Below are 71,115 nucleotides of genomic sequence, written 5' to 3'. Positions count from 1 at the left end.
GGGGAGGCGGCGGGCGGGCGAGGAGGCACCACGGGGACACCGCTGGTGTCCCAGCTGGGCTCCAGGACAGCTCCACTCTCCTGGTGGTACAGCCGCAGCTCTGCGTCTCGAGCCGGGAAGTGCGCTGTCGAGGCCCAGGTGACGCTGGCTGTAGGAACAGAGAGCCCTTCCCGCCCTGAAGGGTCCACTGCTATGCGAATGAGGCCTCCAAATCCCCGCAGCTTGATTGATCCCAACAGCACTGTCCTGGTGGGCAGGAGGGGAGCTGCTCTCATGGATCCTGGAAGGTGCAAGTGAGGACACAGCTGCGCAGCTCCGATGGGCAGGAAAGACCAGCTTCTGTTGGTCAACGTGTATCCTAGGAGCTTGCTCACGAGGGGCGACTCGGCAGGAGCACAGCAGGAGGCTCGGCAGCCCGTCGTGGCTTTTCACTGCAATGCAGCGAGTGAGGGACCTTTGCAAACAATGGCTGCTAGACTCTGGTTAGGAATTTGAGCCCAATTAACCACAGCTGTCCTTTTTGTCAGGTATATTCTCGCAGCCAACATGAGTCCCCTCAGAATCCCCACAACTGCTTCACCCCAATCACAACCCCTATATCCCTCCAAAATAACCAGTATCTTAACATTTTTTAAAAAAAACAATTTTATTGTATAATATTACAGTTATGTAATACATAGTTTTATGCATTTTGACAAATACAGCTAACAGCTAACATCTGCGTAAAGACACATGACGTTACCATAACTCCAGAAAGAGTGCCCCTTTGTAGTCAGTACACCGCTGGCCCCCAGAAGGGCAAACGCTGACCTGTGTCGTCATAGATTCGGCTGGTGTTGAACTTCATGTGAATGGAATCTTACCGTCCATACTTACTTGTGTCTGACTTTTATGCTCAACATAATTTGAGATTCAAACATTTGTTGTATTACAAGTTGTTTTTCACTGCTGAGTGGTATTCTGTGAGAACATGCAGCCCTTTGTTTATTCATGTCCCTATTAAAGGACATATTGCTTCAAGTTATGGACTATTATGAATAAAGCTGTTATAAACATTTGCATGCAGGTTCTTGTGTGGAAATAAATTCTCAGATCAGTCGGGTAAAAACCTGGGAGTGTGATTCTGGATCATAAGGTTAAAAGGAACTGTCTTCTAAAGTGACCGCACGATTTTACATTCCCTCCAGCAGCAAGTGAGAGTTGCTGTTGCTCCACAGCCTCACCAGCATTTCGAGTTGTCAGTGGTTTGCAGTTTGTCCATTCTCACAGGCGTGTAGTGGCCCTCACTGATTTCATTTGTAGTTCCCTAATGATACATAGTGTTAGCATTTTATATGTTCATTTGCCATTTTTATACTGCTTTTGATGTATCTGTTCCGATACTTGCCCACATTTTAATTATCCTATTTGTTTTCTGATTGAGTTTTAAGAGAGTTCTTTGTGTATTTTTGGGTATCAGTCCTTCAGATACGTGCTTTGCAAATATTTTCTTGCAGTCTGTACTTAATAGTGCCTTTTCCACAGCAAATTGTAATAAATTACAACATCTATTTTTTTCTTTTATGGATTGTGCTTTTGAGTTACATCTAATGACTCATCACCAAACCCAAGATCACCTAGATTTTCTCCTGTGTTCCATTATAGGCTTTTTATAGTTTTGTGTTTTATAAAATGGGTCATCGTTGTGAGGTAATTTTTGTTAAACTGTAAGGTCTCTGTTAAGATTTTTTTCTATGACCATATATTGAAAAGGCTATTTTTTCAACATTGAATTATTTCGTCAACTTGTTGAAGATGTGTTAGTTGTATATGTGAAAGCTTATTTCTGGATTTTCAATTCTATTCCAATGATCTATGTCTAGGCTTGAGCCACTACCACACACTGTCTTATCTACTGAAACTTTTAAGTAAGTTGTGAAATTGGGAAGTATGAGTTCTCCATTTTGTTACTGTATTTATTTTTTTAATATATTTTATTGATTTCAGAGAGAGGAAGGAAGAGGGGGAGAGATAGAAACATCAATGATGAGAGAGAGTCATCAGCTGCCTCCTGCACGCCCCCCACTGGGGATCGAGCCCACAACCTGGGCATGTGCCCAGACTGGGATTTGAACCACGATCTCCTGGATCCTAGGTGGATACGCAACCGCTGAGCCATGTCAGCCAGGCATTTTGTTACTTTTTTAAAAGATTGTTCTAGCTGTTCTGGGATCCTTAGATTTCCAGGCTAATTTCCTGTCAATTTCTGCAAAACAGTCCTCGGAAATTTTGAACGTATGTTGAGTCTATAGATAAATTTGGGAAATTTTGCCACCTCATTTTTATAGTTTCTGGTCATGATCATAGCTTGTCTTTCTATTAATTTAGTACTAATTTAATTTCAAGAGTGTTCTGTATTATTCAGAATAAAAGTTTTTTGTTAAACTCATTCCTAACTTTTTTTTTTATTGACCTTTAGAGAGTGGGGGAATGGTGAGAGTGAGAAAAAGAGAGAGAAAAGCATGGATTTGGTGTTCCGCTTATTTATGCTTCATTGGTTGATTCTGTATGTGCCCTGACTGGTGATGGAACCTACAACCTTGGTGTATCGGGGATGATGCTCTAACCAACTGAGCAACCCGGCCAGGGCCCTAACTTTTATTATTTTGATGCTAGTGTAAATGGAATCGTTTTCTTTTTTTAATATATTTTTATTGATTTCAGAGAGAGAGGAAGGGGGGGGAGAGAGAAACATCAATGATGAGTCATTGATGGGCTGCCCCCTGCATGCCTCCCTGCTGGGGATCGAGCCTGCAACTCGGGCACGTGCCCTGATCTAGAACCGAACCTCGATCTGGATCCTAGGTCAATATTCAACTGCTGAGCCATGCCAGCCGGGCTGGAATAGTTTTCTTAATTTATTTTTGTTTGCTCATTACTACTGTATAGATGCAATTGATTTTTCAAATACTGTATTATTTATTTATTTTGAAAGTTTAATTGAAATATAATTTACAACCAATACAATTCACCTATTTGAAGTGTATAATTCAATATTTTTTATATATTGCATTTTTAAATTGTAGTAAAAAATATGTAACATAAAATCTGCCATTTTAACCATGTTAAGTGTACAATTAGGTGGCACCAATTACACTGTTATGTAAACATCCCCATAATCTGTTTCCAAAGTGTGTTCATTGCCCCTTTGTAGCCGTGGAGCAGTAATCCCTCACTTTTCCTCATCCGGCCCCCAGTACCCTCCACAGTATTTTCTGTCTCTATGGATTTGCCTATTTTAGGTAATTTACATAAGTGGATTTATCCCATTTTTGTCCTTTTGTGTCTGGATTATTTCACTTTGCATAAGTTTTTCCAGGTTCATCCAGATTGTAGCATGAATCAGAACTTTATTCCCTTTTCTATCTGAATACATTGCTTATATGTATATATCACATTTTATTTTATCCATTTATCAGTTGATAAACACTTGGATTGTTTTTAAATTTTGGCTATTGTAAATAATACTGTAATTAAAATTGGAACACAAGACCAGGCAGGGCTCTCAGTGGGTTGAGCATCTTCACTTCGTTGTGCACCAGGTGATGAATTTGATTCCCAGTCAGGGCACATACCTAATTTTAGGACCTGCCTGTCAGTTTCCAGTAGGGGTGCATACAGGAGGCAACCAATCAATGTTTCTTTCACATTGATGTGTTTCACATCCCCCCCCCCCCCCCCCGCTTTTCTCTCTAAAAATCAATAACATTTTTTTTAAAAATAATAAAATAAAATTGGCACACAAGTACCTGTTCAGCTACCTCGTTTTAGTCCTTTGCATATATATCTAGGAGTGGAATTTCTGAGTCATGTAATAATTCTGTGTTTAGTTTTTTGAGGAACCATCAAACTTTTCCATTGCAGCTGTATAATTTGACATTGCTAAATATTTTATTCTTTTTGATGCTATTGTAAATGGCATTTTTTTTATTAAATCATTTTTTATATTTTTTACTGTTGATAGTATTCTTTTTAAGTTTATGTTTATTGTTGAGAGTATTATAGATGTCCCCCATTTTCACCCCTTTTCCCCCTTCCACCCAACTCCCACCCCACCCCAGGCCTTTACTGAGTTACAGTTGACATACAATATTAGTTTCAGTTGTACACCCCAGTGATTAGACATTATATAACTTACTAAGTCATTATCCCAATAAATCTCATACCCAAGTGACACTATACAGTTATTAGAATATTGACTATACTCCCTATGCTGTACTTTATATCACCATGATGATTGTTTAACAACCAATTTGTACTTCTTAATCCCTTCACCATTTTCAAAACCCAGGTCCCAACCCCACTGCGGTCTGGCAACTGTCAAAATATTCTCTGTATCTATGAGTCTGTTTCTGTTTTGCTTGTTCATTTATTTTGTTTCTTCAATTCAATTCTTGATAAATATTTATTACCATTTTATTGTTCATTTAAAAACATTTTTCGCCCCGCAGGGCGTGGCTCAGCGTTTGAGTGTCGACCTAGGATCCAGGTAATCAGGGTTCGATTCCCGGTCAGGGCACATGCCCGGGTTGTGGGCTCGGTCCCCAGTCAGGGGCGCGCAGGAGGCACCTGATCAATGACTGTCTCATCATTGATGTTTCTATCTCTCCCTCCCTCTCCTTTCCTCTTTCTGAAATCAATATATATTTTAAAAGTAAAAATAAAATAAATAAATAAACATTTTTCTTTTTCTTAAAGAAGATACTTCATGTAATATTAGTTTGATGGTGAACTCCTTTAGCTTTTTCTTATCTGGGAAGCTCTTTATCTGACCTTCAATTCTAAATGATAGCTTTGCTGGGTAGAGTAATCTTGGTTGTAGGTTCTTGCTTTTCATCACTTTGAATATTCCTTGCCACTCCCTTCTGGCCTGCAAAGTTTCTGTTGTGAAATCAGCTGACAGTCGTATGGGTGCTCCCTAGTAGGTAACTAACTGCTTTTCTCTTGCTGCTTTTAAGATTCTCTCTTTGTCTTTAACCTTTGGCATTTTCATTATGATGTGTCTTGCTGTGGGCCTTTTGGGTTCCTCTTCTTTAGTACCCTCTGTGCTTCCTGGACTTGTAAGTCTATTTCTTTCCCCAGGTAGGGGAAGTTTTCTGTCATTATTTTTTCAAATAGGTTTTCAATTTCTTGCTCTCTTTCTTCCCCTTCTGGTACCCCCATAATGTGAACTTTGGGCCATTTAAAGTTGTCCCAGAGATTCCTTACACTATCTTCATATTTCTTGAATCTTTTTTCCTTTTGCTCTTCTGATTAGGTGTTTTTTGCTTCCTCATATTCCAAATTGCTGATTTGATTCTGAGCATTGTCTACTCTATTGTTGATTCCCTGTAAATTCTTCATTTCAGTTCATGTAGACTGGATTTCTGATAGGTACTTTATTATGTCATTGATGATCTCACTAGTTTCCTAAATAGTCTTACTAAGATCCTTGAGCATCCTATAACCATTATTCTGAACTCTGTATCTGTTAGCTTGCTTGGCTCCATTTCATTTAGTTCTTTTTGTGGAGATTTCTTCTTTCCTTTGTGACATGTTTCTTTGTGTCTGCATTTTCGCTGCTTCCTGGTGTTTGTTTCTATGTATTAGAGCTGCTATGTCTCCTTGAATTGGAAGAGTGGCTTTGTGTAGTAGGTGTCCTATAGGGCCTAGTGGCTCAGCCTCCCCAGTCACCTGAACTGGGTCTTCTAGGTGCTCCCCTGTGTGGGCTATGTGCACTGTTCTATTGTAGTTGAGCCTTGGTTGCTGTTGGCATCACTGGGAGGACTTCACCCCCAGGCCAATTGCCTGTAAAGACCAGCTACAAATACAGCTGGAGAACTGCTGTGCAGGAGAGACCCTTATGGAGCAGGATTTATTTCACTATGGCTTTGGTGCTCACCAGGTCTTCTCCTTGAGAGTGTGTCTCATGGATGTGGTAGGGTTTCAATCTGGTGTGGTTGAAGCTGACCACCGGGTGCACTGTCTTTGAGGCCTCCCAGGAGGTGCAAAGTCAACCACTGCCTGTGTCCTGCCCAGGGCCACCCAGCATGAGCTACAGAGCAGTCCATAGGGGGCTGCTATTTGTGTTGGGCTTGGAGGTGGCCAGGAGAAGCCAAACTATGAACTAGTGCAGGCTGCTGCTAGTGCCGAGCCTGGGGCCATGAATTGAGAGAGATGGGCACGCTGGGGCCAGCTGATGCTTGTTTGAGAGATTTTAGTAAAGTCCTTCAAAGCATGAGGCAAGAGATGCCTATTGTATGGGAAAGCCACTGGAAATGTCTTGGATAAGACTGCAAGTAGGGAGGGGTGAAAGGTGTGAACCAGGTTGATGGAGATTCAGAAAAGGTGCCTGCCTGCCAGATCTGTTGGGGGAGGGCTTGTCAAAGGAGCAATAGTCTCTGCCACCTCTTCTGTCTGTGAGAAAGCTACCTGTCCAGCTCTCACCCTGATTCCAGGGAAGTTAGTTCCTCCCTGAATGTCCCAGGTTCCTTTCAAGCTGCTGCCCAGTGCTGGAGCTCAAAGGAAGTGAGTCTGAGTGAGTCCATGTGCTAGCTTTTTAAGAGGAGCTGCCTGGGACTCCAGCAGCCATAGCTACAATCCCCGCTAGTTTTTATAGCCCAAAGTTGTGGGGACTTCTTTTCCTGGCACTGGAACCCTGGGCTGGGGGGCCCAATGTGGGGCTGGGACCCCTCACTCCTTCAGGAAACCTCCACCTCTGAGATCTCCCTTCTGGTTTTAAATTGTGGCACCTGGGTGTGGGACCACAGCTGCATCTCCAGGATTCTTCCCAGATTCCACCCTGCGTCTCTGCCCCTCCTGCCCATCTCCATGTGCTTCTTCTTTAATTCCCTAGCTGTGACTTCTGTTCAGCTAGGTTTCAGATGGTTCTGAATGATGGTTCTGTATTTTAGTGGTAATTTTGATGTGGTAGTGGAGGCTGTGAGTCCCAACTTTATCTTTGCTGCCATCTTGACCAGAAGCCTCTTTAGCATGTTTTTAAAACATATCTGTTATACACTTACTGAGCATGAACTATGGGAGAAACAGCTCTCATTCCAGAGGGAGAAACAGATAAGTAAATAAATAATAGCTCTCCTGGGAGGACCAGTACCCAAGGTGGCTAGTACAGGATCTAGGTACAGAAGAAATGCTCCCAGGAGCCCAGGCTTCTTCCTTCCTCCTCCTGAACATTGCTCACACCTACTCTGGGTGCAGCTCTTCCTCACACGCACAAGGGACAGTGTTGTTATGGAGATTCAAAACCCTCAGCTCTTTGAGGTTCAAGTGGTCTAATTTAAAAAGTGAACATGAAAAAACTCAGCTAATGGGGGATGTTGAAGTCCTCTCTCTGAGTATGCAAGAGGCAGAAATACACAAAGGAGGTCTTATATCTGACAGCTGGCAGAAGCTGAGCTACTGTTGTCCAGTCATGGTGCTGAGTCAAAAATGCCTCTGTGCTTAGAGACTAGAAAAGAGATATTCATTCCCAGCCAAAACAGGTAACAGTGGGCCCAGTAGTATGTCACATGTGCACCTGTCTGTCCTCTCCTGCCTTGCTCTGAGCAGACATGCTGTTTCCTCCCCTCCTGGGTCCTCCTTGCCTGTTCTCCCTGCACCCTCATTCCTACAACTTTGTGTAGTTTAGAAGAAAGATGATCACTAGATTGGGATGTCTTGGCTCTCTGTCTGTTTAGAAATACACAGTGGGGCAAAAATGGGTTTACAGCTGTTCATATGGACAATAACACAATAATTAATAATACAAGAATAAACTCTGTGTTTTATGTACTCACAACTGTAAACCTACTTTTGCCCCACCCTGGATATGTGCGAAGGTTCTAAGGCTCGAAAGCTTAAATTTCAAGGAATTCTTAAATTTTATTTATTTATTTATTTATTTATTTATTTATTTATTTATTTTTTATATCTTTATTGATTTCAGAGAGACGAAAGGAGAGGGAGAGAGAGATAGAAACATCGTCCCCACTGGGGATAGCCCACAACCGGGGCATGTGCCCTCACCAGCAATCGAACCCCGATCGCCTGGATCCTAGGTCAATGCTCAACCACTGAGCCGCGCCCTGCTAGGCGGAATTCTTAAATTCTAAATGAACTCAGTTTCTCATTAAGTTAAAATTCCTGTGCTGAGAGGTAAGAAAATATTCATGGCATAGTAAGCCTTTGAAATTTACTCATTTATTCACTTTTTCAGTCAGACACAGTTGTGCCCAATGCTGTAGCTACATGGTGCCTTGCACGCTGACATTTCGACACAGCCATTGCATAGCTGCCTGGCTGCAGCTGCAAAGACTTCATGGATTCTGGTGGGCAGGGAGCAGCAGTGGGGTCGGTGAGCAAGGGCTCCTGATGCTGTCAGGAAAACACAGCTTCCTTTACTCCGCCTTGGTGTCACCCTCCATACTTCAATGTTTTCTATTGCTCTGTGTCTGTTCCTTGATTTCCATTCAACATGGTTACTTTCTGTTGTCCCTAATTTAGCCCCAAGCAGACGGTAATCTTCCCCAGCACTTATCAGAACCTGTGCTTGTAGCTTCTCTCCAGATCCTTCTTTCTGGGTCCCCTCTAGCCTGCCTTTCCTTTTGTGGTTAGATGTTAATTGTTTGTTTACTGTCATTCTTCTGCAGAAAGGCCTCCTAACAGAGCAGTGAGGGGAATAGATGGTGGTCTTAAATTGCTCTCATTTGTTTTCATCTTTGAGAAACTTAAAATCATTTTCATCAAGAGAGTCCTTGTAATTTTGTAAAGCATTTACTCTTAGAATGTGTCCCCCTGACCTCAGTCAGGGCTAAGAAAAGAAAGCATATCTGACCTCTGATTCTTTTTCCCCCCTGGTGTATATCCAGTTGCAGATGCTTTAGGAGCTACAAGTGCAAGAGCTCAGCAGTTCCTAGGGTGCTAGACAGGTTTGGGATGAAGACAGTTTTCAGCATTATTGGGAAAAGTTCCAAAACTTTTAAGGTTTCAACCAAGACCCTAAAAAAATTGCTAGGGGCATATTCCCAGAGGGCAGTCTTCTGTCTTGGTAAAACTTTGAAGTGATGGTTATGCCATTATTTACCTATCCTTGCTCAGGCCAAGCCTACCCTTCTCAATTCTGCTTTGTGATTCCTGGTCTGGGAGTCTGCAAACTACTTTCCCAAACTCCTTTGCCACCTTATTTCCTTTCAAGTTCTACCAATGGGAGGTGCTAGTGGAAGACTGGGAGGTGGGAAGAGATAAGAAGAACATCTCTTCCCATTTTCAGGTCCTATAGCACTCCTCAGTAACTGTAAGAAGTTCCAGCTCCCCACTACCCTGGCTCTGTGAGCATTAGCCCCTCTCAAAGGGCCCAGCACCAGTGGCACAGTAGCCTCTTAGAGGCCCCAGCATGAGATGTCCAAGTCACTCAATCCAGCACCAGCCCATGGTGGCCCATCCTTCCAGGTCCTGGGTTCTGGTAATGCTACGCCTTCCCTTTTGTTTTTCAAAACCCTAGAGGTGATAGCTACTAGCTAGAGTTGCTAATTTTGGGGTTATTTACTTCATTCTTTTAGACTTACAACATTTGCATAATCAATTCCTTGTATTAAATCCCTTTTGTTTGAAATAACTAGTGTGGTTTCTGTTTCCTAGACCCTAAGTAACACAGTACTTGGTACCAGGATTAGGGTTTTTTCACACCTTTTGGAACATGTAAACCAAAATTAATTTTAGATTGTAATAAAGAACAAAAAACATTTATTTGAGTAAAAAGTAGCTGTAGCCCAGGAAACAAAGATTCAGGTAGCAGCCTGAATGGTGTTCCACTGAGACAAGGGGAGGCCGCCTTTTATAGTGAAAGTTCCCTCCCAGGTTCTCAATTAGGTCTGTTTTATGTAAATGAGGTACCAGATTGTGCAGTTCTGATCGGATGGGACAGGTCTCAGTCCACTGGTAGAAAGATGTAAACAGTGAGCATCTTGTGGGAAGCCGATGGCTCATCTGAGGTTCTTTCCATTACAGTAAGAGAAGCCCCTGTCAGCAAATGGCCACTAGGCTCTTATTATTCATAAAATGTGGCTCCTCTGTGGACCACCGAGAGCTCATCCCAGCAGATAATTCCTTCTCAGGGTTCACATCAAGTGAATCTTCTTGGGGTCCATATTTCCCCCTTTCTGTAGAAACTTGTTGGTAAATAGTGTTGATAATCGATCATGTTTTTCTTAGGTGTGTGTTGTTCCATGTTGGCACTGGAGTGGTTTGGCTACCGCTATTGGTTTATCTAGTCCCTCGGTGGTATTCCTGAGGTTGGGCTAACGCCAATTGAGCAACTAGGGCCACTTACCTTTAAGAGGTTCATCAGGTACCTGTTAAACCTGGAAGGTTTATGAGACAGATTTTGCCATGAGGCATTGAATTAGTGAGGCATTAGCAACGTTGTCCTGTAAAACTCTGGAATAAACAGTATAAAAGGAGTTGAAAAATAGATTCAGGCATTAATTCTGCAAACATTGGGTAAATCAAGAGCAGTTGGCAAAAGACAGTTATACTTACCAGTCTAGTTAGCCTGTATCTTTTTCCCCCCTCCCAAGAGGAAGGGAAAGAGAGAGAGGTGAGAGAGATACATTGCCTCTTGACTGAATCTGCAACCTAGCCATGTGCCCTTACTCTGAATGGAACCCACAACCTTTTTGGTGCAGGGGACGACACTCCAACCAACTGAGCCCCTGGCCGGGGCTAGCCTGTGTCTTCTCGACCCAGATACATATTCAAGCAGTTTATTGACAGCAGGGGAAGAGTTCAGGTCATTCTAAATTCAAGGAGGTAGCGACTTGGTGTATCACTTCTGTTCTTGGTGCAGCCACCAACCTGAGTCTTTATAGGGAGTTTTAGACCTCTGGTTATGCAGAACAACAGCTTGACAATGAGCTACATTAAACACACTAAAACCATGGGAGTAGGACACTTTGCAATCTAGGCTTTAAAAAAGCCCTGAGCCCAGTTGGGAGCCAACGGAAAAATAAGCCCTAACCTAACTCGTCGCAAAAGTGGAATGTCCCTTAAGAGATTTTATGAGTGTAAGAAGGTTGGTTGTTTTTAATTCTACCTGGAAAGAGATATTTGACCAGGTACGGCATTGGGCTTTGAGCAAATAATCTAAGGCAACTCTGTGTGGAGGACTAGGGCCAGGAGGTGTGAAGGTCTTTGAGCTCTGAGGGCTCCAGCAGCTGAGCGGGCTGTTCTGTTACTGTTCTGCTCAGGTTTTACATCACTGTATCTAATTGAGCTGTGCCAAGGCCAGTTCATGAGCCCACAGTTCTAAGGAAGTGACTGCTCCCATGTTAATCTCAAAATCAACCTGCCATCTTGGAATGATCGAGATTCAGCTACATCTGAGAAGAGTTAAAAGGAATGGACTTAGTAAAATCAGGACCAAAAAGACCCCACAAACACATAGTCTTATATTTCTGTTAATGGCATTTAAATATTATACAGCTGGATTTATTTGCTATATACATAAACTAGTGTTGGAATTAAAAAGTACTGACATCTACAGAAGCAATAAACTCATACTCAAATTTACAAAGAGATATAATCAGTTTACCACACAACTAGCTGTTTGTGAAAGTATAATGATTACTAAAATAAAATCCTTATGAACTACTAATGTGTGTCAGATTATATCAATTACACAAACAGCTCAAATTTAGAAGAGTAAAAACCCAATATTCCTGAATTTCTAAGCATTCATCTCGGCATTAAATATTACCCCATTAGAAGAGAAATTTTAAATTCACCTCTCTCTTCAATACCTCATCATGTTTTCAGAGATTTTACCATTTTTGCCCATTCTCATGAATCTGATAGAGTTATAACAGCATCCAGGTAGGCTAAGGTAGGTGCTCTAAAGGATCCATGAATTGAATTTCTAGGTTGCAGAATATTGCTGCTATTGCACAATTAGCCTGTCTGACTGAAAGCCATGTCTCTGGTTGAAATATACTCCTGGGTCAATGATTGAGAAGTTAAAAACCAACAGCCAACGAAGAAAGACTGTTGTCTAATTGTCAGAAACAGTTTGATCTTTTCTACCAAATTAAAATTTCTTAATACATAAGGCCAGGTCTCATTTCTTTATCGCATCTTCTATACCACCTCCTAAGTGTTGTGTGCATGAGTACCATGTGATGGGTGATATCTAAAAAAAGATATTTTCCCTTTCGTGCCTCAGAGATAACATCGATCCATCACATGGCACACTTTAACTTCAATAACACAAATTACAAAATCAATAACTTTTAAAATGATGTTAAATGTTATCCATACTAATAGATTTTTTTTAATGTTAGGCTTATCCTATCTGACATCATTTAAAATGAATTTCAGTTTTCAACATTGGCATGAGGTAGAAGACGAAAACTCACAAGGGAAGAAACTTAGTAATCTTCAAAATACTGAACTCTATTCAATATAATTAGCCCTGAGAGTGAAATAAGAAAAGCTACATTCTTAAGCTGGCAGGCTGACTACTGTCAAAATATTACTCTTTCCTGAAAAAAAAATTATTATATTAGAAATTACCCTTTTCTTTTTAGTTTAAGGTATTGAGAAAAGGTCAATACACATTCTAAAATTTTCATGAAGCCCAGCCGGGCATGGCTCAGTGGTTGAGCATTGACCTAGGATCCAGGCGATCGGGGTTTGATTACCGGTCAGGGCACATGCCCGGGTTGCGGGCTCGATCAGTGACTTTCTCATCATTGATGTTTCTATCTCTCTCTCTCCCTCTCCTTTCCTCTCTCTGAAATCAATAAAGATATATTTAAAATAATAATAAATAAAATAAAATTTTCATGAAGATTGTATACGACCGTTATTTTTAGCTATCAGTTTATCTTACCATGTAGCTCTAAACCACCTCATTCAAAATACAGGTTATTTCCACTTCAATAACTGATCAAATATTGATATCAGGATTAAAAATCCTTCCAGCAAGAGGGGCTAGGAGAAACAGACCTTGGTGCATAATCTTGGTCCTGTCTGAACACACCCAGCCCCAGCAGAGGGAGCCACAGCTGTGGAACATTGATAGCCTCTGACAATGGCCTGCACCAGAGACCATCCAAAAGACTGGGAGCCCTACCTAATACATTAGATCTACCTAATACATAGAAACAAACCCAAACAGGCAGCCAAAATGGGAAGACAAAAAATAAGCTCCAGATGAAGAATCTTAGAGAGAAGGCAGGGGTGGGGGGGAGGGTAGGGGGAGATTAACCTAAGAACTTATATGCATAAATGCATCACCCACGGACACAGATAATAGTATGCGGAGGGCCTGGGGGTGTGCTGAGTGCGTGGTGGAGGGGACCAATGGCGGGGACACACACATCTATAATACTTTCAACAATAAAGATAAATTTTTTAAAAATCCTTCTAGTAAGATAAAAGGAATGATTCACATTAAAAATGATGTGCCTTTCATAGACTAGCAGCACTTTGTCCTCCCAGGACATACAAATTTGGTTTCATTGACTCGTCAGAAACAAAGGAAAATGCATATGATTCCAAAACAGCACCTTGTACAAGGGAAATGCAAGGATAAGCTATTTAAAATAAGTCACAGGGTGTCAATTAAGGCAGGTTCATACATTCGCCAATCTACAGGCTTTCTGAGAATGATTTTAAAAAGGACAGTTGGTGTTTACCGAAGGAAATAGATCTCAGGTTAAGCAATACCAGGGGAAGGGCTTTAGGCCAAGGCAGATTCAAGGATTTAACAAGTTTCGCCAGTTGAGCTTTGACTATCTCTTGGGTGGTTCTACAAAGCCAGAGGATGGGATAGTAAGCACAACCGAATGCTGCAGTGTGGGCCAACTTTGCATACTGGTGTAGCATTGGTCTTATAAAGTGGCCTCCAAACTCCTGTGGGGCTCTGGAGGGGTTTTTCAAGCAGGGAAAATACTTTTTTGAGGTATTTTAGTAACTGCTGCAGCTGTGGCCCTTCAACACGTGGATGTTTCTACCCAGTGAGAATACAAGCAAATCATCACTAGTACCTTGGCCTTGAGACGGGCAACTGGATTAAAATCCACTTTCCAAACCTCAAGCAAGCCATTCGTTTCATTTCCCCCTTTTGTAAAGAGATTCCCTTACTTCAGTTACCCATTTAATTGTTAACAAAGACTTTACAAGCAATTACAGAAATTTAAATAGAAGCAAAATTTAGGTGGTATGAAATTAAGAAACTATGGTTTACCTGAGCAATTAAAAACATGATGATGCAGAGCACAGTAAATAATTTTTTAAAATGTACTACCCAAAGCAATCTATAGATTTTTTAAAATTGATTTCAGAGAGAGGAAGGGAGAGGAACAGAGAGAGAGAAACATCAAAAATGAGAGTCATTGATCAGCTGCCTCCTGCACGCCTCCCCTATCGGGGATCGAGCCCACAACTCTGGCATGTGCCCTGACCCAGAACTGAACCGTGATCTCCAGGTTCATGGGTCGACGTTCAACTGCTGAGCCACGCTGGCCAGGCATAATGTTAATGAAACAGAAAATCTTTACCTTCCCTTTATAGTTTATTACATTACAGTTTACATTCAATAATATTTTGTATTAACTTCAGGTTTACAGATAGTGGTTAGAGAATCTTATACTTTACAAAGTGTTTTCCCTGGTATTTCCAGCACTCACCTGACCCCATACGTACCTATTACACCATTATTGACCATATTTCCTATGCTGTACTTTACTTCCCCATGACATCAGCATTCTTTAGAATGACAAATTTGTGAATCTATTGCATAATCTCTAGACACATTGGTTCTTTTACTGGCAAATATATTTCATAATTTTTAGAAACATGCTTCCTCAACAAAGCCCAAAACATTTTCATTAACAGTTTCAAATTTATCTTTTAGTTTTTCTGTAATAAGAAGTCAAAAATAGATAAATGTTGACTTATTTAACAATTAATGTTTCAGTACTTTATTTTATTTGGTAACAATGTAGAGATATTCAATGAACTTGACTCATCAATTAACTTGCAAAACTCTAGGATTTCTTTTTTATTGAATTTATTGGAGTGACATTGGTTAATAAAATTATATGGGTTTCAGGTGTACAATTCTATAATACATCATCCATATATTGTATTGTGTGTTCACCACCTCAAGCAAAACTCTAGGATTTCAAGTTACCAAAATGTTTGGAAACTATTTGCTGAAAAGCTTACCTAGAAACTGTTATAACATTTTTATCTAGTTAAGCCATTTGATTTTTTAAAAATGTTTTTATTGATTTCAGAGAGAGGAAGGAAGAGGGAGAGATAAAAGTATCAATTATGAGAGAGTCATTGATTGGCTGCCTCCTGCACGCCCCAAGCCCACAACCCAGGCAAGTGCCCGGACTGGGAATCAAACTGTGATCTCCTGGTTGATAGCTGATGCTCAACCGCTGAGCCACGCCAGCCTGGCTAAGCCGCTTGTTTTTAACAATCATATTTAGATTAATTCTTAAGACTGTATAAGACTTTACAGAAATTAACCATTATCTTAATTTATTTTTCTTGCTGATAAATGTTTTGACAGAGAAAATATGAGCTTATTTGACTAATAAAATGGTATAGAATGGCCCTGGCCAATGTGGTTCAGCTGATTAAGAGTTGTCCAGTGCAAGGAGAGGTTGCTGGTTTGATCCCTGGTGGGGCACATGCCCCGGACGCAGGCCTGATCCCCAGTGAGGGGAATGCGGGGGGCCAGCGAATCCATGTCTCTTTCTCCCTCTCCTTTCTTCTCTCTCTAAAATTAATAAAAGCATATTTTTAAAATACCTAAATAGAATGAAAGTCATATGTCTGCATTATTTTTCAGCTTTGATAATAAAAACATGGCCATTTTAATTAAATCAACAACTTTAAGCTATCTTTTATTTACTAAAGACTAATCCTAGATCATGTGCACTAAAAAAGAATTTGTGTTAGTTTCTGTTATTTCTCCAATTTATATGAATACTCATTTGCTTAAGTCAACGGAATAAGAATCTTTTTTAACCTAATTTTGAAATTACAAATCAAATTTGGCAATACCATCCAATAGAAAAATGCCGTGTCTATAACATACATACATAGATAAACAAAAACATACAAACATAGAGATTGCATAGCTTTCATTTATTTATTTATTTATTTATTTATTTATTATTTATTTATTTATTATTTATTTATTTATTTTTAGAGAGAGAAACCTTGATTAGTTGTTGCACTTATTTATGCATTCATTGGTTGTTTCTTGTGTGTGCCCTGACCCAGGATCAAACCCACAACCTAACCAACTAGGTACCAGGCCAAGGCCTCATAGTTTTCATTTTAAAATTCTAGCTTTTGTGTCCCAGGGACAATACAAAACTAAAAGAAAAACTGGATCCAAATTATGTTTCTAGCAGATGGACTAAATTAAGATTTTGCTCAGATGTCCAAAACTTTTGCACATGCTATAGAAATTCCTTTGAAGCTGTCTTTAAAATAATAATAAAAAAAGACATTCTACTGTCTCCGAGAGGTCTGAGATCCTCTCCATTGAAGGTGCCCTTTAAGCCCGGCCAGGCGTGGCTCAGCGGTTGAGTGTCGACCTAGGATCCAGGCGATCAGGGTTCGATTCCCGGTCGGGGCACATGCCGGGGTTGCGGGCTGCAGCCAATCAATGACTCTCTCATCACTGATATTTCTCTCTCTCTCTCCGTCTCCCTTCCTCTCTCTGAAATCAATAAAGATATATTTAAAACAAAAAAAATTAAAAAAAAAAAAGATAGACTTACGGAAAAATACAAACAGAAACAGAAAGTCGGTGTTCATATTAAAGCTGGAAAACTCACCAAGAGCAGCCCTAGAAGGCCTGGATTTACAGGGCGCAGACTGTCCTAGAGGTGGAACCTGAGCACAAGCTGGCAGCTGACGGATGTCTGGAGACAAAGAAGATGGGTGAGGGGAAGAAGCCTCAGACACTATTTTGTTTCAAGACCCAGCCAATTATAACTCTAACCTGGGCTACCCATTTGATGGCATAACCCTGATGGTGTCTCCTCAAGTGTACCTTAAGCCTCCTTGCAAACCTTTGTGACAGGGACAAGTCCAAGCCTTACAGACGAGGTCCACCACCATCGGGACCTAATCAAAAACTGGATAAAGGCTCCTTTTCCTGGTCCAAAAACCATATGGGCTAAGCCCTCAGGGTCTCTTCCCTGAGATGCCCCATTAAACAAGTAGAGATGAAAAAACTGGAACTCAAATCTCTGACTTAAAAACAAAGAGATGGAAATCCTCGAATCTGAATCTCCCATTCAGACAAATGAAAACCAGCAAACAGAACAAGGAAAAGTAAAACATATACTCAAATAAAGGTCCTGACAGGCTGCCAAGCGCAGGGTTTCAGGCCCAGGAGGACTTACCCCCAAAAGACAGAGCCACCAGAGGAGAAAGAAGAAAACAGCCTTCTCCTGTTGGAACCTTGCACAAATGCATGACGGTCACTCTGGATCCCACCACTGCCACCATTACTGTAAACCAAAATTAATTTTAGACTGTAATAAAAAACAAAAAGCATTTATTTGAGCAAAAGGAGCCCTAGCCAGGAGACACAAATTCAGGTAGCAACCTAAATGGTGTTCCACTGAGACAAAGGGGAGGCCACTTTAAAAACAATCTTTTTTTATTGATTTCAGAGAGAGGAAGGGAGAGAGAGAGAGAGAGATAGGAACATCAGTAATGAGAGAGAACCATCAATCAGCTGACTCCCGGGGACTGAACCCATAACCCGGGCATGTGCCCGGACCAGGAATCGAACCACGACCTCCAGATTCATGGGTCGAAGTTCAACCACTGAGCCACACCAGTGGGGCAGAGGTCACTTTTTTATAGCAAAAGTTCCCTTCCAGGTTCTCAATTAGGTCTGTTTTGTAAATGAGGTACCAAATTGTGCAGTTCTGATTGGACGGGGAAGCTCTCAGTCTGTTGGTAGAATGTGATACTAGGGTTTTACAAGAGTTCATATTGCAGTGGTTGACTGAAATGGCATAAACAAGTGCGGGAAGCTGAGAATTCAGTTTGAAAATGTTCCCAATATGTAGAGTAATGAGAGGCTCCGGTCAGCAAATGACTGCTATTTATAAAATGTGGGTCCTCTGTGGACCGTCGAGAGTTCATCTCAGCAGATAAATTCTTTCTCAGGGTTCACAACAAATGAATCTTTTTCCTCAGTGTCCACAGACACTTGTGACGTTCTAATGCAGGGTTGGGGAAGGTCTGGTTTGCAGGCTGGTCTGGCCCTGCCAAGGCAACCGCAGGCAGGACTCGAAATTCAATAAATCTAAGAGCTTTTTTCACAGCTACTTTTTAAAAAAATATTTTTTATTGATTTCAGAGAGAGGAAGGGGGAGGGAGAGAGAGAAACATCAATGATGAGAGAGTCATTGATCAGCTGCCTCCTTCACACCCCCTGCTGGGGATCGAGTCTAAAACCTGGGCAGGTGCCCTGACCGGGAATCAAACCTCGATCTCCTGAATCATAGGTCGGTGCTCAACCGCGGAGGCACGCAAGCCAGGCTTATAGCTAACTTTTAAGTTTTAAATTTTGTATGGCCCAAGAATGATATTATAAATATCCAAATGGCCCGTCCCAGAAAAAGATATTCCCCACCCCTGTAATCTAACGCATCGAAGGCGCTTGCCGCTTCCTGCTCATTGGGTCCGTTCAGCAAGATGTCACCAATACAATGGATCAGTGTGATGTTCTGTGGAATGTCAGGAAGGTTAAGTTCCCTGCAAGCAAGATTATGGCAAAGAAGGACAGCTGACATAACTCTAAGGGTAAACAAATTAAGATGTATTTTTATCTCTGAAATGTATTTTTCCTGACTGATGCAGTCACCATTTTAAACACTGCAATTTGAGGATGAACTACACTCAGGTTGCAAAAAAATATGAGCTCGTGTAAAAAAATCTTAAATCTCCAGACTCAGAGGAGAAAACAAGATTGTCTTAAAATAATGTTGGATAAACAAATTGTGGCAAAATCATTCAATATGTATTTAGTATTTATTCAATATGTATTGAATGGCATAGTAGTCTGTGAAGTAAAGAATGAGCTATAGCATCACATAACCAAGAGAGGAATTTCTGGGACATGATGCTAAACAAAAGAAGCTGCTGGACACGAAGAACACACACTGTATGAGTCCATTTCTACGGCTTTCAGGAATAAGCAAAGCTATTCTATGGTGATAGAGGTCAGAATAGTGGCTATCTTTCGAAGGGGGATTAGTATCTGGGTGGAGGTACAAATGGAGCCTTCTGGGCTGCTCAAAATTTCTGCATCTTAATTTGACAGCTGTTACATGGATGTATACAAATGTAAGACTTTGCCAAGCTGTACACCTAAGATTTGCACAGTCTACATGTGTATGTACAGACTAGACTTTAGGAGTATTTATAGAGCAAATGGATGTGTGACCTGAGCTTTCCCATTTGGTTTCATTTATTTCACTGTAAATACTAGCAGCAGCTTAGAAAGTTTCTTATGTTTGTGTGGACAGAGCTGACTCCAGCTTGAAAAGCTGACTTCAGCCTGAAGCTAATCCACAATCTTAACTTCTGAGTGAATAAACCTGGACTTTGACCCCTCCCCTTCCCTGGGGGTGGACACTGAAATCTGAAGAGACCTTGGACTAATCACAGAATTTTTCCTCTGAGGTGAGGCACCCTGACGCCAGAGCCTCCCTGTATCTGGTCCCTTTGTTCCCTCTGATCGCCCACACATTCCTTTCCTAGCTCGTAGGTCCATCTCTAACGAGGGCAGGTGCATAGAAGCAGGTGGTCTAGGGGGTGAAAGATCTGAACATGCTGCTGTACCCAGGACCACATCTCTGCATGTAAGTTCCTATTAAACTTATTAACCAACAAGCTAGACTTGTCTGCCTCGTTCTTTGGTCTGTCATCTTCAGCATTTGGGGGCCACTTTGCACATTACAGCCTTTTCATGGAACAGTGTTAAATTGTGTACACAAGTGACATACAAAGTTTAAAAACACATTTTATCAGAATAATATGGTTTAACTTTGCCACAAACAAAATACTGTGGGTCTTATCAGCTTATTTAAACTACTTCATATTTGTGAAATACTCAATTCCATGTATACATTTATTTTATTTAAAAAATGTTTTTATTGATTTCAGAGAGGAAGAGAGAGGGAGGGAGATAGAAACATCAATGACGAGAGTCATTAATTGGCTGCCTGCTGCACGCCCCCTACTGGGATTGGGCTGAAACCCAGGCATGTGCCCTGATGGGAATCGAGCCTCTATCTCTGGTTCATGGGTCCATGCTCAACTACTGAAACACACTGGCGTGGACATGTACACATTTATATATTAAAATAAAGGTTTGGGTGCAGGGTAGAAGGGGCCAATGGGGAAAAAAGAAGACATGTAATACTTTCAACAATAAATTTAAAAATAACAGGGGGGAAAAAAAGGTTTCTTTTTCTGTTTTTTGTTTTCTTTTTTGTTAATCCTCACCTGAGGATCTTTTTTCCATTGCTTTTTATAAATTATTAATATATGTTTTTATTGATTTTAGAGAGGGAGAGGGATAGTTAGAAACATTGATTGGCTGCCTCCTGCACACCCCCCACTGGGGATCGAGCCCACAACTTGGGCATGACCAATATTCGATCTGGGGGCCTCTTGGTTCATGGGTTGACTCTCAACCACTGATCCACAGGGACCAGTCTTTTCCATTGTGTTTTTAGAGAGTGGAAGGGAGGGATGGAGGGGGAGGGAGATGAAAGAAACATTGATGTGAGAGAGAGCTATTGACTGGTTGCACATGCCCCAACGGGGCCAGGGATTGAAACTGCAACCGAGGTAAGTGATTCTGAAGGGGAATTGAACCCACTAACCCTTCGGCGCATGGCCGATGCCCTAACCACTGAGAAAACTGGCCTTAGGAAGTTTTGTTTTAATTAGCCATCGTCCCTTTTAGGTTTAGGTGCCCAACCAAACTTATCTTGTGGAGGATACATAGGAGACAGGCACTGTCTCTGGAGTTTATAATCTCTTGGTGCCTGCCTTTGTGGAGGCTGGAGCACAGATTCAGACTCTATCTCCTAGCAAAACCAGGCTCATGACAAACCGGAAAGTGGGACAGATGAAATCTTTATCACCTGTCTTATCTCCTGTGAAAGCTATTTCATTACTGCAAATTGGCAAATGCCTTTATTGCATCAATACATTGCTCATCAAAGGTGCAAATCCAAAAGAATGTGTATGTCTGGTGTACAGACTAATTTCACACTTATTGCAACACCTTAATACTACTAATGAGGCTCATAGCTACTGAGCACTTTTGACGTGCTAATCCTATAATAGCTTTATATGTATCAACTTATTTAAATCTCGTAACAACCCTGAGTTAGATACTGCTACAATCCCCATTTTGCAGATGATAAACCAAGTTAAATGACATTAACTTGCCCTAGGTTCACAAGTATTCAGCGTCAGGGCTGGAATTGGAAACCATGTAGTCTGACTCCAGAGTGCACTTTCTTACTAATTACTATCTATTTTTTAATTAAGATACAATTGACATAATATTGTGTAAGGTATAGACCACGACTAGATACATTTATATATTGCAATATCGTCAGCTAACACTTCTGTCATGTCTCATAGTTGCCACTTCTTTTTCGTGGTAAGGACAAAAGTCTCTTACCATATATTTTTAATCACTCAAGGTAAGAAACGATGGAACGCTGTGCACCAGGGAGGCAGAGGCCTCGCTTTAGCTTCGGCGAGCAGCGGTCGGCGGCAGCACCGCGGCCCCGGCCCGCCCCCCCCGCCCCCGCCGTCCCCCCCCGCCCCCGCCCTCCCCCCGCCCCCGCCCTCCCCCCCGCCCCCGCCCTCCCCCCCCGCCCCCGCCCTCCCCCCGCCGTACCCCCCCCGCCGCCCCCGCCGTCCCCCCCGCCCCCGCCCTCCCCCCGCCCCCGCCCTCCCCCCGCCCCCCCCGCCGTACCCCCCCCGCCGCCCCCGCCGTCCCCCCCCGCCCCCGCCCTCCCCCCGCCGTACCCCCCCCCGCCGCCCCCGCCGTCCCCCCCCGCCCCCGCCCTCCCCCCGCCCCCCCCCGCGCCGCGGCCCCCGCCCCCGCCCTCCCCCCGCCCTCCCCCCGCCGTACCCCCCCCGCCGCCCCCCCGCGCCGCGGCCCCCGCCCTCCCCCCGCCGTGCCCCCCCCGCCGCCCCCCCGCGCCGCGGCCCCCGCCCTCCCCCCGCCGTGCCCCCCCCGCCCCCCCCGCCGTACCCCCCCCGCCGCCCCCGCCGTCCCCCCCCGCCCCCGCCCTCCCCCCGCCCCCCCCCGCGCCGCGGCCCCCGCCCCCGCCCGCCCCCGCCCTCCCCCCGCCGTACCCCCCCCGCCGCCCCCCCGCGCCGCGGCCCCCGCCCTCCCCCCGCCGTGCCCACCCCGCCGGCTCCCGTACCGCGCGCCCGTGAGAGCGCGGACGGGCCGCCGCCTCTCTCCTCCTTACGGCTCGTACGGCCCGGTGCCCCCGGTTCACCACGTCACTGTTCACATCAATTGCCTGCTGATGTGAGTGACCCCAAAGTGGCTCCTAACACGCCCGACCTTTGCCTTTGGCGCGCAGCAGCGGCGGCAGCATCTAGATCCTGCTCCTCAGCAAAATGCCTTTTTGACAGAACAAAGCAAAGTTTCTGTTTTAATTTGAGAGTCCAACTGAGCTCCCTCCTCTGCCCCCGCAGCCTGACCGCCGGGCGCAGCGCCCTCGTCTGTGCACCGCGCGGTGGCCAGGGCGCCACCCTGCGGGCGCCAGGCGGCGGCGCTGCTCCAGACCCTGCTTCACGCTTCCGGCCGGAAGGGCCCTGCTGGGGAGCTTACTGACCGCGGAGTCAAGACTTGGTCTCATTCGGACACTAACCCCAGACTGACCTCTGGCCGTTGCCGCCTACGTTTCCGGCCCCGGGAACCCTCCTCTGCGGACCGGCGCAGGCGCGGGGCTGGCCGGGCCTTGCGACCCCAGGAGGCGCGAGGACCGGAGGCGGGGTCGGGAGGCTGCCTGCGGGCGGCGAGGGCCTGAGGGCGGCGGGGGCGGCGGGGGCCTGAGGGCGGCGAGGGCGGCGGGGGCCTGAAGGCGGCGAGGGCCTGAGGGCGGCGAGGGCGGCGGGGGCCTGAGGGCGGCGGGGGCGTGAGGGCGGCGAGGGCGGCGGGGGCCTGAAGGCGGCGAGGGCGGCGGGGGCCTGAAGGCGGCGAGGGCCTGAGGGCGGCGAGGGCGGCGGGGGCCTGAGGGCGGCGAGGGCGGCGGGGGCCTGAAGGCGGCGAGGGCCTGAGGGCGGCGAGGGCGGCGGGGGCCTGAGGGCGGCGGGGGCGTGAGGGCGGCGAGGGCGGCGGGGGCCTGAGGGCGGCGAGGGCCTGAGGGCGGCGAGGGCGGCGGGGGCCTGAGGGCGGCGAGGGCCTGAGGGCGGCGAGGGCGGCGGGGGCCTGAGGGCGGCGAGGGCGGCGGGGGCCTGAAGGCGGCGAGGGCCTGAGGGCGGCGAGGGCGGCGGGGGCCTGAGGGCGGCGGGGGCGTGAGGGCGGCGAGGGCGGCGGGGGCCTGAGGGTGGCGAGGGCCTGAGGGCGGCGAGGGCGGCGGGGGCCTGAGGGCGGCGAGGGCCTGAGGGCGGCGGGGGCCTGAGGGCGGCGAGGGCGGCGGGGGCCTGAGGGCGGCGAGGGCCTGAGGGCGGCGAGGGCCTGAGGGCGGCGAGGGCGGCGGGGGCCTGAGGGCGGCGAGGGCCTGAGGGCGGCGAGGGCGGCGGGGGCCTGAGGGCGGCGAGGGCCTGAGGGCGGCGAGGGCGGCGAGGGCCTGAGGGCGGCGGGGGCGTGAGGGCGGCGAGGGCGGCGGGGGCCTGAGGGCGGCGGGGGCCTGAGGGCGGCGAGGGCGGCGGGGGCCTGAGGGCGGTGAGGGTGGTGAGGGCAGCAAGGGCCGTGAGGGCCGGAGGGCCTGAGGGCGGCGAGGGCCTGAGGGCGGCGAGGGCCTGAGGGCGGCCGGGGCTTGAGGGCGGTGAGGGCGGTGAGGGCGGCGGGGGCCTGAGGGCGGCGGGGGCCTGAGGGCGGCCGGGGCTTGAGGGCGGTGAGGGCGGCGAGGGCCCTGAGGGCCTGAGGGCCGTGAGGGCGGCGGGGACCTGAGGGCGGCAAGGGCCTGAGGGCGGCGGGGGCCTGAGGGCCGGAGGGCGGTGAGGGCGGTGAGGGCCGGAGGGCGGTAGGGCCTGAGGGCGGCGAGGGCCGTGAGGGCCTGAGGGCCGTGAGGGCGGCGGGGACCTGAGGGCGGCGAGGGTGGCAAGGGCCTGAGGGCGGCGGGGGCCTGAGGGCCGGAGGGCGGTGAGGGCGGTGAGGGCCGGAGGGCCGTTAGGGCCTCAGGGCCCCCGCCCGAGCCCGGGCCGCGGGGCCAGCTCCCCGGGCGCCAGGCGCTCGCAGCGGCCCGAGGAAAGGCCGCCACCCCCAATTTCCTCGACCGAGGGTCCAACCCAGAGCAATAAAGCTGGCTGTCATTCCTCCAGCAAAAAAAAAAAAAAAGAAAGAAAAGACTAAATTATGAAAACTGCTATAAAAACCACTTTTTAAAAAGTCACCTGTTGCACGAAGCGCTGCAGCCCCTCCCTCTGCCAGGCTCTCTGCGGCACCTGACACTGCGCTTCCCCGTTTTCGTTGCCCGCACGCAGTTATGCTAAAAGTCAGTAGTAGCAGATCTTATTCTATCTACTTGAGTACATTTTGCTTATTTTTTATTCCTCACTGGAGGATACTGTTCCCATTGCTTTTCAGGCAGAGCCAGCGAGGGAGAAACTTGCACGTGAGACGGGCGGGAGCCTCCCGGGCGCCGGGCGGGCTGGACGCTGAGCCCGCAGCGAGCCGACTCCAACCGCCGCGCGACTGCCGGGGCTCGCTTTTCATTATCAACCCTCACCCGAGGGCATGTTTTCCATTCATTTTATTTACTTTTTCAAATATATTATTGATTTCTGAGAGGAAGAGAGAGGGAGAGAGAGACGCATCTGCTGCCTCAGCCCCCGACCGGGCCCTCTGAAGCCCAGGCCCAGCCGGCGGAGCGAGCCGCGGCCCTGCGGGCGCAGGAGGGCGCCTCCCACGCCAGGGACTGCTCTTTGCTCCCCGGGCGCACACACGTTAAGGACCCCTTCAGGCGCACGCAGCCCGCAGCGCACACGCCGCACGCTGTGCCCGCCGGGCCGGGCCGCGCACCTCGGGCGCCTGCGCTGCGGGTTCAGTCTCCTTTCAGGAGGCAACCGACCCAAGTTTCTGTGTGTCTGTCCCTTCCTCTCTGTAAAAACAAACGTACATCTCAAATGAGGATTAAGAAAGAGAAAAAGAGAAGAGGCTGTGCCCTGCCCACGCCGCAAGCCTGTGAGATCTGGGCAGGGCTGAAACAGGACCGTCCGCGCAGCTCCATCTGAGGGTAAAAACGGAAACGCCGCCACAGATTCAAATCAAAAAGCAAGTGCGTGAAATTAAAACGATTTATTCCTAATCTTAATAACGGTTTTTACTGTCCTCTTTGAGGCCCCTGCCCTGCTGGCGCCGAGCAGGGTGCCCTCGGCGCCCAACAGCCCAGCGCCGGGACCGCTCCTCAAGCGCGCGGCCCGCAGCTCGCCCTCCCTAGGACCAGGCTGGCCAGCGGGCCGGCAGCTGCTCAGAGCTGCCCCTTCCTGGCTGCTTGGACGGCTCGGTCCGCGTCGAGTGAGGCGACGGGAGCCCAGGCGCTCGGGAAAAGAGCCTGGAAAGCTGAGGGCCGGCTCCTCGGCGGCAGGGCCGAGCCGCGAGGCCAGGCAGCCGGCGGCGTCCGGGCGGCCGCCCCGAACCTCCCGGCGCGCACGGCGCCGGCGAGGCCGAGGCAGGCGGGCTCCGCGCCTGCGCCGACAGCGGCCCAGCTCGGCGTCTCGGGGGCCGCGCGCCGTCCGCCGCCCCCGGCCCTCGCTGCGGGCCCGGCTCTACTCCCACTGCCCGAACTTCGGCCCGAGCCCTGCGAATCCGCCAGCTAAACTCAACTCCGGCCAATGACGAGCGCCGGCCGCGGCCACGTGACCGCCGCGGAGAGGGGCTCGGCGCCCGGGTCTCTATGGTTCCCGCGGCGCGCTCGGCGGGCGCGTAGCCCACGGGAGAGCCCCGCCGTCCGCCTCCATTACCTCACTGCTCCGGGGGCTGCTGGGATACCGGCCGGCGCGGTCCCGGCAGCGCTCAGTCCTCCCGCGGCGGGGAACACCCCCGGCTCTTCCTGCCCCGCCCCGCCGCGCCGCGTCCGGCCGCTCGCGGGCCGGCTTCTCTCGGGAGCCCCCACCCAAGCGCATGGCTCCATGAAGCAGGAAAAGACGGAGCGCGAGAGGTCCCGTCCGCCCCGGCCGCGCCTGGACCAGGAGAGAAGGTGGGCAGCTGGGCTGCGCCTCGCCCGCCGGGCCTGCTCGCCGAGGGACGCGGCCGGTGCCGTCCCGGGGTCGCGGCGAGGGCCGGGCGGCGTGGGGGCGGGGGCGGGCGGCTAGGCCCGCGGGCCGCGGGGCCCGGCTGCGGGCGGGGGTCGGAGGCCTTGCCGGGAGGGCGGGCGGACGCCCCTGCCCGGGGCTGCTGGGCGAGGCGAGGCTCTCGCTCCTCTGGCACGGCCTCCGGGAAACAGTTGCGGGTCCGGGTAAAGTTTGGTGGTCCCCGGCTCCTGCCGGAGGCCCCACCCGCCCGGCGCCCCCTCCCCTCCCCTCCACCCCCCGCGCTCCTCCCCCCCGGCGCCCGGATTCCACCGCCGCCTTTCGGCCCCGCCGCCCTACCCGTCGCTGGGCGGTCTTCCCAACTCCTCCCCGCTGCCCGGACTCTCTCCCACCGCCTTTCCTACCTTTCGCCCTCCCCCGGCCAGCTTTCCCCCGCCCCCGGCCTCTCCTTCCCCTCTCCGTCTCGTCCTCTTGCTTCACTCTTTCGCGCGCACTCCTCTTCCTGTTTTGTTTTGTTGGTGGTTTTTTTGGCCAACCCCACCCTCAGTCTCTCTTCCCTTGCCCACCTATAGCCCCCATTTCCTTTGTCTTTCCCCCTCTACTCTCTGGACTTTATACCTCTCTCCTTCCCAGGCTTGGGGCTTGCCCTTCATCCCCTGCCCTTCCCCACCGCGTCCTGACCTGACCTCGCTGTGCCACCCTACCCCGTCCCTGTGGGCCGATCCTCTTTCACTGCCCTCTTCTCGGGCGGAGCGGGTGGGGCCTGGAGTCTCCTGTTTACATCACTGGGAGTAGCTCAATGCCCTACTATTAGGGGGTGGGGAGATTTATGCGAGACTAAGAGTAAGGATGGATGACTCTTACCAACAGTTAGCATCTCCACCTGGGGTAACGAGGTGGCATGTCCGCAGGACCCTGGCCTGCTGTCCAGTAATTCTTCAGCACCATCTTTGCAGCAGAGGATTTGGAAATATGTTTGTATTCTGAAACCAGTGGAGAGCCTTGAAATGGTATATCTTGCCCTGAGAGCAAGTTTTGATCTAAATTAGTGGTGGAGAAAGTTTTAATGTGTATCTCATGTTCAGGTTCAGTAAAACCTTTGATCCTCAGTGTCCTCACTTCTTGGTGATGATGCCAAGGATGAGGTGATTCAGTGTGTGGGACTGCCATTGCCACCTTATATTTAGATTTTGAAATGTTTTGTAGTAAAGAGAGCCAGCCTGTCTCTTAGCTATTTGTGTTTTTAGAAATTGCTCTGTTGAGTTGTAGTTTTCAAAAACCATCTCTTACATCTACACTACCTTGATTTTGTTCATTCACTGCACCTGCATTTCCATCTTAGGTACAGGAAGAAGGAATGGAATCGGAAGGAGGAAAATTCATTTCAGAGACAAAATAGCTCCCCTCCTCTGTTATAGCTGTTCCCCTGGCAATATACACTTTCTGCTTTCAGTGAGTATTACCTTGGATATTCAGAATAGAATTTCATTGTTTTGTTTGTTTGTTTGTTTTAGGCCTGTGTTAGGACTTTAGAGTGTAGGTTGTACTTTTTTCACTTGGATTTTTCTACTTCCATGTGGTGGTCTTAATGTTGATGAAGTTCTCTCTACCTGCTCTCTTTTAAAATAATTTAAATATGTAAAGACAAGTTTATTGTTCATAATCCCAGTAGAGTGACCTAGACCGATGTGTAGCGTTACACTTACCATCTTTATCTTTAGTCTGTCTCTGCCCCTCCCCAAATTACTCTTTATTTTTTTACACAACCAAGGAGCATAACTCAGTACAGTTCTTATCAAGATCAGTTATTGGGTCTCTTCCTTCCATATAGTTATAATGTTCAGAGATTTTTGGAACATTTTGCCCTAAATCTGTTACAGTGATCCTATTATCTTTAAAATAATTAAAATTCTACATGTAAACAAAGTTCTGGAAAAGTTTTCATTACTGTTGTGTCCCCTTGAATTTATATATTAAATTTTTTTTATCCTCGCCCGAGGGTATGTTTATTGATTTTAGAGAGAGAGGGAGGGAGAGAAAGAGAAACATCAATAGGTTGCCTCCCATACTAGCCCCGACCAAGGATCAAACCTGCAACCTAGGTATGTGCCCTGACCAGGAATTGAACCTGCAGCCTTTTGGTGCACAAGTCAGTGCTCTAACCAACTGAGCTACCTTGCCAGGGCTTCCTTTGAGTTTATTAATAATGGTGTGCTGCCCAGCTGGCATGGCTCAGCTGTTGAGCCTTGACCTACGATCCAGGAGACCTGTGTTTGATTTCCGGTCACAGCACATACCTGGGTTGCTGGCTCAGTCCCCAGCAGGGGGCTTGCAGAAGGCAGCTGATTAATGATTCTCATCATTGATGTTTCTCTCTCTCTAGCTCCCTCTCCCTTCCTCTTTCAGTAAAAATATATTTAAAAACAAGCAAACAAAAATAATGGTATACGGCCTGGCCAGCATGGCTCAGTGGCTGAGCATCAATCCAGGACCCAGGTGGTCACGCCTGGGTTTCAGGCTCGATCCCTAGTAGGGGGTGTGCAGGAGACAGCAGATCAGTGACTCTCATCATTGATGTTTCTATCTCTCTCTCCCTCTCCTTCTCTCTCTGAAATTGATAGAAATATACTTAGAAAAAATAATGCTGTGCTAACACTTGTTAGAGAGTTTTTCAGAGTGCTTCATATCTTATGGGAGCCTCACAAACCCTCTGTGAGGGAGGCAGGGAAGAAATATTTTCATTTTACAAATGAAAGAACTGAGGCCAGAAAGATCTAGCACCTCACATAGTAAAAGGAGGGGTTCTAAAAACAAAACAACTTTTGACGCCTATATTCACGTTTTTTCTTTAAGCTAAGTTGACATGAAAATGTATAGTTCTGTGCAATTTTCTAAATCTGTAACTTTTAAAGCGATGATATAGGTAGATTTACATTTTGCAGGGAAAATTTTTACACGGCAAGTACTTTGTGTGTGATGGGGTTTCAAAAATATGGAAATGAGTATTTGAAATGATTACCAGAATGTTTGTGGATTTTTCATTTGACTATTATTGGAATAGTTCCATAAGTAGGCCAGAATTGTATCTCAGGTACTATCTCACAACTCATCTGATGGAATTGTTATTTAACTCTCTCACAAAGCTTGATTTGAATAGACATCTGTACACTAATAAGAGAAAAAAATGCAGAGACCTCATTTTGCCTCTTTCCTACTACAAATCTTTCTTTGTTGTAAGGTCATGCCCCCTAGTAAACTGTTTTGAGGCTTGTCTTCAAAAGGTGAAACTAGATTTTTTTTCCACCTCCAGGCTTTTGTAGATACTTTAATCTGATTATTGTTTGAAATCTAACTTTGACACAGTAGTTCTATTAGTATTCAATATATATCAAGACTTCTATAATGATAGCATATTTTGCAAGTTTAGTTTCTTTTTTAATATAAACTTAAAAGAAGAACCAGGTAGAATAGAACTGTGTACAACTCGCAGACCGCCCAGTATTCTTTCTTTACGCTTTCCAGCACTCACAGTGAAAAGAACAGTGGATGATTTATTAGAAATCGTTACTCTTCAAAGACGAAAGCATTAAGGTCATTGGAGTAATAATTACATGTTAATATTACAATCTTTTAGACTACAAGGTGGTTCTTAATAGAATTTTATTATGAAGGCACTTATTTGTGTAGAAATGGTAAGAACTCAGAGCTATGTTGTTTTTGGAACGTACCCTACTTTTATTAGTAAAGGTAGTGGTAGTATTGATTATAGCAGATACTTTAATAAATAGTAGTTATAAGCCAAAGAACTACTAGATGCTCTTCATGTGTTGTTCATTGACTGCTCACAAATAACCCTGTCTATACAGATGTGACAGCCTGCCTGAGTTTGCCTAGCTTAGTATGTGGCAAGTCATAGTTGGAATTTGAGCCTAGACTGTAACACCAAAGCCTAGGTTTTGTCCTCTCAAGATGGGAACTGCTCTGGGAGCATGTCACTTTGTTGTTTACAATGACTTAGGAGTTTTGGAAGAGACACCCCCCCCCATCAAAGGAGGAAGGTCCTCCACCCAGCCAGCCACTTTAGTCAGGGTGTCCTCCCCTGAATACCGGTCTTTATACCTTGTCTGTAAACATCAGCAATTTTTAAGACATCATTTGTATTAACTCTTGAAATCATAAATTGCCCTCCAGGCAAATTAAAGTGCCCCATCAATTCAAAAAGAAAGAAAATTCTTCTCAAGTGCAGTTTAGAAAGTAGGTATGGCCTGTCCAAGGAAAGCCTTGAGCAACCTGAATATCACTTGAGACCAGTTTCAGGACTGACCAGTTACTGATGTGTTTTAGCAAAGAAGACAGCTACCAGCATAAATCAAACAAAGTTAATGTAGGGGATATTTGGCCTAATTTTTTAATTAATTGTCGACATTGACTATCCATTTTCCTATGAATTGAACCATTCCTAGGTTTGGGCTGAATAGAGTTGACATTGTTGATAAGAATAGATACTTAGAATTTAGCTTCCGTTTCTGATACACTCTCCAGTTAGCATCACAATGGTATCAAGTGTCTAAAGATTAGGTTTTGCCATAAACATTCTTTTTATAAAAAAGACAAACTTAAATGAAATTACTAGGAGATTTGTAGATAAGGTTGCTGGTGTGTATACTATATGCAGGGCACCGTGTTAGGTTTTATGAAAGATAAAACAAAGGCCACCTAGCCTCTGAGACTAAAGGTGAGGATGATTTCAGTACTGGCTGGAATTGAAGTGGGTGTAAAACCCTGCTTGGTCTCTCTGCAGAAAGGGAGGAAAAGTTGCCATCTGGCCTTTGTTGTGTACCCTAAGGAAGGGCAGGACACTTCAGTGTTGCATGTCAAGTAAAGGTATGGTAACTTTTCAACACTGAGCATACTTGGACACTTACTAGGTTAGGAGGTCTGAAGTGCAGAGGTAAAACAGTAATTCCTTTTATTTCCTCCAGCTTTTTGTGGAAGTTTGACTTTGTCTCCATCTGGTAGAAATTCATTTTACCTAGCTCATTCTTGTTGATCTCAAGTGAACAGAGGAAAATGAGATCACTACTACTGGCTGTCAGAGTGGCCCTTGAGTTTAGTTATTTTTAAGAGAAAGAGAGAGGGAGATATAGAAACATCCATTATCTGTCTCTTGCTCGACCCCCTACTGGGAATTGAGCCAGCAACCCAAGCGTGTGGCCTGACAGGGAATTGAACTTGGGACCTCTTGGCCAGGTGAGTTTAGCTTTGAAAGTAACCATCTGAAGGCTTGAGAGGGTCTCAGTGACATATGTGTCTGTAAAGCAAGGGTTTTACACTTAATTCCAGTTATTTCAGATGAACTGACTTTATAGTAGCCATTCAGTTAACTCCTACTATGATCAAAGTTGTAGTTTTTATGACATTTTGAGGAAGAGTAAGAAATTTCCATATCGTCTTTTAGAAGAGATGTTGAATATGTCTTTAGAGGTGTGTTTTTTGTTTGTTTTTTAAACTGGTCAGACAGCAGGTTAGTCTATTGTGTTGAAATTCTGTTATTCTGAGGTATCTTACACTGTACTCTTAGATGCGAAGCTCTTGGAGAAATGAGTGTCTCCACTCATTGTAGGGTGGTCCTGGAAGCTGAGTCTGGGACTCAGTCTGGGTTGTGGTGAGATGCCTGCTGTGTTGGAGTAGGGTTAGAAGAGTTTCCAACCTAAAGAGAAAGTTTTTTTGTTATTTATTTACTTATTTATTTTTGATTTCTGAGAGAGGAAGGGAGAGGGAAAAAGAGATAGAAACATCAGTGATGAGAGAGCCATTGATAGGCTGCCTCCTTCACACCCCCTACTGGGGCTGGAGTTGGAAATCCTGGCATGTACCCCAACTAGGAATCAAACTGTGACCTCCTCGTTCATAGGTGGACACTCAACCACTGAGCCGTGCCAGCTGACAAAGAGAAGGTTTGTATGAAATTAGTGTGTAGTGGCTAATGTTGTAAATAGGAAATATTTGCTACCAGCACCCTGTTTTACCTAACATCCTTTTTTTTTTTTTTTTAAATTTTTAGAGAAATGTGGATTTGTTGTTCCACTTATCCATGCATTCACTGGTTGCTTTCTGACATATGCCCTGACTAGAGATCGAACCCACAACTTTGGAGAAACGAGACAACTCTCCAGCCAACTGAGCCACCTGACCAGGGCTACTTAATACTCTTTTTTGTTTTTATTTTTTAATATGTTTTTATTGATTTCAGAGAGAGGAAGAGAGAGGGAGAGAAAGATAGAAACATTGATGATGAGAGAGTCATTGATTGGCTGGCTCCTGCATGCCCCCTACTGGGGATCAAGCGGAAACCTGGGCATGTGCCCTGACCAGGAATTGAACCATGACCACCTGGTTCATAGGTTGACACTTCTTCATTATAGTTCACTTAATATTTGCTTTATACTGGCAGGTAAATAAAATATTGGCCCCTTAAAAACATGCCTTCAAAATAATTCAGTGGAGGAGGGGAGATGGAGTGAGTAGGTAGAATGTAGATGAAATAAGATTGGCTATATGCTCTGGCTAGTGAGGCCCAGTTGGTTGCGCGTCATTCCATGCACCAGTGCACCAGGTCTCCAGTTCATTTGCCTGTCAGAGCACATCCCTGAGTTTCAGGTTTTGGGCTCAGTCTCCAGTAGGGGGTGTGCAGGAGGCAGCCAATCAATGTTTCTCTCTCATTGATGTTTGTGTCTTCCTCCCTCCCTCTCCCTCTCCCTTCCTCTCTCTGAAATCTATAAAAACATAAAAAAATTGGCCATATGTTAAAATTATTAAGGCTGGATATTGGGTTCATTATGCTTTTTAATTTTAAGTTTTGAATTTCCCATAACTTTAATTTTTTTCATTTTATTTTAAATCTTTATTGTTGAGTGTTACAGATATCCTTCCTTCCCCCCCCCCCTTGCCCCCTGCCCCAATCCGGATCCCACCTCAGGCCTTGACAACCCTATTGTTTGTGTCCATGGGTAGTGCATATATGCATATAAGTTCTTTGGTTGATCTCTTCCCGCTCCCTTTCCCTCTGAGATTCATCAGTCTGTTCCATGTTTCTGTGCCTTAAGCTCTATTTTATTCATCAGTTTATTTTGTTCATTAGATTACTTGTTCATTTATTTTGATGTTTAGAGTCAGTTGTTGATAAATTTGGATTTATTGTTTGTTTATTTTTTTCTCCTCCTCTTGAAGAAGTTTCTTTAACATTTCTTACAGTACTGGTTTGGTGATGACGAACTCCTTTAGCTTTTTCTTGCCTGGAAAGCTCTTTATCTGACCTTCAATTCTAAATGATAGCTTTGCTGGGTAATCTTGGTTGTAGGTCCTTGCTTTTCATCACTTTGAGTATTTCTTGCCACTCCCTTTGGCCTGCAAAGTTTCTGTTGAGAAATCAGCTGACAGTCATATGGGTTAGTTACCCTTGTGGGTTACTAACTGCTTTTCTCTTGCTGCTTTTAAGATTCTCTCTTTGTCTTTAACCTTTTGCATTTTCATTATGATGTGTCTTGGTGTGGGCCTCTTTGGGTTCCTCTTGTTTGGGACTCTCTGTGCTTCCTGGACTTGTATGCCTGGTTTTTGCACAAGGTGAGGAAGTTTTCTGTAATCATTTTTCGCAAATAGGTTTTCAGGGGGTTTTTTGCTCCCTCTCTTCTTCTTCTAGTATCCCCATGATGCAAATACTGGGCTGCTTGAAGTTGTCCCAGAGACTCCTTGCACTATCTTCATATTTCTGGGTTCTTTTTTTCCTTTTGCTGTTCTGATTGGGTGTTTTTTGCTTCCTCATATTCCAAATTGCTGATTTGATTCTTGGTGTCCTCTAGTCTACTGTTGATTCCCTGTAAATTATTCTTTATTTCAGTTAATGTATCCATTTCTTCATTTCTGACTGGTCCTTTTTTATGTGGTTGATGTTCTAAGTTTCTTGAAAGTATCACTAAGTACCTTGAGGTTCTCATTAAGTTTCTTTCAATTCTCGTTAAGTTCCTGAGCATCCTTATAACCATTGTTTTGAACTCTGTATCTTGTAGTTTGCTTGCTTCCATTTCATTTAGCTCTGTTTTTGGAGATTCCTTCTGTTCTTTCATTTGTGACAGGTTTCTTTTTGTTTGTTTGTTTGTTTTGTTGTTTTTTTTAAATATATCTTTATTGATTTCAGAGAGAGGAAATGAGAGGGAGGGAGAGAGAGAGAAACATCAGTGATGAAAGAGTCATTGATCGGCTGCCTCCTGCACGCCCCCTACCAGGGATACAGCCCACAACCTGGGCATGTGCCCTGACCGGGAATCGAACCCCGACCACCTGGATCCCAGGTCGACGCTCAACCGCTGAGCCATGCCTGGCCGGGCTGTGACAGGTTTCTTTATCTTCACATTTTGGCTGCTTCCCTGTGTTTCTTTCTATGTATTAGGCAGAGCTTCTGTTTCATGGAATTGGTAGAGTGGCTTTGTGTAGTAGGTGTCCTCTAGGGCCCAGTGGCTCAGCCTCCCCAGTCACCTGAGCTAGGCCTTCTAGGTGCTCTCCTGTGTGGCCTGTGTGCACTGCCCTGTTGTAGTTGAGCCTTGATTGCTGTTGGTGTCACTGGGAGAAATTAACCCCCAGGCCAACTGACTGTGCTTACTGGCTGTAACTACAATGGAATTGCTGCTGTGCAGGAGAAACTCCTATGAAGCAGGATTTGCTTCAGTGGGGCTTTGGTCCTCACCAAGTCTGCCCCTTGAGTGTGTCACTCATGGGAGTGGTAGGATGATAATCTGGTGTTGTCTGAAACTGACCACTAGGTACACTGTCTCTGGGGCCTCCTGGGAATTGCAAAGTCAGCTACTGCCTGTGGGCTGCTTGGTGCCACCTGGCACGAGCTACAGAGTAATCTTCAGATGCCTGCTGTTTGTGTTAGGCTTGGAGGTTCCCAGGAGAGGCCAAGCTGTGAACCAAGGCAGGCTGCTGCTAGTGCTGGGCCTGGGGCCCCTTATTGAAAAGTATGGGACATGCTGAGGCCAGCTGTTGCTTGTTTGATAGGTTTTAGGGGAGTCTGAAGACTGAGCTAGGACAGGCCATTCATTGGAAAAGCCACTGCAAACAGCTTGGATGGGGCTGCGAATTGGGTGGGGCAGGATCTCAGGTACTCACCAGGGCTGGGCGAACAGTGTAAGCCAGGTTGATGTTCAAATATGGTGACTATCTGTCAGCACTGTGGTGGGGAGGTCTCAGTAAATGTACAAAGACCTCTGCCAGCACTTTTGTCTGGGAGAAAACTTCCCCCCAGTTCTTACCCTGATGCCAGACAATTTAATTCCTCCCTGTATATCCCTCGAACTTTTCAAGCTGCTGCTCCAATGCTAGAGCTTAGTGGGAGTGAGTCTGTGTAAGTCTTGCATGGGCCTTTTAAGAGTAACTGCCTGGGGCTCTAGCAGCCTCTGTGTCACTCAGCCACAATCCTGGCTGATTTTTACAGCCAGAAGTTGTGAGAACTTCTCTTCCCAGCTCTGGAACCCTGGGTTGGGGGGTCCTGGTGTCAGGCTTGGACCTCTCGTTCCTCAGGGAAACCTCCAGAGCCAAGATATCCAGCCCTGTTTTAAACCACTGCACGCTACCCATCTCAATGTGGCTTCTTTTTTTTTCTTTCTTTTTTTAATCCTCACCCGAGGATATTTTTTCCATTGCTTTTCATAGAGAGTGGAAGGAGGGGAGAGAGAGAAACATCAATGTGAGCGACACACATCCATTGGTTGCCTGCTGCAGCACCCAAACCTGGGTTGTGGATGGTGCCTGCAACTTGGGTACGGTGCCCTTGACCGAAATCGAACCCAAGACCCTTCAGTCGGTGGGCCGATGTGCTCTCTAACCACTGAGCAAAACCATGTAGGGCTCAGGGTGGCTTCTTTATTTCTCTAGTTGTTAAAATTTCATTCAGCCAGATTTCAGGTGGTTCTGAATGATGGTTGTTCTGTGGTTTAGTTGTAATTTTTGTGTGGTTGTGGGATAATGTAAGTACTGCATTTACCTACTCTGCCATCTTGACCAGAAGTTTTCATAGACTTAATTTTATAGGATAAAATTTTAAAGCAGTGCCTTTAATATATCTTTGATGCAGAGAGTCTATAGCAGTGCCTTTGGTTACTACTTGAGAAGATGAATTGAATTGTTTAGTGGCCTCCTGAGATTTGCTTGGGTTTAAAGAGCCACAAGATTTAGGTTGGTTCTATTGATTTCAAATTATAGATGGGGGGGGATTGTTAAATTTAATCTGTTGTGATCATTCCCACTGCAGATCACTGGTTGTACATTGTGTATAGGCAGAATATTCCCAGACTTCAGGTCTTTTGCCCTGGCATGGTGTGAAAATCTCTTCTATTGTGCTGTTTCACTCATCGGGTAGCTCATCACACCTGCTAAGAAGCACCGGAGTTGCTACAATCTCATAACATTTAGCTCTTCCTTCAGGTGTGCTTTGACGTGATGAGAATCAGGAAAGATTTCTTTTTTTTAACCTTTGTGTTTCATCGCTTTTCTTTGTTTCTTTGAATTTAGGGGCTCTCTGGAGACATAGCTTCCTGGCCCTGTTGGCATGTTAAAACTCCAGCTCTCTAGAGATTCTTCTGCTGCTTCATTCAACACATATCCTAAACCCCCTCTGTACTGTTACATACAAGGTAGAAAGTTAAATGAGAGCTCAGAGGCCAGTGACATCCATTGTGAACTCAAAGGATAGTGTCAGGAGAATTGGTAATTGTCCAAGTGATGGCTGAGGTGTTGGTTTTGAATATTTTTTTCTTGCTCCATTTTTGTTGGCAAGATTCTGCAAACTATTAGGCTAGTTTTTAATATACCCTTGATGTAATTTGTTTTTCATCATGCCCTTAGTAAAGGGACTGGATCCGATGGCTGGTATTGGCAGGCCTCACACTTTGTGACTTGATGGGAAAACTGAGGCATTGGAGTCTAACAGATAGATTGTGGTCCTAGTTCTAACTCTGCCACTTAGTCGCAGTCTAGCTTTGAGCAGGTAGTCTGGCTTATTAAGCTTGAGGTCCCACCTATGTAAAATGATGGTCACATTGTCTGCCTTGCTGAGTGATTTGGGGGCTCTGTGAAACCCTGTTTAGAGAGCACCTTTTCGGTGCAAGCACTACACAGTGAAGTCCTGGCCTTCCAGGAGTTCCATACTGGTTGGAGCAGTTAAACAAAGCCCAGGTGGTGAGAGCAGCTGAATAAACTTGACACCACATGCCAGACACTGTATTAAGCACTTCATACATATTAAACTCATTCTCCTGACAACCCCACAAGGCAAGTACTGTTAATTCCATGGTGAGGAAACTTGAGTCAAAGAGGTAATCCTGAAGAGATTAGGATTTGTGCCCAGGCCAGTTGGCTCTGGAGTCAGTATTATTCAACCAAGACATTCTGCTCCCTCTCTTAATTGTCTGAACAAGACAATGAAGTCCATGCTCAGAAGCAGTATAGTTTTTGGAAGTTTTAATGGATCGAGTGCATAAGGCTTTCTTAAAAAGAAACCTGTTTCAAGCCAGACATCGAAGTGTACAAGGTATTATTCCTCAACAACAACTTTCATCTCAGTAAGAATTGGCCTAGACACAAAAATGTGTATTTTATTATGGATCAGCATATATCACAAACATAAACAAGTAGTATTTGTGAACTTTTGTATCTCATTCAACTTAAAGTGATAGGCTGTTTTTATAGAAATAATGGCATTGCAAATAGGTAAATATCTAATTTGACTTAAAAGGCTGTAGAATTTATAACCAAAACACTATGTTGTAGAGCAATGCCTAAAAAGACAGTTATGTGCCCTGTGTTCAAGTCAGAAAAAAATTTTAGGTAAAGTAATACATATATTATTTGGGGGAAGGCTAAAACTAACATGTAATGACTTGAGAAAAAACAGTATACTTTTCTCAAGTTAACAGAATGTTTTATAAACTTTGATATAATCAGTATTGAAATAACTAGGATCTCTTTTTCCTGATTCTGTTGATTATGGACACAACAGAAAGAGGATCTCAGTCATGTTATAGCTATACATTTTTACCTTAGCCTTTTTAAGAAAAAAATTTAGTAAGAAGATCCTCCCACCAGATGACACACTGTGGTTTTCTGGCCGATTCATCTGATGCCACATTGTGTTAGGCTGAGTGGCATTGCCTATGTTTGCTTTGCTATGACAGGGCAGAATGGCTACCTCACAAAAGGACTGTGAAGCTTGGGTCATTTGTATGAATAAAGGTTTTATACTAGGTTGTAGCGTTTCTTGAATGAGGTCTTAAAAAGATAGAGAGATGTGTAAAAATTGGAGTGAGTTCTGAGAACCAAAGAAAATGAGTGTCATTGAAGAATGATATCTGTGAGGGCAGAAAGATGGGAGCCTTGTGTTAGAAGTGGGTTCTTTCCAGAGTGGCAGTTAACTGCTTTCCACCTTCACTAAAATCTGGGGCTGAAGTTACATGTATATTTAGGTTAGTGATGAGGAAAATGCTGAAAGGATGTGGCCAACAAGGAAAACCATGAAAGTTCCTCCGGGATCCTCTAAAGTGATAGAGAAAGCAACCTGGTGGAGAGTCTGGTGGGTCAAATGCAATCTTCTAGCCAGTCTTGAAATGTCCTCCATCATCTAGCTTCACAGTGGCTGCCACCCCACCCTTCCTTTTGCCCAGGAGAGTCCTGAGCAAGAGAGAACCTTGCTGCCTGCCTCCGCCCGTGGTGATCATAGCTTTATGGAAAATAAAACGTTCTTTAGGAAAAGGATTGGGAGTTCCTGCCCTGGAACTCAGGGTTTCTTGTAGCCCTGCTGGTCTTTGACCCTTTGTGACCATGTGACCTGGTGAGAGAGAGAGTTGATGACTCTTGCGTCTCTGTGGAGACTCTTTCTTTTGGTTTTTCTCTTTTTAGCTAATCATTTGAGTTAATGCTTACCTATTCTCTTTGGTTAGGGTTCTGTAGCATTCCGGACCTCGAGCACTGAATCAGGATGGGAAAAAGACGTTGTGTTCCTCCACTCGAGCCCAAGTTGGCAGCAGGTTGTTGTGGGGTCAAGAAGCCCAAGTTATCTGGAAGTGGAACGCACACTCACGGGAATCAGTCCACAATTGTCCCCGGCTCTAGTTCAGGACCTCTTCAAAACCACCAGCATGTGGATGGCAGCAGTGGTCGGGAGAATGTGTCGGACTTAACTCTGGGACCTGGAAACTCTCCCATTACACGAATGAATCCCGCATCGGGAGCTCTGAGCCCTCTTCCCCGACCCAATGGAACTGCCAACACCACCAAGAATCTGGTGGTGACTGCAGAGATGTGCTGCTACTGCTTTGACGTCCTCTACTGTCACCTCTATGGCTTTCCACAGCCACGACTTCCTAGATTCACCAATGACCCCTAGTGAGTAAATCCACCAGGGCAGGGGACAGTGAGAAAGGCAGGGTGACATCTTTCTACTACTTAAAAAAGCTTTAACATGATTTGGGCAAAGGGTGATAGAAGTAGGACGATGAGGAACATCCAGCAATATCTAGGGTGTTCACAGAAGGGACTGGGTTATATTTGGAGGGGGTGTGGGCTTGTTAAAGTAATGTTCTGGAAATCAGTAATGTTCTTGGCTCTTCTGTTGCTTCAAATGGCTCTGGGTAGGTCACTTATCTCTCAAGTGTAGAGGCCACACCATCACATCATTGTGGACCCTGGTAGTGTTGAAGTCCAATGAGACTAGGAGCTTATTTAGTGGGAGCTGTGAGGCTTTTAACAAGGGTCCCCTCACTTTATTGGCGATCCCATGGTAATCTCATGGTGGACTTCTGGCACCCCACCCAGAATGTCAGAATCTGCTATATTGTTTTTAATTCAAGATTGTTGTTTGTCTCTAGCCCTCTCATGTGCCAGTGATGTAAATAGTACGTGTATAAAGTGTAAAGTGAAGAAGCTCATGCCAGCGTTTGCTCCTTTCTCAGAATTGGAAGCAGCTCTGAGCTGCCTTGAAAAAGCTTTTTGAGTTTTGTTTTTTTTGAGATGCTTTTGGAGCACTCATTGATCTGAGATCACTCCTTGGTGTACTAAGGCATTGCACAGCCTACTGGGTAGGGAATGGAGGGGCATGAAGAAAGATCCTTGTTCTTGGGTGACTCGTTGAGTAGGTAGACCACAAGCCCAAAGTTAAATAGTGTGTGACACACTGTGCAGAGTAGAGGGGAAGGCTGTCCTGTGTGTGTCAGAGGAGAAGAGATGAAGAGAAAAATTCCTAACTGTCCAGGGCAGTATTGCGGTAGGTTATCGTGGTCAAAAAAGCTCTATCGAGCAGGTGGAGATGCTTAGACTTGGTCTGAATGGGATTAGGAGTATTCTATAAAGGAGAGGGACACAGGTTTGGGAGATTAGGAGTAGCGTTGCAGGGTATGGGTTATTATTTTTGGGAACTCATATTTCCATCCTGCAGACAGTGGAATACTTGGAGTTTTTGAGTAGGTTTTAAGACAGTAACTCTGGCTGGTTGCTGTTCAAGTGTTTTAGTGCAAGGGAAAGACGTGTAGGTGGGAGACCTGCTTTGTAACAGTGATCAAAGAAGTAGGTAACTTTAAAATTTTAAGTTATTTTTTTATAAGTTTAATCAAGAATCAAGGAGGTGAAGGCATAGGAGCATGGAGGAATCTCAGGAAGAGGGACAGACCTGTGACCTCTAAAAACCTGTCACTGTCAATCTGATGCATCCTAATGAAGCATGACTTTTGCCTAGAAACAGAAAATGGCAACTTCTGCTAATACTAAGCTCTCCAGGAAACACTTTTTCTTTTCTGAACATTTATGAGCAGGAGATATTTGTGGTTACCAGCAGCAGAAATAATTATGGAAACAGTGTGGGGTTGCAGGGAGTGCTTGCAGATGAGGAGGTGGTGTACAGGCCTAGTGTGTCTTCATGAAGAGGAGAAATACATGGAGAATTAGAAGAAAAAAAAGTACTGGACAGAGGAAGAGGAGCATAGCACATACATGTGTCAGCGAGGCACATGGGAAAGGCTGCCCAGAGAGCCTTTCTCATGCTGCCTTGTTGAGCTGTCCTCTCCATTTCCCACAAGGGACTGCGTGACTCCCAGAAAGGAGGAGTCCTTCAGATAGCTGGCAATTCAGAAAACAATCCTTTTGGGGAATAACAAATGAACAGGAATAAAGCCAAGGTTTTGTTCTTATCCATGATTGATTTGGGGCTGGAGAGTGTTTTGTGTTTTGCTTTTTTAGTCCACTCTTTGTGACATGGAAGACAGGGCGGGACAAGCGGCTTCGTGGCTGCATTGGGACCTTCTCAGCCATGAATCTTCATTCAGGACTCAGGGAATACACGTTAACCAGGTAATTACACGAGGCATAAGATCGGTGGAAACATTCACGATCAAATTTATCTACAGAATCAAAAACAACTGCCTGACTTTATGTCTTCAAAATAATAAAGAATGAGTGTTCTCTGTTTGGTAATCAGGAAATGTGGAGGCTCTAATCTGGTGAGTCACTTACCAGTTCCAGTATAAACAGTTAATAGCATCAAGTTGTTTTTTAGCACATTAGCATTAATGGATGATAGAAGTTCTCTGCATAGCTCAAGTCATAAATATTCAGTCACATGCTCCCACCTCCGGAGTAGCCTCACTTACGTTTTTTGTCCCCTTGCAGTGCACTTAAGGACAGCCGATTCCCCCCCCTGACCCGAGAGGAGCTGCCTAAACTTTCCTGCTCTGTCTCCCTCCTTACTAACTTTGAGGATGCCAGTGATTACCTGGACTGGGAGGTGAGAACAGCTGCATTTGGAACTCTGCATCTCTCGTTGCATTTGGGTTCGGGTTAGTACATGGTGATGTATCTCCTTGACTGAGAGGGTATAAGAATGTGAAACCTGAGTTTGGAAGCAATTATGGGCAACATAGGTGACAGAAAAGGTTCTACAGTAGTAGAAGCAGAAAGAATTATGAAGGCTGCTCTGCCTTCTTCCCAGTCCGTTCTGGTTCACATCCTTCTCCTGTGCCTGCCAAGTAGCAGTGAGGGTAAAGCACAGCGTTCCAGATCCCTCGTGGTGAGCCCATGAGTGAAAGTTGTTATTTAGAGTCACTTGTGAAGAGTCGTGAACCCAGATCAAAACCCTGTGGCATGTTCATTTAATGGGATAGATTGAAGGTAGAATATTCAAGATTATCAGATGAGCTATTGAAAGAATTTATTTCTATAAACGTTATACTCTCAGGTGACTACATGTGGAATCACACCTCAAGCTATTTTTTTTGGCTTCTGTATTTGAGAGAGCATTCATTAGTGATGAAAATCAAGAGGTTCTCCTTTTCTCAGACCTGGGTCAAGCTGGTCAGGAGACAATGTCAGTTTATATGTGTATGGCTGAAGTTCCTTTAGAATAAATAAATGCCATTTATTTGATTGTGTGTGTTTTTTCTGTAGGTAGGGGTTCATGGGATTCGAATTGAATTCATCAATGAAAAAGGTGTCAAACGTACAGCCACATATTTACCTGAGGTTGCTAAGGAACAAGGTGAGTTGGACAAATGGAATTTCGGTGAAAGTTACTGTACATAGTGTTGCTGACTAATGGGCAGAAAAGTGGTGTGTGGTATTTCAGCCCAGCTGCTGCTAAGAATGAGCACCCTTTTAATATCTGTCCAATTCCTATGGAAGGGGCAGTAAACATTAAAAGATACGGAAGCTGGGAAAAGAAAAGGGGTAAAGTGTTCTACTTACTTGCTTGTTTGACTTTTAGTGAATAGCTTTCTTTCTTATCTCCCAAGATTGGTAATTGTAGCAAAATTCTACCAATCAACTTGACACATTGTGGAATTCAATGTAAAGGGAAGCTGCCCATCTCAGCCCATGGACTCTTGGTCATGAATTATTAAACAGTATTATAGCCCAGCCGGGCGTGGCTCAGCGATTGAGCGTCTACCTAGGATCCAGGCAATCGGGGTTCAATTCCCGGTCAGGGCACATTCCCGGGTTGCGGGCTTGATCCCCAGTCAGGGGCATGCAGGAGGCAGCCGATTAGTGACTCATCATTGATGTTTCCATCTCTCTCTCTCCCCCTCTCCTTTCCTCTCTCTGAAATCAATAAAGATATATTTAAAACAAAAAACAAAAAAACAACAGTATTATACTTGGAAAAAGGCAAAACATAATTTCTCCTGTAGTATTGGGGGTGTGGGGAAAAAAGAACTTGGTAGTTAGTAAGTTCTTAAATTGCGACATTGGAGGTCGGAAATAGGTTGGACAGGTTTTCTCTTTAAAACAATACCTTTAAATGTTGCTTATGCATTCTGTGGTGTGCAGCCTCATTTTCTTTCTTTCTTGGAATTCTGTTTTTAAATTACTCTGTAAATTAACGCACACTGTATTTGTTAGATGGGAACCTGAAATAGAAATGTCCAGCTCAACATGTCAGTGAACTATGTGGAAAGCGAGCTGCCTTGTTGGTTTTTATTGGGTTGTGTTTAAACTTTTTCAAAAACAGTGAGGATGTGACATAAAATGGAAACCTTTTATCCACCTATTTGGAATCATAAATCTCACATTTCTCTACAAGGGGGCACCCCATAACTATTTTCTAATACTGAGATGTGATGATAACTTAGGTAAATAATCAGATTACTTTTGGCATTTGAATAATGATTGGAAAAATTAAAAAGTGGTACATACTGCAATAATTTAGGGAGTTTTATTTGGTTTTTAATTTGATATATTTAGTTTTACCTGTTAAAAATATGCAAGAACAACACAACAGCTATATGTGAACAACTTTCCCATCCTTTTTAAAGGAGTAGCTTCTTTCCTACTGTCAAGTCTCTATAATAGAAAACTGGACTCCTAGAAATCATCAGAATGAAGGAAGGCCAGCCACACAAAGGAGTGGAAGCTGCAGAATTCGAATTCTCTTTTCCACAGAACAGCCCTGATTACCAGCACTAGGTCAACAAGCCAGTTTAAGTTGGGACCTTGTTTGTTCCTAGGTACTTACACTGGGATAACCTCTGACAGGAAAGGTGCAGGAGCAGGGGCTTGGAGGTAGCCGTATGGCTGTATCAGGCCATAATCTCACGTCTCCAGGATTTTCCTTGAACTGTCAGACAACTCAGGGCCCAGGGCTTCCTCTGCCCCTCCCCAGCAGTTGTGGCCACTTCTCCCCTCTCCCTGTGTTAGAGATGCCCCACTCTGTCATTGTTCACGACCTCAGTGTGTGTCTCCTCTCCTCAGACTGGGATCAGATCCAGACAATAGACTCCTTGCTCAGGAAAGGTGGCTTTAAGGCGCCGATTACCAGTGAATTCAGAAAAACGATCAAACTTACCAGGTAAACCCGTCTCATTTTCCTTGTCGTTTTAATTTAGTTGAGCTTGGATGGAGGGTACTTCTGATGGAAAGGGGAAGAAAAAAATGTCTCTGCTGTCTCTTGGTGAGGTTGAGGCTCTGGCAGCAAAGGCAAAGATTCCCCAGCCTCCTGAGTGTCCCTACAGCTAAGCTGAGTGCAGGTGGAAGCAGGGCGAGGCCACTGAGCAAGTGGTGGGTGTCTGTGCCAGACCCACTGGGGGAGGCTGACGCAGTCAGGTGGCATGTTAAAGGAGTAGTCAGAAATGCTTTTTATGAAGAGTTAAAAGGAAACACCTCTGCCTGTTTGGGGAGAATGCTTTTTTGGGGAGGCTGCCTAGTGTGGTAGAATGTACATAGAGTTGGGGTCTGAAGCTCAGCTCCACCACGTAGCCATGTGACCTGGGTCACTTATTCTGCCTCTTGAGTGTAAAAAACTTTCCTGTCTATAAAAAGTGAGTGATAATGCCTTAGGTTTTTTTTCAGGTTGTGGTAAGGTAATATATGAGGAATTTCTAGACCAGGGCCAGGCAGTAGATGTCAGTTCTCTTCCCATCCCTACTGAAATAAAAAACAAGAGAGGTTTAGCTTCTGTGGGCTTCTGTGGGCCTCTGGTCCCCTGATCTGTAAAATGCAGAATAATCATATAGACCTCACAGGTCTATTTGGAAGATAACCCAGTGTTTTTGAAATGCTTTGGATTCCAAAAACAAAAAACAAAAAGCTTCAAATACAAAGCATTATTATTATTTTATTATTATTATAATTTATTTGAACAGCCATTTCCCTGTCAAAATTCAGGAATAATCACCTTGCAGTGGAGGAGTGATTACAGTGGGAAAGAGATGGCTCTGGGTAAGGATTGTCACACCCAGCTCCTGTGGTCTGTAGTAGGCTCCATAGGTTTGTAACACCCCATGCTTCGCATCCTGACTCATGGCTCTTTCCAGAGCAAAGCCACAGTGCTATGAATTCTGTCCTGATGACCCTGTGATATATGGCATATTCATCCAAGAATTGAGACTTGTCCTGTATAGCCCCAGGATCCTTTAACCTGCTTCATGAGAATTTGACCCAGAATTAGGTATCTGTGCCCTTTTGGTTATAAATAACTTGTTTGTTGCTTTTTGCAAATTGAGGTTGCATTTCTGTCAATTTATCACATTTTAACCTGAAAGATTTGCAGTTTACACTGGGCATTGGTTGCAGTCATCTTCCAGTCTGCCACCCATGTAATTTGACTTGAAATTCTTCCTTCAGACCCCAGTAGCAGATTGCTTAAGAGCAGCCTTATCAGCATATATAGTGTTTAAAAGTGGGATGTGCAGAAAACACATTCTCAGGGGTATTGTGATTGTGCTTTTTCATCTTGTTCATTTGTAATAACAACATTGTTTTCTTGTGCTGTCTTTCATTTTCTGTAAATAAGGTTGCTCTTGGTCTTCCATTTTATTCTTTCAAAATGTGGAATAAGCTTTTGGTTTTCTCTGCTGAGTGAATTGACTGAATGAAGTGTTTGGGGTTCATAATACCCTTGCCTGTTTCCTTACACAGGTACCGAAGTGAGAAGGTGACAATCAGTTATGCAGAATATATTGCTTCTCGACAGCACTGTTTCCAGAATGGCACTCTTCATGCCCCGCCCCTCTACAATCATTACTCCTGACACAAGGCTGCATGACCAGTCCAACCCCCCTGTGGCCACCAATGGCTATGACATCATTGGAGCAGATGCCTCCTCTTCCTGGTCCAGTTACTTCTATTACTGCACCATTTTATGATGCTAGCTTCCGTTGCCAAGTCTGCCTCCAGCTGACTCGGGGGTGGGGCGGGAGGGCGGGGTTATATTGAATGAAACAGAACTTGAGGGGCCCAAGCCTTATCTTAGCCTTTCCTCATTATGGGGTTCTGTTTGATTGGGGCTCCTCCATGACTAGTGAGAATTGCTGTGTGGGTTCAGAAGACCCTCGGCATGCACATGGCTGTCTGTTTTTTGGCTACACAGTGGAAGCTGGAATTCATGATTCCTGAAGGCTTACCCCACATGCTCCCTTATAGCTTCCCCAGATCAAGTAGATGTATTCCCTTGGCAGTCTGGGCAACGGAGACCAACAAGAAACATTTTTAGGTTATTTTAAATTCCTTTTTTTAAACTCCCATTTATTGCATACCAACAGTTGATTACAACCTCCATGCTTCATAAGTGGACGCCATGTGGGGGTTGAACGTGGGGACTGTGAGTCCTTTGAGGCTCCTGGACAGAGACCCACATCAAGATCGAAAGCCCTTTGGATGGCGTGGCAGATCTCATTGCTCAATCAACCTCGAAGGTTTTAATTCTAACCCTACTATCAGTTGGATTTTCTGGCACTCTTCTTGCATTGCGTCTCCTGGTACTGAACAGAGAGCTCTGTGGTGTAACCTGCTGAGGAATGAACTGGGATGCCTGCGGGAGGTCCTGACATCATTGCTGCATGCAGTGTGAAAGGAGAGACCTCTTCCTTACACCCGGCTACCTCACTCCTACTGGTAGCAGTGCCTATAGCTGCATCTAGAAGACGGATGTTCAAACAAGCATCTGGGTTGGGCTTTAGAAAGACACATTGTCACAGGAGAGAATCCAGGGTCTCCAAGCTGTTTTTTCTTTTCAGGCAAACATCTTTGAGGGACTTGAAAGCAGAGAAGTTCCTCTTTCTAGTTTCCCTGTAGAAGTGAGAAGACCTTTGATGATTTAGTCCTTTACAGGATTTTAGAACAAAGCTGTGTAATTAAAGAAGGTGAATCGTTATCTTGCCTGATATACTGGGAATCTTCACCCCACAGGGCAGAGTTCCAAATAGCTCATTTTATTCTAGGTCATGCAGTGTTTCATGTGGCATATTTCCCTTTCCCATTGCTGCTGACTCTAAATAGCTGTCGGCAAGTTTCTCTTCCCTCTTGCCTACTCTTCACTCATTTGGTGGCAGAGTTTATAGAAGCTGAAGACTTAGAAGATGCTTTGGAAACATTGTAACAGAGGCACTGCACTGAGAGAGGTGGCCAGTTGGAAGAAAAGACCCTAAGGGCAATATACTGTTTTTCAACAACATGCTTAGAGAACTCGTGAAGTGGATTGGATGTCAACCTGGTGGACACAATGTTTTTTAATTTATTTTTAAAAGTTTATGTGGAGATGGTGTGGCTTTCCAGAATGGGCAAGTAGTCAAGCCAAAAGATCTTTTGAGTTTTCTTCTGCCAGGAATTGGGGGTGGGGACTGGGCAGGGACACAGTCTAAGAAATGACACATGCTATTTCAGGCATAGCTGTCTCATTTCTTGGGAGAGATGAATAAAGGTGGGCACACTTGCTTGGCATCATCCTCTGTTCATGAGGCCATGGAGTGTGCAGGGGCAATGGGCTGACATCAGGATGCCCAAGCTGGGCTGCATTCTCGCTTCCTGCCACTTGTCCCTTGCAGAGGTAATGAAAAAAAGCTATTGAAGATGAAGGGATTGTTTCATGATTTCCTGCTGCTGAGAATAATAAATGTCTTGTTACAAATATGATGACAGTTCCTTTTAGGTGCCATGGATTGATGTCAGGGTGGTCAGTTCGGGATTAAACCACCCACCTTCAATTTGTACAACAGTATTGATATATAGGGCTACACTTCATTACTGTTCAAGTGTTCTATGTTAAAAGTTGTTTCATTTCTAAAGGTTAAAAACAAAAAATTGGTGCTAAAATTTTATCCCTGAGCATGTTCAGTGAAACTGGTCATGCAAGCTTTTACAGTGCCATGCTCTTCAAACCTATTTTTTCTTGTAGAAATGTTGCCCTATTTGTCTTCCCCAATGTATAGTGTGTTATTTTATTTTATTAGGGGTGGGGTAGGATACCTGCCATTTAAAAAAATGAACAGAAATTTTTGAACCCACAAAATGGGAGGGTGGGGAATCAGTGCACCAGAATCGGGCTGGTTAAACCCACCACACTGCATTGGGCTCAGTGGTCTTGGAGAAGCCTTACTCCCTGCACATTGCCTCACGCTCCATACAGGGCCAGCAGTGGAGATGCTCGAGGTCCTCTTGCTTGTCAAGGGGACTCAGGAGTCGACCAAGGAAAATTATTTGGCCCTGTCAAGAATGGCACTATAAGTGTCCATCTTAAACGGGGCCTAGTCAGGAAGCAGTCTGGAAGTATTCAGTCATGGTCACCTCATAAAGATGTGTGGCAGGTGGCTCTCAGGAAAAAATACTAGGTCTGGATCATCCATGTGGCAGCTTTGCATAGGGGGAAGACAGCTCTGAACTAGAACTGAACTGCTTTCCACACGCTTAACCAACACGGTGATGAGGGTGGTGGTACATGTGTGAGTGGCAGGTGTGAGGAGAAAGGGATGTTTTTTGCTTGGTGTTTTGTTTGTCCTTGGGCTGCTCAAGCTGAACAGTAGGTGACCACTGTTTTCAAGGAACCAACCCAATGTGGCTGGTTTGGTTGAGAGTTTGTTTAATCCCTAGCTGTGAGTGCCTTTTGGTCTGGAAAGTTAGCTTGTTTCATAATACCCACAGCTAGGACATTCTCTGTGTAATTATGAATTGTGTTTGTTTTACATTAAAAGAGAATGTCTGATCACTAGAGTTTGTCGGTGTTGGATTGTTTCCACTGTGAGGCTCTTAAATGTTTTTGCTTCATAATAAATATTAAAGCAATTCACATTAGAGACCCTTTCAACATGAAAGCTTTGTCATTGAGACATTTTATTGTTTATAGTGAAAATCATCTATACAGAAGTCCTGGGTGTTAATATTTGCACAAGATCTGTTTTCCATGTTACACCTACAATCACTAACTGTTATTTTCTGTTGAGATTCTGGAGCCTAAGGAGCTTGTAGGCTGTTTTTTGTTAATTTTCATCCCTATTTCCCTGAAGCAAGAGACTTTGTATGGCCTTCAAGTGCAAGGACTTCAGACCAATTCTTCGTATTACACTTGGTTGCCTCTTGGCTATATAACTTCTGAGTGCAAATCATTGTAGAGAATAAATCATAATGGGTAAAAATTGTTCTTTGTCCTGCCTCTTCTTCTTTTTTTACAAAATAATTTTTTAGAGAGAGAGGAAGGGAAAGGGGGAGAGAGAGAAACATTGATGTGAGAGCATAACACCGATTGGCTGCCTCCTACATGCCCCCTACAACCTTGCAACCCAGGAATGTGCCCTAACTGTGAATTGAACCTGCAACCTGGTGCTTGGGTCGATGCCCAACCAAGCCACACCTGCCAGGGCGCCTTTTTTTAATTTTTAAAAATTTTAAATAGTAACAGTCCTATTTTTAAAGACAGCCAACCAGTGAGGCTGTATATTCTTTGTGGTGTTCATGACCTCCAATAGCATTGCACTTGTATCTTTTTTTGTGTTTGTAAGCAATACCACTGATTTTTTAGAGCAAAGTTTCCTGAACCACAGTTCATGAACCCTTTCAAGTTTGGACTTTGGAAAGAAGGTTCACAGGTCTCATTAGCTTTCCCAATGAAACTGACCTTCTCCATAAAGTTAAAAACTGAAGAGGGGCAAAAAATACTCAAATTTAAGATACCATTTGGTGACATTAATCCAAACAACAGCCCTGAGACATTGATATATTCTGATCCAAAGGAAAATGTTTATTCTTGCATAGCCCAGAAATATGAGACATGTTTGGAGGAAAATGACACGTTTTTCAAACACAAACACATTCTGCTAAAATATTCAGTTCTGAGGCCCTTAAACTTGGCAGAAGTCATAAGCATAAGGCCACATAATAGATGTCAGGGATATATGATAATTTTGGAAATAAACTGAGCAACTGATTAAACAGTTTGGTTACAACTCAGGTGTGTGAGGATTTTTTTCTTCAAGAGAAATGACTCTAGAGATGATTCCACATTACCTATAACACAAACAGCATCGAATTCCACATCATTGTGTTCTGGGTGGGGTGTGGTGGTGGTGGTGACACTACAACAAAAATGCCGCCCTGGCTGGCGGCTCGGTTGAAGTGTCATCCCATACACCAAAAGTGCAACTGATTGATGTTTCTCACATCAATGTTTGTCTCCCTCTCTCTCAAATCAATAAACATATCCTTGGTTGAGGATTTTAAAAAAAGACTGTATTATTAGCTATCCCTACTGTCTGAAATGTGAACTAAGTCACCTGGTTAGAGAGCAGTAGTGCTAATTCTGGTGGGGTGGGGGAGGTGCTGTAAAGCTGTTTCCAGATTAATACAAGGTCTATGGCCTTGGCTTCAATATTTGGCTTTGAAATACTATTTATTCACTGAGCTGTCTGAAGGACTTGACTCTAAACCAGTGCTGTACAAGGAACCAGTAGTAGCATCCTGAGGAACGAATATTTTTCCTTATTCTAAAATGAAGCTCTGACAAAGATTCTAGGATCGCTGCCTTTCTGCTGCTTACTCCCTCTGTTTCTATGTAGGTTCTGTAGGCTACAGCAAACTGAAAAACGAGTGATGCCTCCAATTTCAAAACTTCACTATTGATTTGCGGAACTAAATCAGAGTTCTCAAGTTCACCCTGTCAGTCACTCAAGTTGTTGTTGCCTGTCAAACCCCCAGCCCCAGTATGGTCATTCTGGTCCCCAACCAAAGAAGTAACCCAGAGTGCTGACACTGGAACCTTCACAGGCTTGAGATTGAATCTTGGCCCTGCCATTTAGGAGCCAGGCAGCTGAATCTCCTGCTTTGTGACAGGAATGTGAATCTCTAAGGCAGCCTGTTCAAATTGCTTTGCCCAGGCCCCAGCATAAGCTGAAATGACTAGATGGCTGTGACTATCGAGATTGTCCTCCAGTGCTAGGTGTAGGTGGGAACTGGGCCAGTGTGAACCCTCCAGAACTGTAAGCTACTAATGGGTATAATTGGTGTGCACAGCCCATTAAGTCAGGCCAGGCTTTCTGAGAGGGATGGGTACTGAAGTAAGCCCAGCTTTACCTCAAGAAGAGGGTTTCTCAGGTAGAGTTAAACCACATTGCCACAGGCAGACAGGACTTAGAATCCAAGTCCAGGACTCCAGGGACAGCCTTCTGGAGGTTTTTATACCTGAAGTAAAGGACTGTTTGCGGAATCACACAACCACCATTCCCTCCCCATATACCCAATGCCTTTGTATCTCTAGAGACTATTAATTTGGCTTCTTTTGTAGCACCAGCAGATGCCAAAGATTTCTTTAATTTATGAGGGAAATTGGGAGATTCTGTACATTAACCTTGAGTAAGTGGAGAACTGGGAAACGGTAGCATTCTGCTTTAGAGGTAGAACTCGAGTCCAAGTAGGAGTGGTTCATTCCACAAGGGATTCTTTGAGAGGTACTCCAGAAGGTTATATAGAAGAGGGAAGTTATTCTTTCGATTGAATGATACAGCAACATTAATGAAGAATGTTGTTATAACATTGCTCCATGTTTGTAGAATTACTGTGACATTTAAGGAAGTGGAATATGAGTTTGCCTTAAAGAATGAATATTCTGCTATGTACCTGATGGTTTTGTTCATCTTCCCCCTTCCCCCGTTTCTGATTACATGTTGGGGAGCATTGTCCGTGCCAGCCCTGGCTCCCAGATCCTCTTGTGACTGACCTATCCCTAACCAGAAGTGACCTCTTGCTCTGTATTCTTCTATAGCACTGTCTTTGACTTTCATACCGCTTGCCACTTTCTGTCTTATTATGGAAAATAAGTCCAGATCTTGCATCAGCTACTCTTGGTGAGCGCTCTGTGAGGACGGATTGATGACTGTCTTTTTAACCCCAGAGTGTTGCATATAAATGTTTACAATGGTTTCCTGAATGAAAATGTGGACAAACCAAGCTGTGATCATCACTGTATGTATTATTTGTTATTCTCCTCTCTTCATCTGTTGTCTTCTCCACTGCTGTGTGCGCAGAAGACACCAAGTGTTGGGTATCCAGCTAGCCCTTGGACCAGCACATAGTAAGGTCCAGTAAGTAGTAGTTGCTCTGTAAAGGCCAGTTGATGGATAGATGGAAGAAAGAGACCTACACTGAGTTCCAGGCCCATTTCCCACACCCAGCTGCTGCATGTCCTGGGACTCCTCATCAGTACATCTGTTCACAGTTGTAATAAATTGTGTAGGAAAGCACTTCAAAACTGTAATAAGCTCTGCCAGTACTGTATAACCTGAGGACTAAAAAGGGGCCACATACTAAATAAACCCGACGGACTTGGGGGAGGCCTGCATAGCAGGCCTTATAAACTCCGAGACTGAAAGTAACCAGAAAGGATAGCCTGAAGATAAAAATTCCTAACTAAAAGCAGGTCCTGGTGCGTAGTCATGTCCTAGGCCTTAACAAAGGTCAATTTTTACCTTTGAAATTGTCTATTGTCTTTGTGCATCTAAGATAACATACCTTTGAAATGTCAAATTAATTTTCTTTTCCAGACCCTTCAAGGCACACCGCCAGAACCAGAGCTGGGGACCATAGAACCCCTCATTATTATCTTGTGGCCCACATACCATCGCTATGGACTGTAAATGTTAACTTACCCTCTACCCACCAATGTAAAAGAAGTATGCGTCTCTCCGTTTTATTTTTTATCCAGTCCCACCCCCTTAATCTTCGATCAATGGATTTCATGTAACCCTCCTTTTGTCTCCTCCTTTGATTCTAATGTATAAAATAAGCTGCAAAACTGCCATTCTCTGGAGCATTTTCTCAGTCTATGGAGATTTTGCTTCCTGACAATTGTCAGCTTGGCTCAAATAAAGTCTTATAAGACTTTTTCTTAGGCTGGAAGTTCTTTTGTCAACATACCCAATACATTTCTTCTGGAAAAAGAGAGAAAAAGCAAATTAATTTTGTAACAAGTATATTTATAAAACAAAGTAATACAAGGTACATATTCTTGTCTGTTAATTCATTTTTTGTTTAATAGAGTTTACATGATACCTAAACATTGCTCAATACTGAGCCGAGGGGTGACTATAATTATGTCCTTTATTTTACAGCCTTGTTTTCTCTGAAGTTGAAAACAGCAAATTTCATTTGCTTTTTTATGTGTCATCCAAAAGTTTCAAGAGATGTTAAAGGCCCTTCAGTATCATTGTCCACTTGCTCAGAAGTATGAATAATTCACTACAGGGAGAATTTTGAGGTCTTGCTTCCCAGCATGACGCCAGTTTGATTTAAATTAATAAAAATTAAAAAATCCACTGAAAATCAAAAAATTTTAAATGCTTAAGGCATTGAAACAAATTCCATTGTATGTTTTTGCAGTCACCTACCCAGCTTTCCATCCATGGGGCTGCCCTGGGTCGGTCAGCGCATTCCCGCGTCTCCTGTCCGCAGGACCGCACTTCGCGAGGGGAGAAGGCAGGGCGCGGAAAGGCCGGGGACCAGCCCCGGGACTCCCCGCGCCGCGCGGGTGGAGAAGAGGCGGGGCCTTCCGGCCCGCCCCGGGCCCGCCCCTTCCGTGGCCCCGCCCCTCAGTGACCCCGCCCCTTCCGTGCCCCGAGCTGGCGCCCCAGCGCTTTTGCTTCCGGCGGTAGCGGTGTGTGAGCGGCGCGGTGATGGCGGCCGGCGGCAGCGACCCGCGGGGCGGCGATGTGGAGGAGGACGCCTCGCAGCTCATCTTTCCCAAAGGTGGGGCCCGGGGCTGCCCGGCCGTCCCGCCGTTTCGCGTGGTCGCCGCAGGCCTGGTGTTGGCCCCGCTTGGTCCAGACACAGCGGGTCCCGGCGCGGCGAGGCGGGGCCTGCAACCCCGCGAGGGCGCGGGCCGCTCGGCACGGCGTCCGGAGGGAGGCGCCCGGGCCCCGCGGCGCCCCCCCACGGCCCGGGCCCCCCGGCGCCCTCCCCCCGGCGGGGCGGCTCGGCTGCCTGCTCGTGGTTCGTGGTCCCTGAGACGGGTCAGAGGCGGACAGAGCCGACGCTAGGCCGAGGGGTCCGGACAGGCCGTCGTCGGTCGTAACGCTGTTAGGAGAGTCCAGCGGGGCTGAACTCAACTTCCTTTGGTGCAGAGGCGACCGCGCGTTTTGCCGGCCGAGTGAGGGAGCAGGGAGAGGGAGAGGGAGGGGCGGTGCGGGGCGGCTCAGTCGGCCGGAGATGAAAATTACAAAAACTGGGAAGGGCGTTGGTGCGTTTGAAATACGTTTGGGTTTGTCGGCTGGCGCTTATGGCAGTTAAATTCCAAGCCTCCCACAGCCCGTCCTCTGTTGGCTGGAACAAACAGTAAATTACTTTGGCAGCTCTTAGTTCTCACGGGCAAGCGCTTTGAAGAAGGTAGGGCCACCCTTGGGATGCAGCCCTGAATTGTTAGAAATGGCGTTAGTGTTTTATTTAAGCCTTTGTGGGCTAAAGTTGAGGCCTAGTCGGGAAGAGTGTTCTGAGGACCCTGGCTAGGGCTTGGCCAAGGAGACAATGTTTGTCACGTGGCAGCATGTACAGCAAATTTTGCTATCAGAGAACTTTGTCCCTTCAGTGTGATGAAACCAAAAATGAGGAAGCTTAAGATTTTAGAATACCATGTCGTGTAGGTACTGAAAAACAAAGTAAATGGAGGAAACCTTAACAATACCCTTCTGTTTTAAAAATCATGTAATTTTATTATATAATTATATTGTGAAAATTTATATAATCTATTGTATAAATTATATAATTTAAAATCATAGTTATATAATTAAAATTTAAAATTGCTGTTATTTTTTTTTTTTGTTAATCCTCACCTAAGGGCATTTTTCCATTGATTTTTTAGAGAGTGGGGGGGGCTGCCAGAGAAAAACTTCCGTGTGAGAGAGACATGGATTGGTTGTCTCCCACACCTGATAACCAGGACCAGGGATCAAACCTGCAACCCAGCTACATGCCCTTGACCGGAAATCCCTTAAGTGCTAGGTGCCCACTGACATTTTAACCACTGAACCACACCAGCCAGGGCTTGTATAATTTTTCACAATAAAAAGTGAAACTCCGCACCCTTTCTCCCAGAGGAAACTACTATAAACAGTTTACTGCTTATTCTTCCAAATTAATTTTATGTTTATTCATAAATATACACTTTTTTCTTTGCAAAATGGAATTATGCTATAGAAAGCATACAGCTTTTAAAAATTTTGATGGTTTATTGAATAGAACTGTCCTTTTAAAAGGCTACGTAGTACTTAATGGTTATACTATAATATTGTTTATCTGTTGATAGGTTGCTTCCAGTTTTCTATTTCATAGCCTCAAGTGCAAATATTTCCATAGGATAGCTCCACAGAAGTTTTTTGCATAATGGCAACATTTGTTTCTTTTTAAAAGTGTAATAACTAAGAAGGAGGTGGGTTTCTTAATTTCATGATAAATTAAGAAACTTAATTTAAGCCACTTAAATTAAGCCACTTTTTTGTATCTGGGTTTTCTCTAGATACTTTTAATTTAGTGTTGTTTTTTACACTCTAAAAATACTTGTTTTAATAAAATCAAGTAGCATCTCGTACACATAAAAATTTTTATTGAATCTGGTATAATTAGATCATATATCCTATCAATCTGTTATCTTTAACTTCTCAGCTGATATAGGCATATAAAGTGTTACATATTTTAGAATATATGTAGATATATAGAAACAACAGTAAGTACTTAAAAGATAAGGAAAGCCTTTGCTATGGGATGGAAAGTAAACAAATGTGTGAAATTAATTGTAGGACTGAAAGACTGAAGGAGACGACTGAAAGCTGTGTACTTTTAGTGGTATTTTTCACAAGCATATTTGCCCACAAATAAAATTTATTCTTCATCTATGTAATGTAATTAACAATTCTATTGAAGAAATTAGAAAGAAAGCCATTTTTCTAAAAAGGATTATATAATCCCAGTCACTCCCTCAACTAAAGAAATCCCCTTGACCATTTTGTACTAGAGAGGAAAATGTATGGTATAAGAATACCATCTGAAATTGCCACCCTTCTCATAAAACATCAATGGTTGCAATGGAGGATCCTCAAGGAAATTTCCAGATGAGTTACTGGCAAGGAATTTTTTTCCTTGTTATAGGAACAGGGATTAGTGAATTGTGGCTATTGCTCTTAAAATATCTGCACAGGCGGTTAATAACTTGTAGGTCCCCTGATCTATTTCCTTTAGTTTTCCAGATAAATTATGTATAGTGTGAGTGTGAGTGTGAGAGATTTCACCTAAAAATGGTTGTTGTGGTTAGCCTTGTGTCCTAACTCTCCATAGTTATGAAAAAGTGTATGAACCACCTCTTTGTTCCCCATTTATTATTATTTATTTTAATCCTTACCCAAGGACATGTTTTTATTGATTTTGTTATTGGTGGTGGTGTTAATCCTTGGGATATTTTTTCCATTGATTTTTAGAGAGAGTGGAAGTTGGCAGGGAGAAGCATGATGTGAGAGAGACATGCTTCAACCAGGGCTGGGGATCGAACCTGCAACCCAGGTACGTGCCCTTGACTGGGAATCAAACCTGAAACCTTTCGGTATGCAGGCCAGCGCTCCGACAACTGAGCAATATCCAGCAGGGCTTCCCCCCCATTTATTGATTTTAAATCCCGGAAATGCCTGTGTAGGTTCAGGCACCTGTCTCCTAGGTCCTCCAAGTCATAACTTGGCTGCCTTACCCTTTCATTGGTTGAAAAGAGTGAGGGTGATGTATAAATAGTACTTGAGCATTGCCCTCTGTGAGGAGTAGTGACAGGTGACTAGTCTGCTGGTTTCCTAAGTTTATTCATTACATTTCACAGGTAAATTTGTTTAGTGTGGAAAGGTAGGCACCTCTAACTTTGGGCGATTTTCCAGAATCCTTAAAAACATCAACAGCTGCTCTGGCAGGTGTGGCGCAGTTGATTGAGCATGGTTCCATGCACCAAAAAGTTACTAGTTCTATTCCCAGTCAGGGCACATGCCCGGGTTGCTGATTCGATCCCCAGTAGGGGGTGTGCAGGAGCCAGCCTATCCATGGTTCTCTCTCATCAGTGTTTCTCCCTCTCTCTCTCAAATCAATAAAAACATAAACAAACACATGACCAGCTGTGACAAACTGGTAGGTGATTATTAGTACTTGTATAGCATCTTAATTTTCATTTTCTAAGGCTATGTTAATGCTGCAGCCTCAGAAGCTGAGACTGACCCCTGTTTAGCTGCTACTACCTTTTTCCCCCAATTATGTCACTTGTTACTCTCACTTCAGAGATTTGGGCTCATGCTTTCTGATATTTAATGCATTCTCTACTTGCTGTTCTGAGGCAATAGTTTCTTCACTTGTGTACAACCTCAGAAGGTTTGACTGGAATTAGCTCTTAAGGTCCTCTTCTTCAAACTATGCTGCCCTCAGATAATAGCTTTGGGTGCCTATTATATTCTGTAGCAATGAGAACCTTTCAAGTAAAAAGTTTCCTTTGACACCCCCGCCCCCCCAATACAGACAGTTGTGAAAGGAGAATGAAGCTCTTGTCACCTGGCCCAAGAAATGGAAGGCATTAATCTGATAGAAGTGTTCATGATTTCCCCAGTATCACGTGTAAATGCCGAATTGCAAGTAACTGGAATTTTCTCACTGTTGCTTCCTCTTCATCAGTGTGGCATTATAAACATGATCTCATGTTCATGGATGATTTCTACTTTGGGGGAACTCACTGATAAGGGAGGGACAGGCAGTTAAAAACCAGCTGTAATACTTTGTAATAAGTATTAGGAACATATGCTCCTTTGGGAATGTGAGGGAGATAATGATATTCCTAAGGAGATAGCAGCATTTTAACAATGTCATACTGCCCGGCTGGGCGTGGCTCAGGAGTTAAGCATTGACCTAGGATCCAGGCGATCAGGGTTCTATTCCTATCAGGGCACATGCCCGGGTTGCGGGCTGCAGCCGATCAATGACTCTGTCATCATTGATGTTTCTATCTCTCTCTCTCCCTCTCCTTTCCTCTCTCTGAAATCAATAAAGATATATTCAAAAAAAACAATGTCAACCTGAAAATAGAGGAAAAGATTGCCGTATATTATGGAAAGGAGCCAAAGGTTTCTTTTTCTCTTTTAAACTTAGTTTTTAAAGATTGCTTATATAGGTATTCTCACTGGTCAAGAGAATTATTTTAAATGGGTGTTACGGTAAATAGTAAAACTATGTTTAGTTGATAGACTACTTTGACTATAAAATGCAGAGGGAATGGGCATTTTTATCTGCAAGCTCAAATTCTATTATATAATAGGTGACCTGGGTGAATAGATTAGTGCAGGTACAAAAATAGAATTTGGGCTATATTATTAATGTGTACTTCCAAACACTTGTCCTTTCCAAACATAATAGTTCTTAAAATGAGAGTATATTTTCAAATGACATCGGATAAAGGATCAATAACCAAAATATCTAAGGAAAACATACAGTTCAGTAACAAAAAATAATCCTATAAAAAATGGGCAGACAATGAATATACTGAAGAAAAAAAAAGGCAGAAAGACATTTCTCCAGAGAACACATACAAATGGCCAACAAACATGAAAAGATGCTCAACATCATAAATCATCAGAGAAATGCAAATCAAAACCACAATGAGATATCACTGCACCTGTCAGAATGGCTGTCCTCAGTAAATCAACAAACAAGTGTTGGCAGAAATGGGGAGAAAAGGGAATCCTCATACACTGTTGGGAATGCAGATTGGTGCAGCCACTGTGGAAAACAGTGTGGAGATCCCTCAAAGAACTAAAAATACATCCAGCAATTCCACTTCTGGGTATTTACCCAAAGAAAGCAAAACATTCAGAAATATATATACACCCTTGTGTTCACTGCAGCATTATTTACAATAGTCAAGCTATGGGAGCAACCCAAATGCCCATCATTAGATAAATGGATCAAAAAAAGTGATACAATAGAATATTACTAAGTCATAAAAGTAATGAAATCTAGCCCTGGCCAGTGTGACTGAATGGATAGAATGTTGGCCTGTGAACCCAAGGGTCATGGGTTAGATTCCCAGTCAAGTGCATGTACCTGCGTTGCAGGCTCGATTCTCAGCCCCAGTCAGGGCTCCTGCAGGAGGCAACCAATCAATGTTTATCGATGTTTCCCTCCCTCCCTTCCACTCTCATCAGTGTTAAAAATATCCTTGGGTGAGCAATACCAAAAAATAATTGCCATTTCGGACAACATGGATAGACCTAGAGGGTATTATGCTAAGTGAATATAAGTTAGAGAAAAAAATACTGTACAGTTTCACTTATATGTGGAATCTTAAAAAAAATAAATGAACAAACAACAAAACCAGACTCCAGAAACAGAGACCAAAGGGTTGGTTGCCACAGTGGAGGGGGATGAGGGAATGGGTGAAAAGTGGAAGGGGAATATAGTCAATAATATTGTGGGAGGTTCACACAGTGACAGATGATTACTAGAATTAGTAGGATGAGTGATCACACTGTAAGGTATAAAAATGTCTAATCACTGTATTGTATACCTAAAACTAATATAACCAATATAATATTGTATACCAACTATACTTAAATTTTTTAAGTCAAAAAAATTGAGTATAATATTATGAAGTAGATTATGAGCTTATGCAAGTTAGAGGGAAGTAATTGTTGGTTAGGTCCCATTTTGAAACCAATAACTGGCCTAATTTAGGAAAACGTTGTGTCATTTAATAGCATGTCTAGGTCAGGTTCTTTGATATCAGAAACTAGCCCAAATGAGCTTTTTAGTATCTTATGAACTCCTCTGTGCCTTGTGGTACACAAGTCTGGGTGAAGGTAAAGTTGTAGGTTATGAAGCCTCTGGATTTCTACAGGGACGGAGACTTGCTGTTAGTCTCAAAGACAAAAATCAACATTTAGAAGCTGACTTTTGAAGGAATATTTTTAGCTGACATTTATGCTTCTCACAAATAGAGTTTGAAACAGCTGAGACACTTCTAAATTCAGAAGTTCACATGCTTCTGGAACATCGAAAGCAACAGAATGAGAGTGCAGAGGATGAACAGGAACTTTCTGAGGTCTTCATGAAAACTTTGAACTACACAGCTCGTTTCAGTCGTTTCAAAAACAGAGAGACCATTGCCAGTGTCCGTAGGTGAGTGCTGAAAGAAAGTTCTTATTAATCCAGAAACTATGGGACATCTGCAGGTAGAATACTACCCCCCCAATCTGTAGGTTTAATGTATGTAAAATTGTCAAAATTTAAAAATTGCTTATAAGGCTAAATTTCTCTTTTGCCATCTTCTCCCATACCCCGAATCCCAGTTACCTTGCAAAGTAACTATTGTTAGCCGGTTGTTAGTCCTTCAGATCTTTTTTCATGCATTCGTATATATATATGCCTATAAAAATACAAAATGGCATTGTTTTCTGTGTGTTTTTTTAATGAAGTGGGCTTATTTATTACTAATCTGGAATGTCTTAGAGGTCTTTGTAAGTTAATACATTCTTTCTGGGTCTTCATTTTACCTTTCAAAATCAAGATGGCCAGCTTTCAGCACTTTTTCCTAAGACATTGCTTCTCAAATTGGGTTGGATGTGCCCCTGGGAAACTGATGTGCTGTGGGCATTGGAGCCACAGGTAGAGCAGCACACCTTCCTGAAATGTCAGTTTTACTGGATGGTAGGTGATTTAAAACATTTTACATTAAAGCAAACAGATACCAGCATGTTATGGACTAAAACAAAAAAATACATATGAATTCTTTTTTTTAAAATATATCTTTATTGGTTTCAGGGAGAGGGAGAGAGAGAGATAGAAACATCAGTGATGAGAGCGTCATTGATCAGCTTCCTCCTGCACACCCCATACTGGGGGTTGAGCCCACAACCTAGGCATATGCCCCGATGGGGAATTGAACCTCAGTCTCCTGGATCATAGGTTGATGCTCAACCCCTGAGCCATACCAGCTGGGCTATATGAATTCTTGAATTAACTCATGAGAGTTAAAGCCTTGCAGTTGCAGAAAGTCATTGGAGCCTCTGCCCCCAGGTTGCCTACAGGTACTTGTTTGCTCTGTGCTAGTGAAAATGTTGGGAAGTATTGTCCTAAGGAAAAGCAGACGGAAAAAGATGTATATCATAGATAGTTTTCAGGGAGCTCTTTATAATAGTCAAAGCTAAAGCAACCTAAACATTCAGCAGTAATTAAATACATTGTGGTAAATCCATTTGATGGGCTACTATGGTGTCATAGTGGTAGAAAATGAAATGGAAAGATGTTCACATATGTTAAGTGTGCAGAAAATGAAGGTGATAAACCTTATGTGAAGTAGAGTCTGTTCTGACAAGTGTGGATGTATGCATGGAGAAGAGATAGAAAGGAACTGTGTAGAGCTTCCATACAAAACTCCAAACTGTTGGGCCTAAAAGATGACTTGAATAAATGAAGGTGGACTTACACATTCATCAGTGAAAAGTCTTTATATTGTAAAAATGTCAGTTCTCCCCAAATTAATGTATACATTTGCCATTCTAAATCCTCAAGAGAATTGAGAGGGGGAGCTGAATGAAATAACCTTAAATTTGTAAGAATTGTCAAAATTTTTAAAAAAGAAAAATGAAAGGGAATTTTCCTTATGGGATGTCAAAATACATTAAAAAGTGACAGCAATTAAAATAATACAGTGACACTTTGCCATGAAATAGATCATTGAAACAGAATAGAAAAGTCAGAAATATTAAAATACAAATTTATTATATTTTATATGAGTTCAATATATGGTAAAAATGGCACTAAATTAGTGGGGAAATATTTTGCAACAAAACTTGAACTGTATATTACACCAAAATAAATTCCTAAGAAATTAAGAATTTAAATGTAAACTGAGACATAAAAGTACCATGTAACAACATGAGTGAATGTATATATTATCTTGGCTGTGGTTTAGCAAGACTTTATTTTAAATTTATCTTTATTGTTCAAAGTATTACAGATATCCCCTCTTTTCTTCCCCCATTGATCTCCTCCACCCTGCCCCCCCCCCAAGGCCTTCACCACACTATTGTCTGAGTCCATGGATTATGCATATATTCATATGAGTTCTCTGATTAATTTCTCCCCACCCACTTCCCCACTTCCCACTGAGATTCCTCAGTCTGTTTCATGCTTCTGTGTCTCTGGATCTGTTTTGTTCCTCAGTCTATTTTGTTTATTAGATTCCACATTTGAGTGAGATCATATAAAACTGAATCAGAAAGAATCAGACAACCTTAAAAGGCTAATAACAACTGATGAAATTGAAATAGTAATTAAAAAAAAACTCCCAGAAACCCGGTCTGGATGGCTTCACAGGGGAGCTTTCTAATTCTTTAAGTTGTAGGGTTGGTTTACTAAAAATGTTTCTTGCTTTTTGAGGTAGTGCTATGAACTTCCCTCTCAGGACTGCTTTCTCTGTTTCCCATAGGTTTTGGGTTGTTGTGTGTTCATTTTCACTTGTCTCCCGGAAGTTTTTGATTTCTTTCTTGACCTTATTGGTAACTCATTCATTATTTAATCACGTGCTATTTAGCCTCCATGTGTTTGAATGTTTTTGAGTATTTTTACTGTAGTTGATTTCTAATTTCATGCCATAGTGATCTGAGATGCTTGATAAGATTTCAGTCTTCTTGAGCTTTTAGAGACTTATTTTACATTTAAGGCTGTTATTGATACTTATCTATTGCCATTTTAATTCTCTATGCCTATGTTTCTCTTTCTATATATTTCTACTAACTACAGCAGTTCCTTTAACATTTCCTGCAATGCTGGTTTGATGGTGATAAACTCCTTTAGCCTTTTTTTGTCTGGGAAGCTCTTTATTTCACCATCTATTTTGAATGATAGCCTTGCTGGATAGAGTAGTCTTGGTTTCAGATCCTTGTCTTGCATTACCTTGAACACTTCATGCCATTCCCTTCTGGCCTGTAGAGTTTCTGATGAGAAGTCAGCTCACAACCTATGGGAGCTCCTTTGTAGGTAACAGATTGCTTTTCTCTAGCTGCCTTTAATATTCTCTCTTTGTCTTGAATTCTTGGAATTTTAATTATGATGTGTCTGAGTGTGGGCCTCTTTGGATTCTCCTTGCTTGGGACTCTCTGTGTCTCCTGAACTTGTGTGACTTTCTCCTTCACCAGGTTAGGGAAGTTTTCTGCCATTATTTCTTCAGACAGGTTCTTTATCCCTTGGTCACTTTGTTCACCTTCTGGCGATGCTATGATATGAATATTGTTGTTTCATGTTGTCCCACAGCTCTCTTAAACTGTCCTGTTTAATTGTTTTTTCTTTTTGGATCTCTGATTAATTTTTTTTCTACCTTGTCTTCTCTTTCGCTGATTTGATCCTCAGCTTCCCCTAATCTGCTGTTTATTCCTTCCAGTGTATTCTTTATTTCTGCTATGTCATAACCTAATTTCCTTCATAGTCTCCATATCTTTCTTCATGCTGTTGAGCATCCTTACAATCAGAATTCTGAACTCTATATCTAATAGATTGCTTATCTCTATTTCATTTAACTTTTTCTGGAGACTTTTCTTGTTCTTTCATTTGGGGCTTGTTTTTTGGTCTCCCCATTTTGGCTGCCTCTTTGAGTTTGTTTCTGTGTATTAGGTAGGCCTGCTAGGACTCTCAGTCTTTTTGGACAGCCTCTGGTACAGGCCTATGTCAGATGCAATTTGTGACTGGCCCTGAGTACCCTTTCTGGAGTTATCAACAATCCTTGGCTTGAGGTCTCCTCTGCTGGGGCTGGGTGCAGTTGGATAGGACCAAGATGCACACCAAAGTGTGCTTTTCCAATGTCCGTGTCCAGAAGCAAATCAGGCAAAGACTTAAAGCACTCTGAGGTCTGCCTCCACCTGCAGGCTAGTAAATCTGATTCTCTTAATGAGCCTCAGGGTGTAGAAACTGCACAGGGTGTGGCAGCTGGTTGTTATCAGTCTCTTAATGATCCTCAGGCTGTAGAAACTCCACTGGGTATGGCGAGAGGTTTTCCAGCAGGATGGAGCAATTGCTTCCCTTCAGGCGAAAGCAGCAAAATGTCTGCCTAAGAAAGATGTCCTCTGCAGTATAGGGGAATGACTTGGCACAGGAATTCAGATGCTTCCCTTTGAGCTCCATGTCCAGGGCCCACAGCCCTAGGTTCTCCTCACACAGCTCTAGTCCACTCTGCCCTCCCTCTGCTGGAGCCCAAGGTGAGTGGCTACACACAAAGCTCCGTGTGTTGGCTCTTTAAGCGGGTGCCTGCATTTCCAGGCGTTTCTCCTTGGCAGACAGAAGCCCTGCTGCTTTTCATAGCCAGATGTTATGTGGGCACCTTTCTCAGTTCTGTGATCTTGGCTGGGAAGCCCAGCCTGGGGTTTAGGCCCCAGAGTCTTCAGTGGGAACCCCCCACAGCTGAGATATCCCTCAGACCTTCAGCTGCTGTCTGTGGGAGCCCAGCCAGCCCTCTCATTTCTCTGCACTTCCTACACCTCTCTATGTGGTCTCCCCTTTTCCTCCTTGGTTATGAGGGTGTTCTCCAGCCAGTCTTTAGTTGCAGTTGATTATTCAGGATGGTTTTCTATATTTTAGTTGTAATTCCAGGTTGTTCCCGGGAGAGTGTCAATGTAGCTTCCACTCAGTCCACCACCATCTTTAAGTTCCAGCAAGATTTTAAATGTGGAAAACTTGATTGATTCTAGTTGAATGTAAGCTTTTGTGAAAGCAGGGATGTGGTTGTATTCATCACTGTGTCAGTATCATTATAGACACTAAATAATTAATTGATTAAGTAAATGAATTTGCATAAATATATTTAAACTTTCCTATATCAAATAAAATGCCATGTGTAAAATGTAAGTATCAACAAACTAGGGGAGGATTGATATCCTTAGATGACACCCAGTTTATAAAAATTGCTTGATTTATATCAGAACTTTAAATGATTATTTCACATGAAATAATGTTCATCTTCAAGAAATCAAAGAAGTGGTAAAATAGCTAAGTAGACTTAAAAAGATGAAAAAGAATGGATAATGTAGTGTAACATGTAGGGGAAATGGACATTGTCATTTATTGCTGCTGGAAGTTTATATTGGTAAAGCTCTTGTAGGGGACTGTCTCTCAGAAGCCTTCTAGACAGTCATATCCTTTGAACAATTCTACTTAATTAAAAAAAAAAATTAAATAATTTATTTTTTGTTAATCCTCACTGGGGGATATTTTTTTCATTTTTTTGGGGGTGGGGGTGGGAGGGAGAGTAGAAAGGAGGAGGAAAGACAGAAAGAGAGAAACATCCATGTAAGAGAGACACATCAGTTGGTTGCCTCCTGCATACTCCCTGATCCAGGGCTGAGGATCAAACTTGAGACCGAGGTATGTGCCCTTGACTAGAATCAAACCCAGGATCCTTCAGTCTGCTATCCGAGGCTGTAACTAGCTAGGGCTTTAATTTATTTTTAAAACACACAGTAATCAAATGCACAAAGAACTATGCATTTCTAATGATATTCAAAAAGCACTGGAAACAACTGAAATGTTTAACAAGAGGAAATTTGATGTATAAATTATAGCACAACTTTTCAGTGGAATCTACTGTTCAAGGTAGTTATCCTAAAAAAAGTTACTGTGTTATGGAGTGAAAAATGGCCAGTTGCATTCCCTGGCTGGTGTGACTCAGTGGTTAGAGTGTTGGCCTTTATACCTAAGGGTCACGGGTTTGGATTCTTATCAAGTGCACATCCCTGGGCTGCAGGTTCAATCACCGGCCCCGGTGGGGTCACATGAGAGAGGCAACCAATAGATGTGTCTCACATCCATCTTTTCCCCTCTCCCACTACCCCTTCTTATTTCCCTCCCTTCCATTCTCTCTGAAAAGCAGTGGAAAAAAATATAATCTGGTGAGGATTAACCAAAAAAAAAAACAAAAACAAAAGAAAAATGGCTAAGTTTACTGTATTTTCTTTACAAAATGAAAATAGCTTTAAGTGACAAAGAGTTACAAAACAGAATGTGTGAGTTTATATTCTCAAACAGAAAATTGTTTAGAATGATATACTAAGATGGTGTGTTTTCTTTCTAAATAAGTTTTCTCTGAAACCACATTTACCATTGATGAGCTCTTTTATTTTTTATTTATTTATATATTTTTAAAGATTTTTTTAATTGGTTTTTAGAGAGAGAGAGAAACATCGATATGAGAGTGAAACATTGATCAGCTGCCTCCTGAACACTCCTCACTGGGGACTGAGCCCACAACTGGGACATGTGCCCAGACCAGGAATTGAACCAGCAACCTTTTAGTACATGTATGATGCCCAGTGAACCATGCCACACCAGACAGGGCAGTGAGCTCTATTTTAAGAGGTAGATATGATTTGCGTTGGCTGTTCTTTTTTTGTTGTTAATTGTCACACAGGGATATTTTTTTCATTGATTTTTTTTTTAGAGAGGGAGGGGGAGAGAGAGAGAGAAACATTGATGTTAAAGAGACACATCGATTGGTTGCCTCCTGCACTCAACCCGACCGGGGCCAGGGATTGAACCTGCAACCTAGGTAGCTGTCCTTGACCCGGAATCAAACCCTTGATCCTTTGGTATGTGGGCCAAACCCTCTACTCTAGCCAGTGAGAGTCACCGGCCAGGGCATTGGCTGTTCTTTTATACAGTTTGACATTTAAAATAAGATGCAGTTTACTTATATATTTGTCCAAAGTAAGATATGCCTGTATTTTTTTTTTTTTTGATAAATTTAAAAGACTTTTCTCCAAGTCAAATACCTAATAGATTGGGGACATCTAACATCATGAGTTTAACATAAAATTAATAACAAAGGAAGCAAGGAAGTGTGGTGGGAAGAGCAGAGGGCAACAAAATAAATTCCCGGGGAAAGGTGGTGTGGTCCTTGAGGAATACTGTAGTTTCTTAAAAGTTGTTATAGTAGGGCTTCTCTGCCTGAGTGTGTGCTCGGTTTTTTTACCCCCCAAATTTATCTTTATTGATTTCAGAGAGAGGGAGAGAGATTTGAAACATCAATGAGAGAGAGTCATTGGTCTGCTGCCTCCTGCACCATCCCCAACTGGGGATCTAGCCCACATCCCGGGCTTGTGCCCTGGCTGGGAATCGAACTGAAATCTCCTGGATCCTAGGTCGATGCTCAACTGCTGAGCCACGCCTGGCCGGGCTGAATGTACTCTCTTAAGGTTCATTGCCTGCCTGATTTTGTTGTAACTTCCTGTTCTCTGGGAATAGGGGAAGAAGTGATTTGAAGGTGAGATTTTGTAGCCACCCTGACCATTGTGGAAAAACTGCAGTGCTTTCCTTTCCTCTTCCGTGCTGCAATTGATCCCCTTTCCCTATTCATCCTTCTTTAATTATGTTTTGTTTTGTTTTGATTTTCTTCCTTATGATCAGCTTGTTGCTTCAGAAGAAGCTTCATAAGTTTGAGTTGGCCTGTTTGGCCAACCTTTGTCCAGAGACTGCTGAGGAGTCCAAGGCTCTGATCCCAAGGTTAGTACTGGGGATGGTAAATTCTATGTGTTTTGGACATATTCCTACATATAGAATTGCTGTGTCTAAAAAGTGAGTGCATTTAAAATCTGGATAGATATAAACATTGAATGAGAGGGCCTTTCTTAACAGTGTGAGGATGATTTTGTAGCACACCAACTGTTAGTATAAATGTAGAATAGCTGAAATTCTCATACTCTGGTGGTAGGCTGCAAATCAGTGCAGTTACTTTGGCTACATCTAGTAAAGTTAAAGATGGATATTCCTCATTACCCCCAAATTTATTCCTGGATACATGCCACTCTTACAGTCTGAAAGTAGATATGTATCTCAGTGTCCATTGCTGCATTGTTAGTGATAGCAGAAACATGACCATCAACAAGAGACTGGAAAAATAAGTCATTATATGATCAGACAGTGTTTATTATATAGCAGTGAAAAAATCAATGAGCTAGAACAACGTGGAATAATGTCAACACATGCCAGAATGAATTTTGAGCCAAAAAAGTGTGGAAAGATACAGTATGATGCCATTTCTTTTTAAAAATTTTTAAAAAATGTTTTTATTGATTTCAGAGAGAGGAAGGGAGAGGGAGAGAAAAACAGATCAGTTGCCTCTGGCACCCCCCCCCCCCCTCCACTGGGGATTGAGCCCACAACCTGGGCATGTGCCCAGACCAGGAATCAAACCGGCAACCTCCTTCCTGGTGTGTGGGTCAACACTCAGCCACTGAGCCACACAGGCTGGTTGATGTTGTTTCTTATAAAGTTTAAAAACAGTGCTGTATATTACTTATAGATATCTTTATATGTACATATATTAAGTAGAAAAATATTTATGGGGATGATAAATACCAAATTTAGGATAATGGTTACTTCTGGTGAAGGGGGGAGGTGAAGGTGTTGGGATGGGGGAGTATGCACAGTCATCAATTTGTTCCTGTTATGTTTATTAAGAAATCTGAGTCAAATAAGGGTAACTATTAAGGTTAACTTATTTTCTATACCTTTGTATGTTTGAAATACTTCATAATGTTTTTGAAAGGAATGGTAGGTAATATTGAAAGGTAAAAAAAAGTGTCTGTGTTTAGGGATAAATGGAGAGCTGGGCAGCTGTGCTCAAATATTGGCATACGTTAAAGATGAGTGTGGGAAACATTGTCTGTTGCTGAGACACTCGTTTCTTGGTTTTTTTTTTGTAGCTTGGAGGGGCGATTTGAAGATGAGGAACTGCAGCAGATTCTTGATGATATCCAGACCAAGCGCAGCTTTCAGTATTAATCTCTAACATCACTCTGCTGCTGAGGGAGTCATGTCCCAGCATGGCACTACTGTCTCCCAGGATCATAGAAGACACTGGGACTTCTTTTGGATACAACAACCCAGCTTGGTCTTGGTTTGAGTTGCTATTTCAGACTTGACAGTTAGATCATGATAACCATGTAATCTTGGAGAGGCCTTGCAGCGACTCCTTGTGGCTTCATAAACTTGCCTCTGGAAAGGGTGAGGTGGGGTGATGTGCATATAAACTATGCTGTTGACTGCCTCATACCATGGTTTTTGACCCCTGTGTTATTTTTTATTCCTAGTATTTCATGTTTTGATTTCAGTGTGTTTATAGTTTTTGAAACTATACTAGAACATGTAAAACTGGTATGGGAGCCCAGCTGGTGTGGGTCAGTGGTTGAGCATCGACTTATGATCCAGGAGATCAAGGTTCAGTTCCTGGTCAGGGCACATGCCCAGGTTGTGGGGCTTGATCCCCAGTAGGGGGTGTGCAGGAGGCAGCTGATCAGTGACTCATCATTGATGTTTCTGTCTCTTTTTCTCCTTGAAATCAATAAAAATATATTTAACAAAACAAAACCAAAAAAACAAAAACCTGGTATGGGAAACAACAGTCTTATCTAAGTGCAAAAGGAAGGATTAAACCAGACCTGTATCATTGTTTTAAATTCTTGAAGATAGCATGGTATTGTTAATGACCATGAGAGAGCCTGGAATCATAGTGCTTAACCCAGCAGACAGAAAGAAGCTCACCATGGAAAGCAGTTATGTCTGAGGATAACTGCTGAGTATTGTGGAGCCCACAGCCTTGAGGTAGACAGGTATGTAGCCTGTTTTCTTGCATTGTTGTAGGGTGTAGTTTTGGAGTAAGTGATCCTAAAGTACTTTGTCACTCCCAAATTAAAGTACTTTGTCACTTCCCTTCATGTCAGATGTGAAGGTCTGAACACTTTGAAATCTCCTTGTATGTGGCATCCCATCCAAACTCTGGCTTGCTGCTTGGCAACAGGTGTTATCTGATGGGAGTGATTTGGAAGGAGGGAGCCCACCCCTTCCTGAGTCACTGCAGTGAAATCACTCAGTCTGACACCAGTTGGGGAAAACATTTTAGTTTTGATTTTTATGAAGAAGAATATGCCTGTTTTCTTCACAATTTGTTTTTTGTTTTTTAACACTTGTTGGCTCTGAATGAATTCATGATCCAAGGAGGAGGTTAAGGAAAGAACAAAGTTGGCTTTAAAGGTCAAGATAGTTTTATATTAGCTGCTAAGAAAAAAAAAATCATGTTATTTTTTAATGTTTTTATTGATTTTAGAGTGAGGAAGGGGGGTAGAGAGAGAAACATCAATGAGAGAGAAACATCATCTATTGGCTGCCTCTTGCAGGCCCCCTGCCTGGGATTGAGCTGGCAACCCAGGGGACATGCCCTGGGTCCATGCTTGATCCCCAGTAGGGGGCGTGGAGGAG

General features: G+C 43.9%; 2 protein-coding genes across 5 annotated transcripts; both read left to right on the top strand.

Annotated features, from left to right (window-relative positions):
* Positions 1 to 26,252: 26,252 nt before the first annotated feature.
* On the top strand, positions 26,253 to 49,966 carry AMMECR1L (AMMECR1 like). 4 transcript variants are annotated; one of them, XM_081142030.1, is made up of 8 exons: positions 26,253 to 26,477; positions 27,872 to 27,981; positions 39,519 to 39,963; positions 41,809 to 41,919; positions 42,238 to 42,352; positions 43,012 to 43,102; positions 44,812 to 44,908; positions 46,477 to 49,966. In XM_081142030.1, the coding sequence occupies exons 3-8, from the start codon at positions 39,557 to 39,559 to the stop codon at positions 46,586 to 46,588; spliced, it is 933 nt and encodes a 310-aa protein (XP_080998156.1). In that variant the 5' UTR covers positions 26,253 to 26,477; positions 27,872 to 27,981; positions 39,519 to 39,556; the 3' UTR covers positions 46,589 to 49,966. The 4 variants fall into 4 exon arrangements, with proteins under 4 accessions (XP_080998156.1, XP_080998158.1, XP_080998159.1 ...); XM_081142032.1 differs by lacking the exon at positions 46,477 to 49,966 and adding an exon at positions 45,873 to 46,015; XM_081142033.1 differs by lacking the exon at positions 41,809 to 41,919.
* A 4,229-nt stretch (positions 49,967 to 54,195) lies between these two features.
* On the top strand, positions 54,196 to 69,910 carry POLR2D (RNA polymerase II subunit D). The gene is made up of 4 exons (XM_081142039.1): positions 54,196 to 54,561; positions 60,813 to 60,993; positions 68,266 to 68,361; positions 69,564 to 69,910. The coding sequence occupies exons 1-4, from the start codon at positions 54,489 to 54,491 to the stop codon at positions 69,640 to 69,642; spliced, it is 429 nt and encodes a 142-aa protein (XP_080998165.1). The 5' UTR covers positions 54,196 to 54,488; the 3' UTR covers positions 69,643 to 69,910.
* Positions 69,911 to 71,115: the final 1,205 nt, after the last annotated feature.

Source organism: Miniopterus schreibersii (assembly GCF_964146895.1).
Source record: "Miniopterus schreibersii genome assembly, chromosome: 7".
Taxonomy (NCBI): Eukaryota; Metazoa; Chordata; class Mammalia; order Chiroptera; family Miniopteridae; genus Miniopterus; species Miniopterus schreibersii.
The sequence above is the reverse complement of the archived record's forward strand: the minus strand, read 5'-3'. Positions and strand labels throughout refer to the sequence as shown.

What these genes read in the sequence shown, in the direction of transcription:
- AMMECR1L (XM_081142030.1), top strand. Translation starts at nt 39,557, where the DNA reads ATGGGAAAAAGACGTTGTGTTCCTCCACTCGAGCCCAAGTTGGCAGCA. An exon ending in AGGGAATACACGTTAACCAG is followed by an intron (nt 41,920 to 42,237) that starts GTAATTACACGA and finishes GTCCCCTTGCAG; the next exon opens with TGCACTTAAGGACAGCCGAT. An exon ending in GTGATTACCTGGACTGGGAG is followed by an intron (nt 42,353 to 43,011) that starts GTGAGAACAGCT and finishes TTTTTTCTGTAG; the next exon opens with GTAGGGGTTCATGGGATTCG.
- POLR2D (XM_081142039.1), top strand. Translation starts at nt 54,489, where the DNA reads ATGGCGGCCGGCGGCAGCGACCCGCGGGGCGGCGATGTGGAGGAGGAC. An exon ending in GCAGCTCATCTTTCCCAAAG is followed by an intron (nt 54,562 to 60,812) that starts GTGGGGCCCGGG and finishes TCTCACAAATAG; the next exon opens with AGTTTGAAACAGCTGAGACA. An exon ending in TCCAAGGCTCTGATCCCAAG is followed by an intron (nt 68,362 to 69,563) that starts GTTAGTACTGGG and finishes TTTTTTTTGTAG; the next exon opens with CTTGGAGGGGCGATTTGAAG.